Here is a 72089-nt window from a genome sequence, read left to right as displayed (position 1 = left end):
CTCTCAAATATAACTCAGATGATGCATATTAATTATGACCATGCTATGATATTAAATGCAACCACAATGATACATGATGATCATTCGATAATTATATATATCAAATGATAATAAAAATATATGTATTTCTCAATACTCAATCATCAATGTCATCTTAGTATAATATCATCATACTATATTACTATGTACAGTCAACATTCGATACCCTGTCTCATAATCTAGCCTGAATGCTTAGAGTATACCCTGCCAACTATTTTCTTAATCATATAATCATACATTGACAACCGTTAAGGGTATCAGCATCATTCAAACCTAGGAACCTAATTAGCTAATATAAATCACATGAGGATAACTCGCCACATATGCTTTGGTGAACAACATGTGTTCGAATATCTACTACGCACATAGACTATTGATTTCAGACATAAATCCATAAGATCTTGACTATGTCAAGCGATCAATCAACTCTAAGCATGCCCTAACCCTCACGCCCACTCATGTATCCTCATACTTTCTACCAACTATCATATCTATGAGTACTCATGCTTTCCTTTTAAACAACAGATTATATATATTTATCTAGTATTATAACAAGTTATGCATATCAAGAATTTAAGTGGTAAGGAAATCACAAAAAATATAATGCGATGTAATCTTCAATCATATATTTATCACTATATCACATGGATACTCATGCTTGTCTATCACATACTAGAGATTATCTCGATATAAAGTCATACTAGCTAATCATCTCTAGATATTAATAACATATTCATATCTAAAATTAGTCTAATTAAATGAATGATAAAATATGTTCGATTGTAATCATCTCTATATGAGATCATATAATCATGCTGGAAGCTAAAATAGAATGCGTAAACATAGTATTAATATATTTTAATATGGAAAAACTCTCTAGGAGATAATCTACTCATAATTTGATCAGAAAATGCAAATCACATATTCCTCTCATCCGTTAATCAAATATCAACTCATCACTAGCAGGGTCCACAGAATCTCAGATAAGGGTTCGAAATCTGGTTCGAAATCTGAAAATATTTAGACAACATAAAATTAATTATTTATCCAATTAGAATTTGTTCATATAAATTATGATTGTTTATTAAGTTTAGACTTATTTCTTTTATTTTTGTTTAAATAAATAGATCTATATTACAGTTAACATTCTTATACTATAAATATGTTATTAATAATAAATACTAGTTATTAAATAAGAATAAATAGGTGCTCATTTTATAAAAGTAAACTAATTATATAGTTATAAAAAATAATAAAAGGCTAAATATATATAATTATAAATAAAATACAAGTATAGATAAAATCCATTTACAGTTAATTTTTGTGGCTCTTACTCTTTACTTTATTAATCGCTAATTACACGTAAAAGAATTATTATCCGATCATAAAAAATAATTATCGAAGCTTAGTATTTTATTTTTATAACAATAAGTGCTATAAATATTATATATATATATATATATATATATATATATATGAGAACATGAATAGAAATATATATATGAATTTGCTTAATATAACTAGATATACTAATCTAATAGTAAGAAAGAAGCTATAGATACCAATATAATTGTAATTACAATTAATTATCATTGCATTACTTTTAAATAAAAGGGCTCACCTTAGTGGCGACTACAGTAGTAGGCTGGCATCGGCAAGAGGGGGAGAGAAAGAGAGATAGGAGAGAGGAGAGTGAGAGAGACTGAGAGAGAGAGGGATTTAAAGAGAGAGAGTGAGAGAGAGAGAGAGAGAGAGAGAGAGAGAGAGAGAGAGAGAGAGAGAGAGAGAGAGAGAGAGAGAGAGAGAGAGAGAATTAGTTTCTTTTAGGGATTTTAACATTATTGCCACTATTTTTTTTTTCTAAAATATTATGTCACTGCATTCTTTAAAATATTATAATTCTTAAATTTTTCATTCTAAACTTAAAAAAATGAAGGCATTTTAATGATTTACATGTGTTTACAAACTTTAAAAATTATATGTTATGGATATTTTGCTAAAAATTAATCATAATAACAAATCTAAAAGAATCAAAAGACTTTAGTGGTGATTTTGATATTTTATGGAATGTAGTGACACTTTGGAAGTTTTAAAGGCTTTTTATGGCAATTATATAGAAATCTTTTTATTTTAAGATCACTTTAGGAATCCAAAATATTGATAAATAATATTGAGGAATTGAAGACAAAATATAATTTATAAAAGTGAATTAACCCGCAATAGATAGATAGATAGACTTTGACATCCAATCGACGAGTTTGTCCTACACTTGTCAATTACTTTTAAACAATCAGTAAAAAAATTAACAACCACCTTTAAGAGAAGACCAAGATAGGTAATTATTAACCAAGTATGGTTTGAATCTAAACCTGAACGTGGCTAATTGATCTTATTTCTCAGCCACAATTTAGGTTGTTTAAATTATACTAAGAAAATATAGTGTTTAGTTATAAAGTAGGCTGAGTGTAATTAATTATAATATTTGATGTGATATAAAAAGATGGAAACGATAGTTTTGAAGGAAAATATGTGATATGTAACATTAATGGATCAAAATATCCTTTGACTGTAATGATATTAGAACAAAAATATCATTATTCATAAAAACAATTAGTTAAAATTATAAATATATCAAAAATTTTATATTTTTGTAATAAAAATTCTTTTATTACATGCTTGTAAGCTTATAAGTATTGCTTACTATTTTTTCTCTACTAAGATTGGGAGGACATAAGTCCATTATTGGCCTGTAAGTCCATTGCTCGTTTACAAGCTCGCAATTCTACTATAAAGTACGGTTATTTTTATTTCAATTTTTGGGCTTATGCTCGTAATAGTACACTATTTTATATATTAAGAAGTCATTAATATTACAAACTTAATTAAAAAAAAATAAGTTATTGTGAACTTATAATTGCTTATGGGCTTAGAAGCTTATAAGCCAAGCCCATAACCACCTTATAAATTATTGTAGACTTAGTAAGTTCTAATTTTTCTTTGGAAGAAGATATATTTATTTGAAAGGAAATTGGAGATATATGAGAAATGATTTATAATATTGGGTGTCACCATTATTTTAATCTGACATAAAAAAGTCAAAAATATTTATTGTTTTTAAATTAAAAAATTTATTAAAAGAAAGCCAGATCCTCAAAACACATCCTAGCAGTCTCGGGACTGACACATCCCAAGCACATCTCTAGCCAAAATGTATTAGAACTCAAGCATTCCTAAGCCATCCCACCAAAAATTAAAAAATTTTACATTAACTCTAGTTTGCCAACTAATGAGCAGCATTGTTTGCCTCCCTATAAATATATTTTATATTCAGATTAATGAAAGTCGAAACCAAATATCGGTAATCATCTAGAATTCCTTTCAATCTCCATGAGCTGGATTGTTCGTTGAGAAGCTGAATAAGGGACTGAGAGTCTGAGAGTCAGTTTCCAATAGTGCTCTTAGGAATCCATACTCCTCAGCCTTTAACATAGCTTCCCGCAAAGCCCAAGCTTCAGAATAAGTGGCATCGAAATTAGTGCACGTACTTCCTTTTGCCAATAAAATGCATGCATTAGAATACCTCCTTTTAGTGTCAACGTGCCATTAATATTTATCTTAATTATTCAAGAGCTAGGGGGATTTCGTTTAATATTGGTGATACTATTATCTTCGATATGTTTTGATTTAATAGGATCTTGAAAATACTCAACAGTCATGGTTAACATATTTCTCCAATTTCGGTAGATATGCGACTTATCATCTTTAAACATATAAGTATTTCGAATCTTCCATGAAAAGAAAATTTTAGAAAAATTATTTATGTTATGGAAATAGTACCAAAGTATTAATATTAAAATTTTAAAATATAAATGTAAGTTATTTCAGGGATAAAATTATAATTTGAGATAATTTTTAAATTTAGATATTTGTCTTTCTTTTCTCTTATCGTTAAATTTAGCTATGAACTCAAACCAAACACCAGCTAAAGTATAAATACATTCTAACATCTTTATACTTAAGATTTTGCATTGATTCAACTTGAGGTATGCTAAAAGAAGAATAATATCATCAACATATTGGTCATGAGAAGGTGTCAAATCATTTATTTTTTAAAAAATAAAAAATAAAGGAATATTTTGTTCAACAAAATTATCAGCCATACAATCAATGATGAGAATAAAATTTACAAGAAAGGCAATAAAGGAGAAGATGCATAATGTATTTGGATAAATATATAGTAGCACCATAATTATGAGGAGATACAAAATATTCTTTTTTCTCAAAAAAAAAAGGAAACAAAAAGAATTGCTCTACATTATGGTAATGAAACCCATTAAAACTTCTCACGTCTCTTATGGTACGGGGTTCAGGCCATTCATTAATAGCTTTGACCTTATCAGGGTCAGCAGACACTCCTTCAGATGAAACAATAAAACCTAAGAAAATAACTTTGTTTGTCATAAAGGTACATTTCTTAGAGTTTGCATATAGTTGCTTTCTCCTCAAGACAGCGCAGACTTGACGAAGATGATCTATATGTTGCTCCCGAGATTGACTATAGATAAGGATGTCATCAAAGTATACAACTAAAAATTATCCCATAAAAAGTCATAATATTTGAGTCATCACTCTCATGAAAGTACTCGGAGCATTAGTCAAGCCAAAAGGCATAACCGTCCATTCATATAACTCATTTTTTTGTTTTAAACACAGTCTTCTATTCATCGCTAGGGCGTATACGAATTTGGTGATAGCCACTTTTTAAATCTATCTTTAAAAAGATCGTGACCCCTGTCATCATGTCCAGCATGTCATCCAAACGAGGAATGGAAAAATGGTATTCTACCGTTACTCGATTAATGGCATGGCTGTCGACGCACATGCGCCAGGTTCCATCTTTCTTTGGCGTTAACAATGCGAGAACTGCGCAAGGACTTAGGCTTTCCTTCAAAAAATCTTTTCTCAATAATTCATCAACTTGCCATTTGAGTCCAGCATGCTCAGTTGGGTTAAGTTTATAATAAGGCAAGTTAGGAAGAGATGCACCCGGGACGAAATCGATAGCATGTTGAATATCTCTCATTGGTGGCAATTCATCCGGGAGATCCTCTAGAAAGACATCCGAGAATTCCTAATCACAATAATGGTTTCAAAAGGAATCGATTTATTAAGCTCGTTCAGAATTTCTCGAACAACAAGAATCAAAATAGGAGTTCCTTTACTCATCTCGCACTGAATGCTTCTCGCACTAATCAAGCTAACTTTATTGTCCGAGTGGATAGGATCAGACTTCTTTTCCATCTTACCACTTCTAGGCTGCGATGGAAGAATTTTGATCTTCTTACCCTCGTGTTCAAACATGCAAATATTTGAACGACCATAAATATGCACATCATTATCAAATAGCCAAGGCCTTCCAAGGATAATTTGACCCACATCCATGGCCAATATATCGCACCATATTCTATCCTTATAAGTCGTGAATTCAATTGGAACCAAACAACGCTCTTTTATCTCAAGCGTGGTTGAATTGATCCACGAAACCTTGTAAGGATTAGGATGCGAAACTGCTCTCAGATTTAGTTTGAAATAATGATAGAGGACACAGCATTTATACAACTCCCACTATCCACAATTACTTTATAATTTTTGCCAATTTTTGTGAACGTGTGGAAAATAGAGCTACGCCTCTAATCATCACTGACTTTAGGTTGAGAGAGGGCACATCTAACAACATGTAACCTTGTGGAGTCTATGTGCCTCAAGCATCCTAGGGTAGTTTCTTCCTCTTTGTCTTCAAAATCTCCTTCTTCACCATCTACATGGTGAACATATCCATCAAAGTCTTGTTTAGAGTCTTCTTCGAAGGGTTCATCAATTAAATTTATTTTATACGGGCTCGCACAATTTGCAGCAACATGTCCATAGCCTTGACACTTACAGCATTTGACTTGAGGATTAATCTTAGAAAAGTTTTTCTCGACGCTCTTATCCTTGTATTCTACCTTAGATTGTGAAGGGCTAGGGATAGATTGGTTAAAAAATTGATTGGTAGATTTGGCTTGATGAGGACCTGTGGAGGATTTATGAATTTGATGTCTTGTTTCATAATTTCTTGAGATGTGGTTAGGTCTAGACTTCTCTAAGTCTTGAACTAAGTTGTAGGCTTTTTCCAAAGTATCAATGTTACACGCAAAAAGTTCACTTCTCAACTCTTCGCGTAGGCCAGTCCTAAATCTGGACAAGATTTGCATAAGGGTTTCTGATTCGATCACACTACACCGAACAAGCAATTCATCAAAAGCTGCAACGTAATCCTTAGCTGACTTACTCCCTTGGGTAAGATGGTTCCATCTGTCTAGAAGTTTAGGGCAATAAGAAGGTGGGAGATATTTACGTTTTAGCTTATTTTTCATGTCAATCCAAATTTCAATTGGAAGCTCACCCATAATCTCACGAAGAGTCTCAACGTTGGTCCAGTATTGATTTGCTTGCCTAGTCAATTTCATGGTAGCAAACCTGACCTTTCGAATTTCCGACATATCATACCATTTAAAGTAATGGTCCATGTCTTTGATCTAGTCCAAGAAGTACTACGGATCTAAATGACCATCAAACATCGGACCATCAACTTTAATGCTTCGAAGATACCATTCATCAGGATCTCGCTCATTCCCTTGAAAGTGTTGATGAGGTAAAGGAGTGGGAGATTCACCACGTTCAAGGTCAAGGCGGTAATTATTTTGAGGAGCGGTGTGCTCACAAGGTCTTTCTACCCTATGTAGTCGTTCATCGGTCACTTATTGATACCCAAGCAAAATATTCTGAAGTATCTCGACTCGTTGAGCTAAGGTACCTAGTTGACCCATAATATTGTCAAGCTTCTTAATAAGTTCGGGATCCATACTGCTACTGCTGGACTCACTAGAATCACTGAGAAGATAAGACTTACCTCTACGTGTTGGCATATACTAATATGCAATGAATGAGTTAGGTATTATTTTATTTTTATTTTATGCTTGCTAATTTAAAAAAAATTAAATAGTGTTCTAACCTAATGGAATGCAGACGTCTCCTAAATTCAATCCAAATACAAATGTCTTAATCTAAATAATATGAGATGATATGCTATGCAGTCAAGAAAATTTTAAAAATGAATACTTAATTAAATTTAGATTTCCTATTCAGGAGATTCAAAGACTAATGTCAAGATTTAATGGTTTTTAAACAAAAGTCACATTTAATAAATGTCAAGCCCTTTAAATTTCTTTCTAAAAATTACCATAATACTAATATTCTATTCGATATAGTTCAGCTCTTAATATCAGGACTAAATCATATAAGGTGTCGGATGAGCGGAACTACTTATGTGGAAGTTGTTCGTGAATTTTTTAGTAATGCCACGGTTTTAGAACGCTGTATTCGTTCTACTGTTCGTGGGGTGTCTGTGTACTTGGACTAAGATGTCATTCACGCTGAACTTCGTCTTCCTAATGGTAAGTTCCAGTAACCCACGTCTTCTTAACTTCCCGATGTCGATGACTATGCTGGCACTGTACTGATCAAAGGGGAACGTTGGAAGGGGAACATGATGCCGCATGCGAAGCTGACACTAGTGGCTCGTATGCTTCACCTATTTTGTCCGTACAATGTCACCCCCAAGACTCGACATTCAAGCATTAGTCTGGATCGTGCATTTCTTCTTCATGCAATGTTATCTGGCGTCTCAGTTGATTTGGCTGGGGTGATCTATATTCAATACTCACAGTGCACAGAAAAGAAGCACCTCGTGAGGGGTTACCGCTTGGCATCTTTATTACAAATTTGTGCACTCAGAGTGGGGTGCGTGTGGATGCTTCGGAACCTTCTCTTACTTCGCACAAACTGTTGGATCGGATTACTCTTAAGCAGAGTCAAGCTCATGACTAGTCGTCTCCTCTCAAGCCGTCCTCTTCCGCCGCTGGTCGCTCCTCGCACCTCGACAGTTCTGATGATAGCTCTGACGGTGACACATCTCACTCTGAGGGGGAGTTACCACAGTACTCTGACCGTTTCGATCATCTTAGTACTCAAGTGCATGGTCTCCATTCGGTAGTGAATGATTTACGAGCTGAGCAAGCTCGTCAGGGGACTGTCCTTTGATTCTGTGTTGACGATTTTTCAGCGTCAGTTTCCTCCGAGTTCCTAGTCTTTGACATTTGTGGCAAAAAGGGGGAGAGTGTCTAGGTGTCTAGGTGTGTAGGGGGAGCATGGCAATAGGGGGAGTTTATTAGATAGGGTCTTTCTGTCTTTCTAATCTTGCTTATAACTTTGCTTGAAGAAATTGTGAACTTTGTCTGTTTAAGTACTTTTGAACTTATGCTCCATTGATAACTTGTGTTTGGATTGCTTATTCATTTCAAGTTATTTTCACTTGATCTTGGATTGGTATATGTTTATTTGCAGGGATTGATGTGTAAAATATTCTAGTCTTGTTGATTGCTCAATTTGAAGTCTATGTAATATCTTGTAACCTAGGTGTTTTGTCACAAATTGCCAAAGGAGGAGATTGTTAGGTTTTTATTTGTTGGCAATTGTGTACAAAATATTCTAAGTGTATTTTTTCATGTATATGATCTTTACACAAGTCTAGAATATCTCTGATCTGAAGAATTGCAAGATTATTGGAGAAAAGCCGTCGAGTTCACACCGCGTTCACAAACGCGTTCGAACGCGGGTACTGCGTCACACAAACAGAGAGCCGCATTCACAAACGCGTTCGAACGCGAGTACTGCGTTCACACAGACCGAGAGCTGCGTTCACAAACGCATTCGAACGCAACCTGAAGAATTCAAGTTGTCGCGTTCGAACGCACTCGGGCCTGTTCGAATGCACCTGAGTTCAAGTCATGCCGTTCAAACGCACCCGGGCCGCGTTCGAACGCATCAACGAAGTTTGATAAAATTGGACTTTCGTGAGTACGGATAAGACTTAGATTTGGCTCTATCTTGGAGATCATATATAAGGATTGTGATGCCCTATCTTGAGGGGGGTTGAAGAAACATTATTGAAGGAGACTTCTTGAGGCTACATCGGTTCTTTAACTATCAAGGTTCCACTCATCTACAAAACTTAATCTTTCGTCTTAAGGGTTATCTAGACGAAAGATCAATCTCGAGGGCTACTGAGATTGAGATTGGACTTCAATCACAAGAAGCAGTGAATCGTGGGTTCTAGCGATCAAGACTGAGAGGAACAAAGTCGTTTGGATCGACGGGTTGTTTGTGAGTCAGTCTTGTAACTACTACTATCATAGTGATTGGTTTTGATCCGAGTTTGGATTCGTGGTTTTTTCCCGTTTAGGTTTTTTCACGTTAAAATTTTGGCGTTCATCTCTGCTTTCGTTCTTAATATTTCTACGGACTTTTACTTAAGCGAACGAGTGATATCATTGCCTAGTATTTAGATACATACTTGTGTCTAGGGATTTTTTCACAGGCGTCAAAAGAGACGGCGTCGTTAGTGAAGAATGTAGTCATTGGAGGTGGAGAAGGAGGGCGTCGCTGTCAAGAAGCCTTGGTAGCGGCGTTGTCAGTGGAAGGTGTCGATGCAGCGTCGCTGTCACCGGGTGGAGCAAACGGGTTGAGGCAGTGTCATCGTGGAGCAATGGATTGAGGCTAATTATCTTATTTGGTTATTTGGTTTAGTTAGAGTCTTAGTAGGTTAGGATTTTATTTAATTAACTAAATTCAACTCTGCGCAATTTCAAGAAAATATTCGTAGAATATTCTACACATATCCAAATAATATCAAACTAGTTTGATAAGGTCTCAAACCTCCATATATACAACTTTTATATTCATTACTTCTCCAGATTTGGAATCTATCTATGACAAAATAAGAGCTTAATCTGAGAGGTAATCGGAGAAGATAAGGAATACTAGTTTAGTTGGTTTATTATGGTTCATATTGTTTTAGGACTTGTTGGCTAGCCTCTATAAATATGTGGATGACAGCCAACTTCAATATAAATTGGATTATTGATTTCTTGCCTCTTATCTTCTCTCTAGACGTCTCCCTCCTCTCTCTTCACCATCCTTCCACATCTACCGTTGACAAGGTTTCTCCTCGCATCTAATCTCCTTCGACTATCGAGTCACCCCTCTTCTTTGGGATCTTGACCACTTCGTTTCCTTCGTCTACTTTCCTTAATCACTTCTACAATTCACCCTCATCTCCATACCTATCTATAACCCTAACATCCACTTCACCCATCACCACCACCATTATCCACATTATTCCATGTTTTCGTCCCTGCTACAGTTCGAATCGGTGAAGGGCATAAATATGAAAGTTATAGATTAGGAAGTTATGGATCCAAACCAATTAGTTTCGTAATTCCGGAGAATAGCTGACGAATAATTTCCCACGGTTGCGCGGACTGATTTCTGCAATAAATTCAGATCATAAGGAATTATTCTGTAGCCGATCTTTTAGTTCCAGATCCTATCAATTTGGTATCAGAGCTTATCAAAGTGATATCAGAGCCTATGAGAAGGTTGGGGAAGGTTGCGGATGAAGATGGCTAACGGGTTGGGATGATGATGAGTAATGGGTTGAGGATTTAGTCTAATAGGTTTTGGGTTTTGGGTTTTGGATTAATGGGTTTTGGGTTCAAGATGGGTTTAATGGGATTGGGTGGGGTTGGAAGTGTTTGGATTAATGGGTGTGAGTGAGTTTGGGTTGGGTGGCTAATGGGTTTGGATTTGGAGCTGATTTGAAGGAATGATTGGTTTCATGCTAGGGAGGGAAATTTCGAAAAATTGGAAATATTGGAGGGAGAGAAAAAAAATACAGTTTGGTAGAGGGTTTGGTAGAGGTTTAGGAAAGATGGGATTTATTGAGATTTTGAGAAGAAAAATGAAATTTGGTAGGAAGTTTTAGGAAAGAATGAATTGGTTGAGATTTTAACAGAAATTAAGAGCCAAAATAGAAATTTTTAAAATTTTGAAACACTAAAAATTCAAGTTTTAAAACAACAAAAGAGAAGTGCTGTTTTCCTCTTCTTTTTCTTTTTTCTTTTGTTTTTCTTTTTCTTTTCTTTTTTTTCAATTTTTTAGTAGATCACTTAATATTCTTTTTTTTCTTTTGTTTTTCTTTTTGTTTTCTTTTTTTTCAATTTTTTAGTAGATCACTGAATAATGCAATCACAATTAATTTTTGAAGGACGGTGATGATTCCGCTATTACAACACTCTTTTTATTCCTTGTCGACGGTAATTTTCTTACTCGTCGTGTCCTAGTCTCTGATACCATCATAGTCTTTGATACCAAAATGATGTCCTAGTCTTTGATACCAAAATGATGCTATACTAAAACATGGTGGAGAAAGATAAAATAGGAAAATAAGAAGGGAAGGAATGGGGTTTCACACCTCCACCACCAAAATTCTTTATAAAGCAAAATCTCATAAACTTTCATTAACCTCATAAACTTTTCTTAATCTCCAAAGAAACCTCCAAAGAAAATATAATAGTTCTATATATAGACCTACAATGGAATTAAGCAAAAAACACTCTATATAGGAAATAAATAAAAAATACCCTAAATATCAAAATTAGAACTAGATCCTTATAGGAGGGATCATCAACTGTTGGTGCGCTGGTACACACGCGATCGAGTCCTATCAATGATGTCTGCATCATTGATATAGTTGGAAAAAAATATTTTTAGCTTAAGTTGTTATGGTATTCGTCAAACTATTATCTTATTTCATCTTTTGAAAAATGAAATACTACACATGTTATCACTAGTTTATCATGAGATGAAAATTATTTCTTCTTTAGAAAAAAAAATTCTTCTCACTTTAAGCAACTTTGTCATCTTCTTCAAATGAGTTATCAAATCTACAATTGTCTTTAGATGAGCTATTATCATCTTTTTTCACCACTCCATTCAATGTTAAAAAAAAATATACATCCACAACAGAATATTTTCCTTCTCTTATCTCATCTTTATTTATATTCCCTGCACAATATCAACATATATGTCAATGTTGTTCTCTTGTGTTGTTTTATGCACTTGTTCATCAATAGGTGGTTTATCCGTAGTTGTGACACACTCATCTTGCTATTCGGACCCCTCATATAAACTTCAGTAACTGTTAGTAATTTATGTTGGCTAAAAATTAGCATCACATCACAATTTATGTGTATTCGGATAAAACTATTGAAATCTATCTTAGGGTTCAACATAAGTTGCATACAAAGAAAATTGTTAATTTTCTTGCATAAACTTTCTTTGGCTTTCTAAAAAATCGTTAACTTGTTATGTGAAAGGGATTCTTTAGAAGGTGTATCACTCTGATATTGTGATCATAGTTAAATATGTTAGGCTATTCTTTTATAATCCGTTAAATTTTCATCATCTTTTCTTGATATCTTATCTCTAGTTACGTATTCTCAAGAAAGCCTCAAGTGGCTTGAAAGCTATATTTGCCAACATCTTTTATCGTGACGAACTTAGAAAGACGATTCCTTAGAAGCCACAATTTAAAATATGTAGGATAAATGAATTATTTGATGAAATTTTTTCTCTTTACTCAAAGCCTTAATCCTATATTATTTTTCATCTATAGAAGTCAAAATTTATGTGAGTATTTTTTGTTTGTTTTAAATGACTTTTATCTTTTCTAATTTTCTATTTATTTATTAGGAGAGAGAATGTGTACCTTAAAAGAGGCAGAAGCAAGTACGAAGAGAGAAAAAAATATATTACTTATATATTCTTCTCTTGCAATAGCATAATTATTTCAATTGTAACAAAGAGTAGTTCTTCACCGAACTCTCTCTCTTTATTTTTCACATCTCTAATAAAAATCATAGTTAACAAAACTTTACCTCTAAACTGTCATTCTACAGTCTTTTTCCACATAGAGAGTGCTATAAGAATGGATGACTATAAAATATTCTTTTGTCATAAGAGTGAAAGTACTTATCTTACGCATTCAAAATAATTCTACCCTGCTAGAAATAAAGTTAAAATAAACATAGAATTTTTCCACCAAAGATTAGTCAAACCCATCTTTTTCGTCTAACTTTACTTCCTCCTTCCATCAGTCAGACCTAGGAATAACTTAATGAAAGGCACCTAGATGTATATGATAGTACTATTAAGTATCTTTTTCTATTAAAATATGTGTATTATATCAAACTATATATGGTTGCTAATAAAATATACAAGTATAGAGATAGACTAATGTAATATTTATAAAATTCCATAGATATAATTATTTATTCCATAAATACTCATCTTTAGATTATGTAACAATTTATCTTTGGATTCCATAAATATAGATTATGTAACAAACCCACTGTCCTTCTCCACTCACCCATGGCGTAATACCGAAGAATCACGGCTGAGAGCCGACGGGGGAAGAGGAAGAGTTGGTTCTTACAAAGAGTAAGAATGTGACGGTCGAGGAAGTCGTCCTCTTCCCTCTCCTCACCTAAAATCCTCTCTAATGGTGGAGAAATGGGGATTTGGGTATTTCCCGACGCCTCCCATTCCTGTTGTTTCTAGGTGCCTCTTCCTCTTCCTTCCCCTGTTGTTCATAGCCATGGTAACTTTTGATTGATTTCAACTTTGCAAGGTTAAGTTTCATGTAGTTGCTTCTATTTGAGTTAGTCTAGGAAAATTATGAGTATGATTCTTGTGCTTGTGATTCTAGATGCTCTCTATATATGTAGCCACTAGCATACAAGATTAGCATACATTTGTAAGCTTGAAAAAGAACTCATCTAAGTAGTATAGTCTAGTATCATTTCAGGAAGGTAGCAACTTTGTTCTTCGCCTACTCTTTCTTTCTTTTTCTTGAAAAAGAACTAATTTAAGTAGTAGTCTAGTATCATTTAAGTAGTATAGTATAGTGATGCTCAAACAAGGGGCTATGCCTTATGCTACTAGGCTAATCCAACAAGACTAACTACAACTTAGGTTAATGTTGCCTGTAATGATATTTGATGGATCGAGGGGATTTACAATGCTATAATAATTGCAGGTGCAGTTATGATTCAAATTGTCCATTTTAAAATTGGCAGTCCCGATATCAGTAAACCCTTGATGATCAGTCTAAATTCGGAACACCCAATTTGAAATGGATGGTTCAGATCATAACTATAGAGAGCATGCTGTTATGAACTCACTACAGGTTCCCTTAATCCATATTTATTTACGTTGTATTGGGGCATTGGGCTAAAAATTGTTTGGTGGTTTATAGGTATCTCCAACTGGGCTCCAAAACTCTATATTTGGAGCTTGGTTGAGTTCCAATCGGACTTTATATGGGGCTTTAAATTTGGAGCCCATATAGAGCCTGCTACAGTGGGGCTCCAAATTTGAAGTCCCACCCACTAATTTAGAGCCTAGCTCTGAATTAATATTCATTATTTTAAAATTTTAGTTTTGCTTTTTAAAACTTAAGTTGATAATTTAAATTTCGCTTATATCCTCTATTTAATAATCTAATTATTTAAAATGAGTGCATAATTAGTTTTTAATAAAAATAGTACTGTTGAAAAGGTCTTATCAAGACCCTTAAATTGAGTCCAATATTAAATTATTTATAAATTTTGATTTTTTAAATTATATAATAAATATTTTTTTTTTTGTTATTTAAAATTGGAGTGTCCTAAAATTATTTGGATAATAACTCAAAATTATCTCCCAATGTAAATACCAAATATAAAATTACATCAAACATGAAATATATCAAATAAAAAAAAATATAAGGCCTTATTTGGTTTCAAGTTAATCTCTGAACTAGATTAACTCGCCCTATTTCTTAGTCTTGATTTAGATACCTTGAACTAGGCTAAGGTAATTTAGCCATTATTTATTTTGAGTTCAGGGGGGGTTCTTTAACTAGTGTAGGGACTATCCTGATTCAATAATCACAAACAACAAATGATTTTTTTTCCCGAATCTAGCTCAATACCCACTCCTCAAATAAATACTAATATATAAATTCTAATATTATTTGAATTGATTTCAATTTTTCCTTTGACATGACTTAAATTTATTAATTTCATATCTCATCAATCTTATCTCTCATCTCTCTTCTAAAATATTCATATTTTATATTATAAAATGTCAAATCATGTCTAATCGAGATTAGTGTTTGGTTCTTAATTAGGCTAAGAGTGTATTTATTAATTATGGTGTAATGTGAAAAAGTGTTGGTTTTGGAGGGAAATGAATGATTTATAAATTTAATGGATGAAAATATTTTTTCATGTCATAATGGTAGTCATTATTATAATATACAAATATTATATGGTGTATTATAATATATGAACATTATTATACTATAATAATATGATATTATAATATTTGTATTTATAATGTTATATTATGAAATGTTAATATTATATTATTATAATACATGTATATTATATAATATTATATGAATATTTTATAATGTATAAATAATATAATATAATTGTATTATAATATATGAATATATAAATATTATAATAGTATAATTTTAGAATATTAGAATGTTTGTATGATAATAAAATTATAATACAGTGTTTATAATAGTTTTATTTGTTTGCTTATATAGTGTTTATAATAGTCATTTACAGCTTAAGTGCATATTTGCTGGCTTATATGGTGTCTATAATAGTTAAATGCAAGCTTAAGTGCATATTTGTTGGCTAATATGGTGTCTATAATAGTCATTTGAGAGCATAAGTGTATATTTGTTGGCTTATATGGTGTCAAAAGAGAGGAGAGAGACTCGATTAGACATGATTTGATATATATCTTGGAAGAGATAAGAGATAAGATTGATAAGATATAAAATTAATAGATTTAAGTCATGTCAAGAGTAAAATTAAAATTAATTTAAAATGATATTAGAATTTATATATTAATATTTATCTTGGGAGTGGATACCAAACTAGATTAGGAAAAAAAAATTTTGCTATTTAGGAACCCTCTAAATTCAAAGCAAACAAAGAAAAAAAATTACATTCATTCATTCCTGTATCTCTTATATAAGTGTTTAATCAGCTTATTTTGAAATTCAAAGTGAGTTTCTCTATCTTGAATCTTCTATATCAAGTGAGAAATCATTGAAATCGTTCATCATTGGTTTTCATCTCTTCAACGATTAAAGGTTGAGTAGAATCAATTATATTTGGCTCCTTGTCCTGTTCATTTTTTACAATCATATTGTGCATACAAGTTTTCATGGTTTCGAGTGTAAATGAATCGAGCTTAAGTGAGTTGGGCACAGCTTGGCTTAGCTCATTTTTAGCTCGATGAAGCTTGAGCTCGGGTTGACAGCTCATAAGTAATCCACAGGATGCAGCTCGATCCCTCACTAAGGCGAACTCCCTCCCACTACTAGCGGCGCTTCTCGCCTCGACTGATTAAAAATCCACCCCATCTTTGCACCATTGGCGAAGCTCGGGTATTCGGGCTGGCTAGACGCTAGTGTCTAGGAGTCAATGATGACATCACATGAAAGATGAAGTGGTTGTCGAGGGCGAGGGTGGGGAGATGCCTCTTCGCAAGAGGCAAGGAGGGAATGGGAGATCTCGCCTACAAAGCGACTGTAGGGGGTGAGGATGGCGAAGGATGTCACATAGGCGAGGGCTTAATGGAGTAGGAGGGTAAAGATGGCGGAGTCATGGAGGTGGACAGGGAGGATAGAGAGGATGAACGTGCGGATGAGGCTAAGGGAGAAGACATTGAGATAGTTTGGGGAGGTGACAATATTAAAGATGATCGTTGGCTAGGGTTTTTATTATCACACTATCCGTTGGATCTTAGATCTAACAGTTCTAAACTTGTTATATATATATATATGTAATTATATTTATATAATATACAAGCCTAACCGAGCCGAGCTTGAGTTTATAGATTCGAGCTTAAATAATTAGCTTGGAAAATAGAATAATAAGCAGATAAGCATTACCGTATGCTAGTTTATTAAATAAATTAAATAATTATAATACATTAACATCATTGTTGGAGCTTGATAACTTAAAGTATGCATGCCATATCTATATCATGTGATGTTACTATCTCGAGAATAATCGTCGAGCCTCCATTGTCTCTTGAGTACTGTTTCGCTCAACTCGTTAGACAATTTTTTCATGCATAGTGCATGTAGTCTAAACTACCAAACATTTTAGAGAATTCTCGCTCTTCACTTTTCTATAGTAACTGTGCAATGTCACTCGTATTGGGGTAACTCAAGTATTCTTCAAAAATCTCTGTAATTGTTTAACAAAATTTCTTAAATATTAGATTGAAGTAGACTCATCAATCCTAATGTATTCATCAGTAATATCTACTGATGTTTCATATGTTATACAATATACGGTTGTTATATTTTTTTTATCTTATTATGTCTTTAAGAGGTTTTCTTTTTTTTTTGTGAGCATTGAATTTTTATCTTATCTGATTTTTATTGAATTCTTATTTTATTTAATCTTTAAGAAATTTCTATTTTATTATGTTTTTAAGAGCTTAATCCTCTTGTGAGTATTAGATTCTTATCTTATTTTTAAAAGATTTTTATCTTATTATATCTTTAAGATAAAGATAGGAAAAAAGAATAATATCTCATAAAGATATTTTTATCTTATCATGTATTTCAATATTTAAGATAAGATAAGGACAAAAAAGTCTTATTTGATATGTAAAGAGATTTCTATCTTTATAATAAGATAGGAATCTTATCTTAAAAACTTATTTTATCTAATCTAAAATTGTCTTATAAATAGTGACATCTAACTTTTTTTTTATTTACAAATCATCTTTTAAGCATTAGATTCTTAGCAATTGTTTTTATTTAGAATTTTTTTTAACATTATGTCGACTGTTCGAGGAAAGACATTCACCAATCAAGAATATTAAGTCTTACATTTATTATAGCTTAAGGTCTTTCAAGACTCAATCTTAGGTATTAATTAGACGAAAGATAAGATATGAGAGAGAATTACAATAGTTTTTATAAAAAAATAAAACTTCTTCAGATAACAAAGGACTCTAATATTAAAATATTGCATGGATGCAATTAAAAAAGTCATAAATAAATTTCATGGTTGTATTCGAAAGATTGAACTTCTTAACTCAAGATGAGTTTTTGAATCAGATATAGTAAGTTTTTAACTCTGTATATATTACTTTGTTCTTCGAATATATCTAATTTTTAACTTTCTTTGTTAGATTGTTAAAGCTAAAATTCTTTTATAGATAAGAAACCAACAAGAAAATGGGGTTTCAATTTGGTCATGTTTGGTTGTTTTTTAGCTGATAAGTCGGTCGATCCTACACTTACACCTTCAAAGTCAGGCTTCTCTTAAGAATCGTAGTTGAATACGATAAATTTTGTCAATCTCAACACAAAGAGTAAATTTATATTCCATGGGTAATGACTAGTCTCTTTGTCCTAATTCATCAAGTCATTTTATTGGAAGTAAGAAGATAAAGAAGACACAGACAGAGTTTAAATCTAAAGGAATCTTTTAAGATGTAAAAGATAATTTTAACAGTATAAAAGAACAATATGAGAAACATGAATTTTGTAGGAATAATATGTTACAAATTTTGATGACTATATTAAAAAATGATAAGAATAAGTTAGAACAACGAACTATGCAATTAGAACAATTAGCTATGCAAATGAATATTAATCGTGATTGCGAGGATTGAGAAATCTTATTAATTGATTTAAGTAAGATTGAAGATATAGATGAACGTGCTTTCTTTCAAAGAAAAAAGACATAAAATCATTAGAAGAAGCAATAGTAATTTTCAAGTCAGAGGTTCATCGGAAGATCAATATACTTATTAAATGCTAATTTTTACTTATTCAGTGTAATGTAACTTCAATGCTTATTTCGTATAATGTAATTTTGAGCCTTATAATTAAAAAATTAGTAACTTAGAATTACTTCTAATATTATTGAATATTAGTCTTACTTTTAAAATTTTGATGAGAGTTTTCTAACCATATAATTTTTATTAAAAAATAATAACGTTAAGAGGATCTATTAATTAATTTAAAATACAATATACATATATATATATATATATATATATATATATATATATATATAGCTCTATATTTGGAGCCTTTATTTTCCTATAGTATATTTGCAGAGCTCTGTTATAATTGCATAGCTTGTCGCTTTAACTTTTTCTTATTATGTTTTAATTTAGTCATCATTATTTGTTGCCTATTATTCTTATAAAATTCATATTTTTCTTCTTTTTTTATATTGTTAAAAATTTATCTTACAGTTTGAAAGATTTCTTTAGAATTAAACTATGTTGATCTCCTCTTTGTCTTTTTTCTTTGAAATATAAATTTACTCTTTATAAAATAGTTTATTCTCTATAAAATAGTTGAAATCCCTTTTTTTCGTTAGTTTATTCTTTATAAAATTGTTTAGTTTTGACAATCTGAAAATTAGATATATATGAAATGACAAGGTAATATAAATATATAGTTAGATATTTACGATATCTAGCTCAGAAGTATTGCTTGGGTTAAGACGCTCGATTTTTTGAATGCAACTATGAAATTTGCGATATTTTAACAATATTAGAGTCTTTTTTTTTTCTGTAGAAGCTTCTTATTTTCTTATGAAAAACTACTGTAATTCTTTCACATCTTATTTTTCGTCTAATTAGTATCTAGAATTGGATTTTGCGAGATCTCAAGCCATGATAAATGTAAGACTTAATATTATTAGCGGGTGAATGCCTTTCTCGAATAGTCGACATAGGATAGAACAAAATATTTCTGAATGAAAACAGTTGCTAAGACCTTAGTGTTTGAAAGATGATTTGTAAATCAGAAAAGTTAGATATAACTATTTATAAAATAAAACTTTAGATCCTATAAGATAAAAAGTTTTTAAATATATGATTCGTATTTATTATAGAAATATGATAAGAAAGAAATCTCTTTACATAACTAATAATATTATTTTCTTCTATCTTATTTTAAAGATATGATATATAAAAATCTTTTAAAGATAAGATAAGAATTCAATGCTCACAAGAGGACCAACTCTTAAAAATATGATAAAATAGAAATCTCTTAAAGATTAGATAAGATAAGAATTTAATAAAAAATAGATAAGATAAGAATCCAATGTTCATACGAGAACAAGGCTTTTAAAGACATGATAATATAGAAAATGAGAATGTAACAATTACACTTTGTATGTTAGCATATGAAACATTAGTAAATATTGCTGATAAATATATTAAGATTGGTGAGTCTATTTCAATCTAATGTTTAAGAGATTTTGTCGACCAATTATAAAGGTTTTTGGAGAAGAATACATAAGGTATCTCAATACGAATGGTATTGTACGGTTGCTACACAATGACGAGAAGCAAAGGTTCTCTAAAATGTTGGGTAACTCAGACTGCATTACTGGGCATCGAAAATTTGCCCAACAGGTTGGGTGGAATAGTACTTATGTCATCATGGAAGCTTGATGATTATTTTCAAAGTAGTAGTATTATATAACTTATGGATATGACATGCATATTTTGGGTGCAGACTCTAACAATAATGTTAATGTATTTCAATCATATAATTTATTTGATAAACTAGCATATGGTATTGCTCTTTTTACTTATTATATATAATATTGGGTTTACTTGGTTGATGAGATATACCTCAAATGGTCTACCCTTGTATGAACTATATATTAATCTTAGGGTGCGAAGAAGCAGTATTTTGTTGCCAAATAAGAAGGATATCAAAAAAATGTGGAGTGACCATTTGAAATTTTTTAGGCACAATTTGCTATTATTAAAGGACCAGCACGATTTTGGGATAAGCAAGTACTAAATGACATCGTGACTGCTTATATGATATTACACAATATTACTGTGGAGGATGAACGGGACGAGAAACTAAAAGTTATTGATTTTACTCAACCTCTAATCGTTGAAGAGATGGAAGCTAATGATGATGAATGATTTCGATGATTTCTTGCTCAATATAGAAAGATCTAAGATGGAGAGACTCATTTTGAGCTTCGAAATCTATTAATTGAATGAATGAATGTAATTTTGTATGTATTTTAACATTTGGTGTTTACATCAGAAATAATTTTGAGTCATTATCCAAATAATTTTGGAACACTCCAAATTTAAATAATAAATAAAAAAATTATTTATGGTATAATTTTAAAAATCAAAATTTTAAAATAATTTTAAAAAATTTAATATTAGACTCATTTTAAAGTTTCGACAAGTCCTTTTGCAACGGTACTATTTTTGTTAAAAGTTGATTAATAAAATTAATTATATACTCAATACAAGTAATTAGATTATTAAATAAAGGATACATACGGAATTTAAATTATTTGTTTAAGCTTTAGAGAGCATAACTGAAATTTTAAAATAATAAATAGTGATTTATAGCTGGGCTCTAAATCTATGGGTTGCGCTCGGAGCCTCATATAGAGCCCAATCGGGCTCCAAATATGGAGTTTTGGAGCCCCATTGGAGATGCTCTTAATAAGAGCAACTTCTACCTCCCTTACTCATAGTGTAATATCGAAGAATATATATCACAGCCGAGAGCCGACGATGGAAGAGGAAGAGTTGGTTCCTATAAATAGTAAGAATGTGAGCATAGAGGAAGTCATCCTCTACCCTCTCCTCACCTAAAATTATCTCTAATGGTGGAGAAATGGGCATTTGGGTATTTCCCGATGCCTCCCATCCTATTGTTTCTAGGTGCCCCGCCCTCTTCCTCCCCTGTTGTTCAAAGCCATGGTAACTTTTAATTGATTTCAACTTTGCAAGGTTAAGTTTCTTGTAGTAGCTTCTATTTGAGTTAGTCTAGGAAAATTATGAGCATGATTCTTGTGTTTGTGATTCTGGATGCTCACTATATATGTCGCCAGTAGCATACAAGATTGGCATACATTTGTAAGCTTGAAATAGAACTCATTTAAGTAGTATAGTCTAGTATCATTTCAGGAAGGTTGCAATTTTGTTCTTCTCTTACTCTTTCTTTCTTTTTCTTAAGAGGATTTGAACCTATATAATGCCCGACAAGGGGGCTATGCCTTTTGCTACTAGGCTAATCCATCAAGACTAGCTACAACTTAGGTTAATGTTGCCTATAATGATATTTGATGGATCGAGGGGGTTTACAATGCTGTCATTTTAAAATTGGCAGTCCAGTTATCAGTATTGGAACCCTTGATGATTAGTTTAAATTTGGAACACCCAATTTGAAAAGGATGGTTCAGATCATAACTATAGAGAGCATGTGGTTATGATCGCACTACAGGTTCCCTTAATCCATATTTAATTAGGTTGTGTTGGGGGCATTGGGCTAAAAATTGTTTGGTATGGTTTGGTCTAGTTTACAGGATGAAGTTGGATGGTGATGTTGATACGACCTGTTTAAGGAAATGCAAGTCTATTATATGTTATCTTGGATTATGATTCATGTAAAAGGACTCTTTATAGTTAAATGAATACTAAATGATGGTATTTATTGGGTTAGTCTAGTGGCAAAGGTATTATTACTTGTTAAAAGTACCCCTAGGGTGTACTTGTTGTCTGATTGAAATGACAAATATGTCATGGTTTTATCTTTTACACTTTTTAATTTTAGTATCTCTTTATTAGATACATTTTTGTTATTTATGACAACTGCTCTCATGCAAGCCTTATTGGAGTTAGTTGGATTTGATAGGATTAGTGGATTGATAGCAATTAAGTATTAATTCTGAACCTAACCAACCTAACATAGAAGAGGTGTTCTTTCATTGTGATAATTTGGCTTTAACCTATTTGTTATGTTGCCCAACAAATTCTAAACACAGGAGGTGTACTTTGCTATTTTCTTTTTTATAAATCTTCATAACGAATTATAGAAATTGGCTTATCATGAGGAACAAGTCTATTGAAGTTGAGTATTTATCAATTTTCACTGGCTGTCTTAAAAGTGGGAAGCTAGTGTAATTTTTTACGGCAACTTTCGACTTTCAAACATTCAATGGAGTATTGACATATACTACTTACAAAATTAATATTTTGTAGTAGAACTAGAAAGTATTGCCCCCCTATTGATACTGCCTTAGATTGGCCAACGCATCCTTTTAACTTAATGTTTTCATTTGGGTAGTTGATATTATTTCTCATTTTTTTTCTTTTGGCATCGGTCATATCTTCAACTAAGTAGTGGTTAGGGTATCACAGAATGTTGTTGATGACTAGGATTACCTATGCATTGGGGTTAAAAAGTATGATAGATGAAATAACAATATATATTAGTTAAGAAATACTATAATTTTAACTTTGAACACACAGAAAATCCTAGTCATCACTAATATTTTGTGCTACCTTTTCAAAAAATTTGATGCCTCCTTAATTTGGATTACGGTCTTTCTAATGTCAATTGTTTTTATATGTTTTTACCCCAGTCAATTCTAATGCAAATGCATCAATAGGATTGACGCTCGATAGGAGTTATTGTGGCATAAAACAGTGCTCTGATCTTTTCAAACGTCTCAAATGACACTCTCCATTCTCTCCAAACTTGTAATATTTATCTTTTTTCTTTTACCTCTCTGCTTATGATAACTCTAAACAAAATAATTCCCCATATCCATTGCTAGAGGTCTGCAATTCTTTTTCAGATGCTAGTTGTCATCTTATCAGCAACTAAATATTGAACAGCAGTGGAGGCTTAACTAGATTAGTATTTTTAATTTGGTACTCTTTGATTTAGGTAGGCTTGTTCTTGAGCAATTCAAGGCCCATTTAATTTCAGTAACATGCTTGCATGACTTGATTTGGACACACATGGTTGTGGGATTAGTGAATTAAAACTGCTGTATCATTAATTATGACAAATTATAAGAATGATGTGGTAAAACTAAGGGGAAAGTCAAGAAGGATAGGTGATGCGGAACGTAGGAGATGAGAAGGAAATGGAGGAAACAAAGGGAGAAAAGTAATGGAGTTTCACACCTCCACCCTTAAAATGGTCTCACACCAATTTTTTTAAAGGAGCAAAGTCAAATAATCTTCATTAACCTCAAAATAAATAAATCAAAATTAAAATCGATCATAACCAAATTTCCGTAGAAAATCATCAACTGTCGATGTCTCCTATGCTGGTACATGTCATTTTGATAATTGTGAAAGCTAGTTTGATGACAAAGCAGGCAGGCTAAAATCCATGTTCAAGACCGAATTCTCCTCAAGAAATGAGAAGTGCTGAACTATGTGTTTGGTTGTGGTCAGTTGAGTGATATCTTAATAACTGAAAAGGATCAGGAAATGAGAAATGCTTCCATCTTCCTATTGTTGATCTTCTTGTTTTTTCTTGTTCCTTTGCAGGCCATTCATAGAGTGTGGCTTCATGGAGGAGTTAAGCATGTCAGTAGTTTTGTTGGGTTTGGTTTGTTAAGTCAATATATGAAAATATTTTTGAAGTTTCTTCAGGAAGAGAAGGATTTTTGGAGGAAGACATGGGAATCAGCTTTCAACACTATCATCATGGCACCAATTTGCACCCAAATCACCAATACCCATGCTAAGGTTCGCTCCTTGAAGCAAGAAGAGAATGTGGAAGAATCGCATGTATTACTTTCAAGATGAGAAGGCTTAATGAGTACTAGAATGTATAATAGGAAAAGAGTTCATAAAAGACCTGAGATTTAATTTTACTTTGATTTATTTACAACATGGTTGTCAAATTAGTGGGAGTCATTCTGATGTAAATCTTTGGCTGTACATAGTTTTAAAGAACTGATGTGTTCCAGATGTCAGAAAGATATTTTGCACTCGGGCACTTCAATTTGATTTGTGATTAGTATCTCATCTTTCAACAGAATGAGAGAGCAGTGTTAAGTAATTTGGCAGTCAGAATATTAAGATAATTATTAAGATTTTAGAACTTATATATTGAAAAATAAATGTCGAAATTTTAAATGTTTTCTCCCATCTTTTATGGTTAATCAATGTGTCTGTATTTTGTTAGACATCAATTTCATAATCTTTCAGAGTTCTTGACCAAAATGCTAAACACTTCAGCATTTCCATTCCTGGCGTGCTACTGTTCCAGTAGACGTGTTTGGATGAAATTCCAGCACAACAGCAGTCAAACCTGCTACTAAAACAACAAATGTATACCAACAAATTGCACTGCCAATTGCCAAACCTAAACAAAATTTTCCACTAAATGTTTCAAAAGCAAGGAAATTTCCTTGTCATCAATGTCCTGTCAAGTATAAAATCATTATAATTCCAATTTGAATAATATTACCCTTTCTTTTGAACTCATTTCATCGTTACTAATACCTAGTGTGAATTTACTTCTGGCAAAGCCTAAATATTTATCAAACATAGCAAGGATGAGATGAGAAAGATGAATACTTTTAAAATATAGATAAATAAATGATTCTGGAAACTTGGCAGTTGATTTATGTCTTCTCAAATCCAATGATCTAGAGATGATTCATAGTTATATTTATGCAGTTTTATTATGTAATTCACAGTTTTTGAAAACTTATATGTTTTAAAATTTTGTAGTTTTATTATGAAATTTACTGTTCTTGGACACTTGTATTTTTTGTAGTTATTGAATGTATTTTAATAAATTTCATAGTTAGTTTACTTAGTTCCTAGTTTGTATAAATCGTAGTTAATTTCTGTAATCCATAGTCTATATTAATTAGTAAACATTTATTACTACTTTTTTTCAAAGCAAAAGTGACATAATAGTACATCTTAAAAAAAAGTCATACTAATTCTCAGAAGATAATTAATAGTTATTTTACATGTTATGTAAACATATGAGAGAGTGTAAATATTTATTAATATGGGTGTGTTTGTGAGGAAAAAGTGGCAGAAGAGTATAACTTATTAAAAAAAGAAGTCAAATTCTATTAATTGCATAACATTACCTTATCACATAATCTCTTTATTTATGTTCTATTGAAAAGAAATGACACATCTCAAGTTCAGAAAGAGAGTTAAAAATATTGCAAACTTTCCAACTACAATAGTTATGGATTAGTTAGTTACAGCAGGAGGAAACTTGTTTCTTATTATTAAGATCTGATTTAATCATCAGAGTGCTAAGGCTTTTGGCATTTTTCATGTTGCTTATTATAAATGATTTCTGCTTCTGGATTTTGAAGAGTTAATGGATTAGTTGATGTAAAAAAAGAAGAAGGTTATGGTGACATTCTGATCTCAACTAAGCCTAAGCTCTCAACTGTCAGATTCTGGATGGATTTCTTCAAGTATTCTGAAATCCTTCTTCAACTATAAAAGACATTTGATATCTGATCCTTTTCAAACTCGTATTATTGAGGGATTAAATGCCTCATTATGTCCTAATTAAGTCCAGATTAGAATGCATGTAGACAAACTTGTTGGATTTTTCATTGTGATTACTCAGTTAGTTGTCATAGCAACAAAAAGTACACAAACATTATATAAAATATATAGATTTAACAAATATGTAATCACATTGAACAGTCTTGGACTCTTAAGCTTTCAAGTGTTATTTATCTGAGCACATATTTTATGATAAATCTTTGACATTATATTACTTTTATAAGTTATTATAACATTTAGATTCTCAAAAGGTGACCATCTGAATATCTGCAGTTTTTCCAGTTGCTCCTCCAAGGATGATGAGTACTTTAGATGTCTCAGTAGTCATTAACTTCAAGATGCTGATAAAAGGCCCTATATTGTGTGTATATTCTATCACACCACCACTAATTATGAGTAATTATTGTAAATACCAGTACAAGATTTAGTTACAACTTGCATATCATGGAAGTTCAAATCTATGTGCAAAGAAATGAAATGAATAAATGCTTTTTTAAAAGTTAATGTGGTAGTTGAAAATTAATTACTCTACTATGAACTTCCCATTCTTGTTACTCAGTAATGAGTATACATAAACTTTAGTTTATCCACCTAGTTTGCATCTAAATTCCTCTGATAATATAAAATCAAATCCTAAGTTAGATGCTGTATCCAGATGAAATGCTCATTTACCCTTATATGCCATCTTATCATTATAAATAGCTGAATTTTACTATATATATATATATATATATATATATCAGCATATGGCTGTCTGTTTGTAGAACGAAGAATTTGAGAGGATTGGGTATCTGAGACTTCCCCACCCCAAAATAGGAACAGATACTGGAAAGAAAAGAAAAAACAAAACTTAACTCATGAGATTGATAGTATGCACCAACATCATCAATCTTCCAACATTTGTGAATTAATATGAAAAACTGAAAGCTTCAATGTTTTACCAGAAAGATATAACCTTTACACCAAGTAATCGAGAAGTTATGGCAAAGAAAAACTGTTACATATATACATACACACAAAGTGAGATATAATACACACTCTCATCGAGAAAGAATGAACTATGCGATCGCACTTATTGCACACATACTTGTTGACTTGTTGTGCAACTCTAGGGAACTTTGGACCTCCATTTAAGATTATTTACCATGGCTTGGAGAGACTATTACAAGAGTTGGATGAGCTTTGTATACGATGTCGAAAGGATGATAAAAAAGAAAAAGAAAAAGAAAAAGAAAAAGAGAGAGAAAATATGTTATCCGTTAGATGTCTTATTTTGTTCAAGATATTGGTCTGTCCAACACTCGTCATCTGCCACGGCCTTTTGCCATCTCTTGTTGAAAATTTGCAATTCGGCATATGAGCGCAACCTCACCTACGAAAGAGTACAACAAATTGAATGAGTGGATCATATGATAATTATGCTGCTCAATTGCTCATCATATCATAGCATTTGTAGCAGTTCTGAATTGAATATCTAAGCAAAGAACTATAATGATATGTCTTCTTAATGAGCAAATTGTACTTGTGCAATGTGAACCATGCAACTAGATAATACAGAATAAAATGGTCTGTGAATATGTAAGCCTGACAAGAACCTATGTTCAGTTAATACTTACAGCATATCTATCCTTTTCTTTAGAGATCTTCAATCCATGTGGAACCTGCCAGTTTGGAGATAAGAAGCCAAGTTAGTCACAAAATTATAATATTGACTGAACAACTACTCCAAGCCAGAAACTAAATGTACAGAATTCTGTGAAACAGTTCTTCAGAGCTTTTAATTAAACAGAAAGTAAACTAGTAGTCCGACAAAAGAACTTGTCCTTTGGGCATGCCGTATGCATAAAAGGAAAGCTAATACATAGGAAGGAAATATATAATTCCCAAAATCGGAAGGTAATGAGAAGCTAATCACATAAAATTTAAGTACCAAGGAAGGATAATTTCAAAATCATTATACTTTCAAAGCATCAGCATAACACACATCAGCAACAAGAAGACAAAAGATACACAAGGAAGGAGATTAAAAGTGTACACAAAAAGATCATGTCCAAAGTTATTTCCATCCACAACCAAGAGATGAATCATGATGAAGGATGGCAATGGCTAGCTTTATGAATCTAAGGGCAGAAAGAACAGAGAGCCTACAGCCAGACAGTTTGTACCAGGGGACTACATTTATAACATTAAATGGCCAGTAGAATGGGAATTCATGTGCAAAATCCTAGTAGTAAACTTTCATTGGCAAATAAAAGATAATGTGACAGACAGACACATCTAGCAAAGGCCAAGAATGGGAAACAGAATGTCAAAATTGTTTCAGTTCAAAAGTATATAAGGAGTTTAGTATAACTTACCTTGTTTTCATCTAGTCCACCAAGAGAAGGAATTCCCCGATGAACAATATATTCACTGTCCACAACTCCAACATTTAAGCTTCGATCACCCTGTAAAAAGGCATCTAAACATCTTATCTCCCAGAAATGATACACAAGTCTATATTTGTATATTCAGAATGTACCTGAGCACAGTAACCAAGTTTATAGTCAAGACCCCACGCATAGATCAAGTCATTCTGCAAGGAGCAAGGAAATTTCATAATTTTGGGATGCTATTCAACTAATAATTATTTGCTTTTATATGCATATATGTGCACATCATCTATACATAGTAACAAAATATAAGATATGGAAATAATAAGATTCACATATATAGCATAAGGAACGGTCAACATACTTGAATCATATGCCACACACAACGCCAGGCAACTCTTGAAAATACAGGAGCCATCATTTCCACCCACCTGAAAAGAAATGTAATGTTGGGACAAATGATGGGGGATATAAATTACTACTCTCAGTAAAAAAAAAAAAGCTTTATCATCCATATTGTTAGAATAGAAATATAAATCTACTATTCTTTATCAATTTAAGTTTTTGGAATAGTTAGATCAGTTATAATGATATCAAAGAAGAGGTCTTGAATTCAAATCCTATCATTCTTATTTGTTGTTTAAATGTAAGGGAAAACTATAAATAGCACCCTAGATTTTGAATATATTATAAGTAAAACCCTCTCTTTTCATTATTTACGAATAGAGCCTCTTATTTGTGAAAATATACCAATACACACCTTACTGTTTGATATACAGATATAATTTAACTCTATCGCCTACAAAATAGCTTACAGACAAAACAAAATACTTATTTCCAACAAAATAGGATTAAATCAAGCCTCCAAAACACTAAAATAACATTTAAACATTGAATCTCATAAGATCAATGGGTCCAAAACTACTATTGCTGAATCTCAAAGGTCATATTAGAACAGTGAGTTAAGGATACTTTAGTAAATATAAAAATATCATTTGAAATGTACGAAATATTCTACCTTTTATTCCATTCCGATAGTTGCTTATTAAATTTAACTTAATTTATGGTGTTGCTCAGTATTCTTTTAGCAAATAGTTCACATGATCTCGATATATCTCTGTTTCACTTTGAACCCTCACCTACTTGCTTTCTCTTGTCACTTGGCATTCTATTGAAAAAAGACAACAATATCAATGATAAGATCATCATATGTAAACATGTTAAGACCGAGAGAAAATTGAAGATGCATAAAATTTACAATGTGATGGCTAGTCTCATCACCAGCAAAAGTATAGTCATAGATAGTCAGAAGAAAGACTAACCCTGTGCATGGAGGGCCAGTACTGTTTCCAAAACATCTCCCACCACCATTTAACTTGTAAAACCTTCTGCTTATACAAAATTACAAACAACAATTTTTCACTATTGTTAGTACTTTGTTCTATTACTTAATGTAAACCAGATTCCTACTAGACAAACTTTGTTCCAATTAAAATGAAGTCAGAAGGCAAAAACAAGTAATTTCCTGTGAATATAAACAAAAACCTGTGGACATCTCCTTTTCTTCGACGAACAGTGATTTTATGATGAACCTGAGATTTTGCACTATCCAATGCCGGTTGTGATATCTCTAGCCCTTCTCGTTTAACAATCTCTAAGTACCTAAAAGAAAAGAGAACATATGACATTATGACTTGGGCCCCAAACTGAAAAGTATATGCAAGGGCAAACCTAATTTTCCGAGCTACTAACTCAATGAGGAGACCTAAAAGAAAAGAGAACATATGACATTATGACTTGGGCCCCAAACTGAAAAGTATATGCAAGGGCAAACCTAATTTTCCGAGCTACTAACTCAATGAGGAGAAATTATCGATCACTAAGGTCCTGGAACAAATTGTGTTTATTTGAAATAATAACACTAGAAAATTGAGATAGCATATACCTTATTGGATGAAAATTTTCCACTTCAAGATCCTCATCCCAAAGGAAGATATAATTGTACTCAGAAACTATATCTGGATGCAAAAACCGCTTAGCAAACCACCTGCCCAACATTTAACTTTTAAAATGAGATCTACAATACATGATAGGAAAGTTTGATCAAAGCTACTAATTAAGTTACCATTTTGTTTGATTGATTGCAGTAACATGTATCACATTATGACTCCATTGTAAGTCACTCCACTTATCCACAATGCCATCATAGTGAAATAACATTACGGTGGAATTAGCAGAAAGGAACTAAATAGAAGTAAACAAAAAAAATCAGACGACAAGATTATCCAGAATAAAGATCAAACAAGAAATTTTAAATAGAAAAGAAAATGAAGCGTTAACAACTATTTACCTTGGTAACAACTTTATCAACTAAATATTTTTGCTTTATTCCAACAGGAATTGCTAATAAGCTTTTTGAGGGTTTCTGATATCCCTGTATTTAATGAAAATTGTTAGATAACATGACAGCAAATACTTGATCTTTAAAATTATGACATGTAGGGAATAATATTAAAAGGGAAGCAACATCCTTGTGCTCTCAAATTAGCACTGGCAAGTAAGAAACAATTATAACCAAAATAGCATTACTTTTAACATTAGCATGAGTAGTACACGTTTATTTATTAAAATCGTCAGCAATGACAATATAGCAGTATTATAGCAATAAAATATCATAATGCTTATAATAACAAGCAATTCACTCTAGACTTCATACTCTTATACCAATCCTGACAAGAGATGACTCTTTCAGGGTTCCAACAATTTCAAATAAGAAATACATTTTTTATCAATTGCAGTTAAAAAAACTATAAGATAATAAATATAGCAGCATATACAATAATATGCAGTCACTGCTATTTGTTTAATTGGCAGTTATTCATCTAGCAAATAAAAGCTTAAGATATACTGCCTATAGAAAATGCATTAGTAACAAACCTTTATTTCTGGAGAGCCCAGCAAGGGCTCCATTTCCAAGTTTGATATCTGACTTACAATGCCTTTTGGCAATGGTTCACTCCCTAAAGGCTTGCATTGAATCTAAAATTAGCAAGAATAGAATTATAAGTAATTAACAAAAATTTCATCATGAACACCAACTTTGTGCAAGACAATAAAACAAAGGCGTACAAGAGACAACCTTACATTTATCCGACTGAGTGATCCTAAAATTGACTTTATCTGTTTCTACTGGATTAGCTGTTAGCCATGTTGGTAATTTCTGCAAATGGAACAAACATGTACTTCAATAAATGCTATTATAAAGTTATAATTCGTCTGTATAGAATTGTGCTATCCATCATGGTCAATTAATGAAAAAACTCAAAAGTATAAAAATAGTCAGGAGAAAATACAAATATTACCATCTATGAGAAATTTTCAGTGCACACACAACACCGAGATTAAGAGAGAGAGAGAGAGAGAGAGAGAGAGAGAGAGAGAGAATATGAGCATGTTGTTGATGACCAAGATGACAAAGTTCTTGATAAGCCTGAATGTTGATGCTCTAGAGTTTATATAGCCTCCTATTTCAGTCTTCCTCCTCTCTTAAAATGGTCAGTTTATTACAAATAGTTTGGTTCTAACTTGTTTTAGCCAAAACAGACAGGTTAATCAAGCTGAAACGATACAAATTTGATGTGGAATAGATACAAAAGACATGAAAATTATGGCAATCACTCGAGTAAAATTCATGAGGCTATAAAATATTAACTTTCTAACCTCTTCAATTCTCAAGGAAATAACTATGGAAGAACAGGGACAATTTGCCAGAACATCAAAAATAACTCAAAGCAACATCACAGTATAGATTATGACTTATTTTAATTAAAAAATGGAGTATTAGTGCTCACTGATGAAAGGGGACCAGTACGTAAGAATTTCTAAGCCTACCTACCTCATTATAGTCAGGTGTGATGAAGGTGCTCCTAACGAAGAAGAATATAAAAATAAGAATAGTGGCGGGCAAGATATTGTAAAAACATAATCTTCTACAAGAGGGATGTGTCAGTAGAGGACCCTGCAAGAAACAAGAAGAAGAAAAAAAGTGAGAGCATAAAAGTGGAAATTAACTAGAATATACCTTGAAAATGATCATTCAGATTCTTAACAGTCGAAAGAAAGGAAAATAAAGGGCCAGTATTCTTACAAAAATCGACAATATGCAACATAAATACTTGAAATTTTGAGCCAGTTTACATCATTTCTTGGGCATCCGAAATTAAAGGCCAAAGAATTTTACCAACACTAATTGAATGAAACGACACCCCTTTGTGATAAAAATGCCGACTTTGCATATAATCATGAGATAAATTTCTTCATATCCCATGAAGTTTCAATCATAATCCACAAACAAACAGAATCCATAAACGGAAAAATTCATTCAAAACCTCAAATTTGAACAGCAACGCAACAACCCAGAAGGCCCCAAGGGGAGAGAGAGAGAGAGAGAGAGAGCAGAACAGCACACCAAAGACAGAGCCAAGCAAAAGCTCTCACCATGAGAAAAAAAAACTCTTCAGGAACTCTAACGTCCCATGAGGCTTCGAGAACTCCAAAAGGGAGAGACCCAATTGAGCAAAGCGGTATTTAGGATAGAATTTTGGTTTCAGACGGGAGACGAAGAGGAAGGGAAGAGGAAAGACTAATGGCGTAGGCTTTCCGTTCGGTTCTGCGTATTTATTTCACACCAGTCAAAAAGAGGAGGGAGAAAGAGACAGAGAGAGAGAGAGAGAGAGAGAGAAGAGGAAGAAGAAGAAAAGGAGTCAAAGTAAAGGTAGATTATCCGAGTGGCAAACCACTGTGGATACTACTGCTCTGCATGAAAGCGAAATCTACCTCTCTTTCTCTCTCCATCCCCACACCACCTCCTCCTAAGATATAATAAAGTGAACATATATAAGATTTATTTGGATATTTACGCTTATTCCTGGAATGCCCCTGAGCTTTGTCACCCCTTTGTCATAAAAATGACCAAAATGACCAAAATGACCCTCCCCATGATTGGGGTTATGAATATAATAATTTCACTCTATACTTAAGATATTTTAATAGTCAAATAAATAACTTAAATTTTTTTTATTTAACTAACAAGGTTGGCATGACGAAATCTAACTCAAGATCTCATTTGTGCATCTTAACAAAAAAATATATAACAAAAACTAGATTACTTTGCATAGAAGAAGATAAGAATAGTTTTGACACAATTTAATATATCCATTTTGGCCGAGTTGATTGATTAACTCATTCCCCAAGGGTGATATCGTCATTAAATATCCTAACTTGCTGCCCACGAACGAGGGCGTTTTTGGCAAATTGAAAGAATATGACGTAATGGCAGAGGCGGCAGATAAGGGACAACTGTTTTGTCTTCGGTGGGAATTTTAGGATATTAAATTTTAAAAAAAATTATCAATAAAATGTTTATTTGGAAATTTAGATATGGAATTAATTACGAAAGAGGAGAATTAATATTAAAACACTGATAAAATTAATAATTTTACTTTTATTATAGGTTTATTTGAATTTTTTCTAAGGTCCGTCTTAGTTTCTTTTTATATTGTTACACATAAAGTGTTGAGAAGATGTTGAATTTATTAATATTTTTTATTTTTAGATAAAATAATTATAGTGTAAAAGACCCATTTTTTCTATTAAATTTGAGTAATAATCTATTTCGATAGGTGCATATTTTTTTAATAATAAAACGCGTATAATATATATAAGAGATGCAAAAAAATTAAAAACTTTTTTAATGTAAATATCCCAATAATAAACTCTTGTAATAGATTATTGTAGAACAACATCACTTATGTATCATGCCATTGGCATGTAGGCTTAGTTCTAGGTTGGAATATATTTTTATATTATAAAAATTATAAACTCTCTGTCAAGCAATCTAACTTCAGGCATCCTTTTTGTCTGGCTTCATATAATATTAAATTCACACAACCTGAGTTAAATTAAATGTCTTCACCTTTTAGTCTGTCTCCAAGATTTAATTTTTTTTAACCTTTTGCACTTATTAGATAACTTAACCAACTTAAACTTACTTTGATATTAAAAACCTCTGTCAACTCTACAATCTAAAATATAATAATAATTAATCAATAAAATACCAAACAATTTTAAAGAAGTAAGATATAGTTCCAGAGGATTTCAAATGGGTGGAGAAGAGATATTGAGGGAGATTGAAAACAATAGTGAGGAAGAGAGGTTGAAATCAAGCTTCTTTTTTTTTTTTTTTGTTTCTATTTATGATGTGCTCTCTCCCCTCCTTTCTCACATGATATTTCTAGCTAAAGAAGAAAAGAATAAAGTAAAGGCATATTGGTATATTTAATAGGCAATAAAAAAGTTTTTGATTATTTTAAATCTCTCAAACTTTTTATCCGGTGTCTAATTCATCTTAAAATTGCTAAAAAAAATTACTAAATATAAATTTTTTTTTTACTGGTTTTTAAATTTTCATATAAGTCGTCGATGTTTGAAAAATCTCTATCTTAGTCAGCGATTTTCTAACTCACTTAATCTTGTACATAAATTTTAGATGTATGAAAACAAAACAAAAAAGAATCAAATATTTTTGGAGGGCTAATTTGATAAAAAAAAAAACTGCACAGTTGATCCGACCGTAGGGTGTAAATCATAAATACATAACAAATTAAGGTGTCATATACAAATTTGGCACCCCCACCAAAAATCGAATCTTGGATTCCTTGGAACAGCGAGAAAATGTATGTCATCCAACATTCGAAACCCTTTTTGCAAATAGAAAAATCGTTGGGTGGTCTTTTGTCACTTGCTCATTAATTTTTCTTAGTCCATAGATTCTCTCAGACCCCACAATTGTAGTGTGATTGGCTGCCAAAGCATAACAAGTTTTAATGTAACAAGTTAGAAGTTTCTTATTGCTTTGGCAGCTGACCCCCTCTCCAAAATTTTATTTATCAAAATAAATTAAGCTTAAAACTTAATATTAAAAGTAGTATATTTTATTATAGCTATTAGTAAAATGCGCGATTTACTTTTAGATTAAATGTCAAATTAGCGTTTTCTCTGCAAAAAAAAGAAATTAGAAAATTTAAAATTAAAATTTGGAAGAGCTATGGCACTTTTTTTTTTTCAATTTTGCGCCCACTTTGTTGCAATGAATAACCGATCTTTTTCATAGCTTCACAAGATACATTTTTTTGATTAAAATGAATAACCGAGCATAAAGTTATGATTTTTTTAAAAAAAATTTCTTTATATTTTTTACCTATATATTGTTTATTTGAGGTCCAACTAAGCTTTCTTTTATGACTAAAATGATTAACCGAGCCTAAGCTTTCTTTTACCTATATAAAATATAGAAGTTATTGGCGATTTACTTTTAGATTAAATGTCAAATTAGCATTTTCTTAGTAAAAAAGAAATTAAAAATTTTTAAATTAAAATTTGGATGAGCCATCGCCTTTTTTGTTTCAATTTTTAGCCCACTTTGTTGAAAAAAATAGCCGTGCTATTCCAACCCAAAAATCTTAGCTTCACAAGACATATTTTATGACTAAAATAAATTTTTGAGCACAAAGTTAAAAAAATTTTATATCTTTTACCTATATATTATTTATTTGAGGTCCGAGTAAGTTTTTATATACATGTATATATATATATATATATATATATGAGTTGTCGAACAATTGCTTCAAATTAAACGCCGATGAGACCTACTCTAAGTTGTCGTGCTGCTTATTCAAGCCAACTACATCGCCAAATTATTAACCGAGTTTAGTTGTTGAGCCAAACCACCAAATCACGATATAATTATTTTGGGTTAGAGTTGATCCCAAGACCTCTCATTGATAATACTAACACTAACACTAATAGAGTTAGCTAAACTTTTAATATTAAATTTGAAATGTTATTCGAAATAAAGTTAGGAAGATAACTAACTTGTCAAAAACTCAAAGGTCAAAGGAATGTATCACTTTATTACAAATCATTTTACACATAGGACTATTACAATCTTTATGTTAAAATTTTATAAAATTTATTAAAAGCACCCTACCTTCTACATTTATTATCATACATACTCTAAAGTTATTATCGCCAAAAATCTTCGGTTATTGTTATTATATGACTCTTGGCGATAACAACTTAGAGATCTGGAGTTCTACTTCTCTTAAAAATGATTTAATTAGGACATCATAATTTCTCACCATCTCTCAGAAATAAGACATGTTATAATGATTAAAAGCTACTAATAATTAGTGAATTCTGCATCACAGACGGATAAAAACTTAAACACATAGTCAACGTGCCTGCATCTTATCAAACTTTTAAATGTTTTAAAAAAAAATATCCAACTTTTATAGTACATGATTTTTATATGTTTCAAAAAGAAAAAAAAAATTATCCAACTTTTTCTAGTACATGATGACAACTCAATCTAGAATATATATCCTTCTACGTTTCTTCTGAACAAAAGAGTAGGTGGAAGACTACAAAAGCTTCAATCAAGATTATTATGAAGGGATAATTACACTTAGCTTTCCTAAATTATTATTATTATTATTATATATATTTTTTAATATTTTTTTAATATCTACGTAGACCTTCTGAATTGAAAAAAATCTTCATAAATCTCTTAAATCGGAGGATCTATGTGGTAAAAGATTTCTTAATTTAAGACTGAAAAATGGAGATAGTAAACAAAAATAGATACTAAACAAAAATAGGAGAAAAAAACAATATTTTATTGATTAATCGTGATCTCTAGGGAAAAAAAATCTAAAACTTAAACCTCAATATTCACATGGAGTTAACCCTATGAGTAAGACCCGACCACTGTACAATAAATGGCGTAAAAAAAAAAAGGAATTAAGCAGTGATGCATTTCTTATTCAATGTGCGTGGGAGCAAACTAGCCGGGTTTATCTACTCCATGCCAAGATATGGACAGCTCTGAAACTGACTTAAAGACTAATAATATCATTATGTGAGAGAAACCCTCTTCCGCATGGAATTAGGTGGACCCTCTCAATAATTTAATACTAATTTATATGTTTTGATGGCAATCACAGTGACAAAAATTTGGAAAAATGCCAAATCTTTTTGCGAGTTTAGGGTAATAAAAATGGTATGCGATCAAAGGACTCAGATATCTCTTACTCATGTTTTGTTATCGGTAAATCTAGTATAACTTAAACCATGGTTAAATATCTTTATTCTTGTTTTTTTTTCTATTATAATTCAGAGTTGGAATAAAGAAGATGAAACTTAACTCTGTTTGTATTTAACATAGATAATTATATCCCCAAAATAAATTTAAAAAAACTTTTTCTAAAATCATCAAGGGCATTTGTGGTATTACACTCTATTTTAGTAAAAATATAAATAAGAATAACTCTCCTCTAATACTGACTATGATTAACATTATTCTTCAACAAATATATATATATATATATATATAGTGGAGGACATAACCTTTCACAGGTCTTTCTTCTCGTGAGATTGATTGGGATATTGATTAGGATACCTCTAGACTTTTTCTCCATGTTGGTCTTCTTTCTTTTCGATTAATGATAATTTAATTTACAAAATATGAGAGATGGCCCATGATCATGAAGTTTTGTGTCTTTCTCACCACTAAAATTTATCCATCTAAGATCTTGCTGGAAACCATGACCATTTGAATAAATAACCAAAGTGAATTGAATTAACAAATGGATCTTTTTAATATAGCAGCTTTCAGCATCAAATCACATGTGGAAAAGATCAAAACAGCTCTTAAACTCTCCAGCAAGAGTGATAATTGCATTTACCATGCTCTTAAATTTTAAGGAAACACTTGTCTCCAGTGATCAATTTTACAATTATTATGCATCCAGGGTTCCATTTATATTCATGGCCTCAAAATTGCATAAACTATTGAGATCATGAGTCTCTATGCTATATTGATACAAAAGTTTTATTGTTCAACCAGTCAGACACAAACACACTGCCTTCCATGTACCAGAATAGATCACATTCAGAGCTCCCTCTTAGGGAAAATATTCACACAATTCATTCCTCCCTGAGATCTCTACTTCTCCATTCTGGGCTTAACCTGATTTCTCTATCCTCCAAAATTCAGTTACTTTAAAAAGTTGAAGCTCCCCTGCACAAGTTACAAAATGAAAGATTTCAACTTCATTTACAGAGACGGAAGCCAGAATTATTCATGAAAAGGGGGAGCTCTTTACCAACACGAGAACATGAGGATCAAGAATTCATATATGCCTCCCAGCCTACGCCCTCGAGCTTTTCTGCTTTTATCAGCACCACATCCTTCAGGTCTTGCTGGTAGTTAATTAGCCTATGAAAAATACCAAGGAAAACATATTTCAAAAAGATAGCAAATGCCAATCAAATTAATTATAAACAGAAAGAAAGAAGTGAGTATCCCACCTGTCCCATAGATCAGTGTCTGCAGAAGCCAGCATCCTAACTGCTAACAAAGCTGCATTTGCTGCATTCCCTATGGCAACTGTTGCAACAGGGATGCCTTTTGGCATCTATATAGTTCACACATGAAATCAGTATAACTTATAGCTATATGTTATATATGATAAAAAAAATCAATTTAATAGTTTCCACACATCATGTGCTAATTTGGTCCTTCCACATTCTTATCTTTGTTGGGTCTGGTAGAATTTAGGCCATGGATTGAGGTTGGGCAACCTAATAATTCTCAAAGTGAACATTACGCTCCACTATTTCTAGTCTGCTGCTTCAGGAAAAGCCAAAATATAATGCTTAGATGATTCTAATAACTAAAAAAGGGGTCCGGCATATGATAGTAGATATGAGATAATCTCTACTAGGTATATATATCTGAAATATATGCATGCAAGGAAAAGAGAAAGCGAGTTAGATGAGCCAATTTACTATAATCACCAATGAAATATTCTAGTGGCTCCAAAAGAAAAAGAGAAAAGGAAAAAGAAAAGGCAGAGAGAGAGAGAGAGAGAGAGAGAGCAGATCTAGTGAATGCAACAAGTGGCTCCAAAAGGAACAAAATCTTATATATAGGACTACCTTCTATACTTCTATTGGTGCAATAAAAATTGAAAAGAAGAAGAGATTAGAAAGAGAATAAGTGAGATAAAATCAAACAAAAAAAATCATGGTGCAATGAAGAAGAAGAAGAAGAAGAAGAAGAAGAAGAAGAAAAGAGAAGAAAAAGGAAGAGAGTCGAAGAAATGAAAAGACTGAGAGAAATAAAGAAATAAATTAAAAAATTATATACCGAAGTTCGTTGGAGTTAAATCTACGTCGTCAAAATTTGCCGGCTAGATCTCTCCATAAGAGAAACAATGGTTATATGGTAAGAAGATAAAAGGAGAAAGAAATAGTGAAAGAGAGAGAGAGAGCCTAAATTAGGATTGGGTTCGGCCGACCTCGTGAACCATGCTTATGATAGCTTATTGAATATAAAATAGCTATATTCTGAAACCTTCATTATGTATTGACTAGAATCTTTGAATTATAGGATTTCCAATTTCCAACAAATTTTTCTTTACAGGGTAGATCAGTGCTCATCATTATAGATCTTCAATTCTGACTTGGTAAGGTTGAGGCTTCAGTCAACTTGACCTGGTAGGATGAAGACTTAAATCCTACTAATAAGAGATTAGATAGGAGTAGAACATCACCATATAACCCTAGGAAATTAAACATTTTCTGAATGATAAAAGGAATTTCATTACATACTTGCACAATAGATAATAGCGAGTCAACTCCATATAATGAGGATGTTTTGATAGGGACTCCTATTACAGGTAACGGAGTCAAGGAAGCTACCATTCCTGGGAGGCACCAAAGCATTGTTGTATAAGCCTTATATCAAGTTTTAAGTGAAATCATAACAAGGTTCCTGTTCATTTTCACCTATGCAACTAACCTGGCAAGTGTGCAGCACCACCAGCACCAGCAATTATGACCTGAATACCCCTTTCCTTTGCAGACAATGCGAAAGAATACATCCTCTCCGGTGTCCGATGTGCTGAAACAACTGTCAGCTGCAAAATTCAACATTCAATACCATAATATTCACTAAGGTGCTCTGATAAAAGAAAACAATTCTCCATTACCACAGATATAGTCAGCAATAGTGAAATAATGTCTCGGGGAACAAACCTCAAAGGGAATGTCAAATGTTTTCAAAACTTCTGCAGCATCTTTCATTGTTGGAAGATCAGAATCAGAGCCCATTATTATAGCAACACGCGGACTAACTGCAGCTAAGAATTGCATATCAGCTTTTGCAAACCAAATCCCAGGATAAAATTTTATAGTATAAAAGATAATTCAATATAGTTAAACAGAATGAAAGAGGGATGGATGTTGTTCTCCATGTCTATCCAACATCCAAATAGATGGCGAAGAACTTCCCAACAAGAGTTATCAAAACTCAATGATTTATAACAATTCACTTTTTAGACACTGCATTTGTGGGAACCTCATGGTTTCTCACATATATTAAATAAGAGCAGATAGTATCCTTGAATCAGAGAATAAGTGGCATGGAAGATAATATAGAGCATGATATTTGTGTCAAAGAAAGATTAATCATGACTAGATTATGAATAACCAATCTTCTGTGAGAATTTTAAAAAAAAAAATGCTTCTGCTTTCTCATTTTTTACATGCCCATGTATTGTATCACAAAGTTGGTAGTGGCATATTGCAGTTTAGAAAATCATAGTAGCAAATAATAATCAATCTCAAGTTGCCAGTGCAGCATATATCTAAAAAACATAATATAATCATGTATGAGAGACTACATACTAACCTACTTTCTGGTTTTCGGTAGTCTCTCTTTGCAACATCATATTGAGGAGCCCTTTTACAGTGTTTCTAGAAGGCCCGACTATCGTGATATGACCCATCTTCCGCTGCTTTCGCATTTCTGCAGAAACATATGATATAATTTTCTTAGAGGAGAGAAAAGATCAGAAATATCAATTTTTTTACAATTCTAATGTTCAAAAGATTAGACTTAAGAAAGCTAACCTGGTTTATCATACCAATGGATTGTAGCTCCAGGAATGTTCAATGCCCTGCTAATGAGCTGATGAGATAGGTAAAACCCTGCTTCTCCCTTAACAGAAATTACACTCAACAGAGTTAGAAGTTAACTAGTAAACTATCATACTCACAGGTGTAAGTGGATTATTTCAATAAGGAAAAAAACAGCTCATCAACAACAAATAGACTGAAGAAGCTAAGATCACAACAGGAAAACACAATGAAATGGAAGTTACTACTCAAATGCTTAAGTAGGCATAGACAAGTAATAGGCTGTGTAAGCTGAGATGACAGAAAAATGCCCAAAAACAGTGAAAATATAAACTATATGGAGGAACTCATCATAGAAAGGTTACCTCATCTTCGCCAAGTATATTGTACATAACTGCTGCAGGGGTTTTCATTGAAGGATCACCAAGAGGAAGGCCAAGAATAGCTCGTAAATGTTGCTCATACTGTGAAGTATAGCACGATTCGATTGTGTGGTGCCCACTATTGTGAGGTCTTGGAGCCACTTCATTCAATAAAACCTATTCAAATGAGGTCAAAAATGCAAGAAGATATCACAGCTGATTAGAAATTTTAATGGACAACTGATGAAAGATACTGACAGTCTGACACTAGCATGACCAAAAAAATAAAGATGAAAATTTATACATTATAGAATAATAATGTAATTAATAACAACAAACCTGTCCATCTTCTGTTAAAAATAATTCTACTGCAAAAACACCAGCACCTTCCAATGACCCAATAGCTTTTCGAGCAACATCAATGGAAAGATTCTTTATTTTCTGAGACACATCAGCAGGAGCTTCTACTATGTGACAAATGTTATTCCTGAAGATACCAGAATTTCGATGAGGATTGCCTATGCACATTGCAAAAGGTAAAAAGTGAAGATTTCAATATAAACTAAAAGCTCCTTTTCTTACTTATGAATAGTTTCAACCACAGGATAGCATGATATAGAATTATCTGTACTCCTTGCCACAATGACTGAAAGTTCCTACATCAACCAAAAAATAAAGTTACAAATTTCATAAACATAGAATCAGTATCATTGTGTCGATGCCATATCTAGCTTTATAACATACACAGATACAAATGCGTCTGTTGATCTGTTGATCAGCATATTTTATCAAAATCTAGTGCATGACATGCAATATCTCCTATGATGCACTTAACAATCAGACAGCAAAAGAAGATCAGGAAGAGATTAATGACTCATAAAAGCAAGCAAATGACTGAACTGCAGTCTCAATCAATTATAAAGATCTATTTGGAAAATTAAAACTTCTACCTACAACAATAGCTTATGTTTAAGCATTAAGCAACATTTGACGTTTTGCATGGAAGACCTTCCTCGATAAGAACATAATAAGCTTGTGCGAGTAGCACCTTTGAGTAGGGCTCAAAATTGCCAACAGTTTGGACTCAAATTGGACTGATGTAGGATCTAACTCCAATCCAAAACTAAAGGTACTAGTGGAGCAAGTTATACCAGGATCAAAGCTATTGGGAGGAGTTTTTTTGTTTGTTTTTTAAATTTATTTTGTTGAGAAAAGTCTGTAGACAGGGGAGGAGTTTCAGGTATATGCTTTATATCTAATCTGGCACCTAGATTAAATCTAGCCTGTTAGGTGATAGGATATGATGTCAAGCAGCTGAACCTGATAAATTGAGTGGATGTCTTAACAGGTTAAAAGACTCTACTGCCATAACATTTTTGTAAGTAAAATATATCTCATAAAAAAATATAATAAGACCAACCTTCACAAAGGGTGTCCACTTCTCCACATATAAGCCATGATCAAATCCTCCCAGTGCTGTAGAAAGGCAAATAGACAAGTAAGATCGTAGCAATGCTTGTTTTTTTTTCTTAGGATTCATATACAGACCATGCACTTAAAAGGAAATAAGAAAAGATTTTAGTTAATTTGTTAGTCTGGTAGATAAAATTATAGAGAGCCTCCTAAGTCTTAAACAAAATTGCTATATAGCAAAATGCTGACAGATTTAAAGAAGAATGTATCGTAAGCAACTTAAACATGAAAACACTGAAAACTAAGAACAACAAAAAAAAAGAGAGTGAAACAACTTCCACCGAATGAGTATCATAAATTAACAACATCCCAACAAAAACATATCTTAAGGCATTCGATTTTCCCTTATTTCATTTTCTCAGAGTTCTAACCCAAAAGTCCTATACAATTTGGTGCTCATCAACACAATCAAGTTTCTATATCTAAGATAAGATTCAACACACTAAACTAGTAAAAGTATAATTAAAAAGAATCGATACAAACAAAAAGGATATTGAATAAATATTACATATGAAAAAATTTATCAGTCTATCGATTCAAACAAGAGTAGATGCAAGGAGTCAATCATAGAAGAATAGTAAGAAAGCAGCTAAAAGTTTAAAGCTAATCATACAATCAACAACAGCAGGAAGATCTTCTTTGTGGTAAGCAACAGCATTCCCTCGTCCATCATAGGCTAACCTCTTGCTTTTTATCATTAAAGGATAACCAAACAAGTCTCCAGCTTTCTCAACACAAGTTAAATCATCTATCTGCCCTGACAAGAACATTGATAACATCATGATCAAGTCCCTTAATAAATTTTGATATTACACAATTAGTTATGACTTTTCACCTGCATAAAATCAGGAAGTGGAATTCCATGCTGAGAAAAATGAACTTTCTGCTGATATTTGTCCTGCAATAATACATAAAACACATGAAGCTTAACAAAGTCTACGTAAAGCTTCATAGAAGCAATATAAAAAAATAACTAAAAAACCTCCTTAAGAATGCTATGTGGTTTCCATCATACCGTGAATAAAATAAGAGACATTTTTAAATTTCCCATAAAACTGATAATGGAAAAGGTTCTACATATGTTTGAGATTTAATACCTTTTCTAACAACATGACTAGCTAGTTTTAGATAGGCACATTTTTTTACTTTTTCATTCTTGTTTTCTAACAAGGCCTCAACCAATAACGTTTGATGCAAACCATAATCCCTAACTGTGCGAACTTATAAAAACTCCTTGTTGTTCTACTTACAAGGGAAAACACCGTTAACCAAGAAACAACAAGACTTACTTGGATTATCCTTATTGCAGAAGCTTTAGGTTGACAATCAACCCCTTCTTGCTCAAGCTTCTCAAGGGTAATAGCATCAACATGTTCAATTTCAACAGTCAACACTCCACACCTAGAAGACAGAAAAAATTTCAAGAATATCAGAAAAATGAAGTAAACAAAAGAACATAAATAATGTCAAGATTAAACCGACAGAAAGAAAAAAAATCAAATTCATGGGCAAGCCACCTTTTTGCAAATTCTCGGACCGTTTCACCATCATCAAAACTCCCAATGACATGCTGATAAGAAATAGAGCTTGCTGGACAATTCTCAAGGGGATCCAAAGTCACTACTTTGATAGCCATCTTACTTGCTGCTTGGCACAACATTCGGCCTAATTGGCCTCCTCCAAGAACACCAACAATTATATCTGACACCCCATGAATAGGTAAACCGTGCTGTCTAAAACATGAAAATATTTCAGGAAAATGAAAATAAGCAAAGCATGTATTTAGTGTTAATGTTTCATATGGCCTGCAATATCCAAAGCAATTAAAAATTAAATATTTTTTTATTACTCTTGAGCATATAAGAAGTTATGAATTATCTCCCGCTTATGAGAAATGGCAACATGAGTTAAACTCCAAACAAGAAAGGAGAAGTAAAACATTTCTCTTCTTGGATTAAAACGCCTCACATCTCCAAAGACGGGGTTCCCTCTTCTTGGATCGACGAGCGTATAACCGGCAAATGAGAGCCCGACAGCATCGATGTCTGCTCCTTTCTCTTGTGAGGAAGCAAGAGGGAGAACCCTAACGTCCTCCGACCGCCAGCAGGGAAGGAAGGTTGCGGATTGGGGAGGAAGAGGGAATGGTGATGACAGGGAATACTACAGCTCGGGGCGGGAAGAACCTTCACGAGCATTCTTGGAGTCGGAGGCCGCCCTAATTAGGGTTTGATGCCTGCAAGTAGGGGCGCAGGATGTCCCTGGCCAGCGCCGCAACGAAGGCCCTTCGAGCCGCCGGACCTTGTAGCGAGAGGCGGTGCAGAGAAGATAGTAGCAATATATATATATATTTATATAATTTGCGCAAAATCTTTTGTTATTTATGTAACCCTCCACAAAACAATATATGTCCTTTTTAGGCCAATTGCATGAAAAAAAAAAATAAACTTGCATGTTTGGGCTTATAGGTATTGCTTTTTTTTCATCTTCAACTAAGGTAACTATTTTAATTTTTTTTAATTTTTTCAATTTTAAGGTTTTAATCGTATAAAGCCCGTAACCCTACTATAAAATATGATTATTGGGATTTTTCTATCTTTCGAGCTTATAAACATGTATGTAATGCTTAATTCTATTTTAAGAGGTATTTAGTATTACAAACTTCATTAAAAGAAAATAAATTATTATGGACTTGTAACCAGTTGCAAACTTAAAATGTTCATAACTCAGCAACCACGAACTTAGTAAATTAATTTTTTTTTTGAAAGAGAAGATATATTTATTTTGAAGAAAAATTAAGAATATATGAGAGCATTTAAAATAAATAGGAGTAGCAATTATTATTTCGACGTGACATAAAAAATAAAAAATTAAGTGTGTTATATAATAACACAAAATGCTATTATTAAATTTATAAAATATGAATAAAAATAATTTGACGATAAATTTATAATTTTAAAAAAATTAAATTTAGACTTACTATTTTTTATCTCGTCTCTCACGTTTAACTCAATAAGATAATAGTGAAACAGATTGAATAGTGCTCAACTCATGTCCACATCTATATATTTGATATAGATACGGATTTAGCTATAGATATTTAACACTTAACAACATTTAAAATAATACCTTAACTAAACCGATACATATAATTTTTAAATACAGATTAAATCTTAAGTCGTGCACTTTAGAATAAAAATAGTTTTATTCTAAAATAAATCTTTTTATTATTGCATAATACTAAATAATAATTTACCTTATTTTTTTAATTTATCTTATTTTGGTACAGTAATTTATCATTCTCTCTTTTTTTTCATACAACTCTTTTAAAAATAATTAATAATAATCTGTAATTATTATTTTGCCCCTATATTAGACAACACGTAATAGTTGAGATCCCCTCCTCTATGTCATCTATCTCTTCTCTTAAATACTCATTATCTTAACTACAATTGAGATATTATCTCTTCTATCTCTTCTCTTAAATATTGGTCATCTCATCTACAGTTGAGATTTCATCTCTTTTTTCTTAGACTAGTAAATTCTACACACACAAAAAAAAAAAAATTAAGCCTGAACTCTTTCAAAATAACTCTACAGTGTATAATTATTTCCTCGTAATATTCAAAAAATTATTACAGTACAAGGTTATTTTCCTACAATGCTTATAACTCTGCATTGGTCTAAAATTACTTCGCAGTGCATGATTATTTTTCTATAATTTTGAAAAATATTATTGCATTGCAGGGTTATTTTCTCGTAGTGCGAACTTATAATCAGGTAATGTAAAATCATAACCTTGCACTAGTATAAAATTACCAAACAGTGCATAGTTATTTTACATAGAGTGTGGAGTTATTTTCTCGTAGTATGAGTTATAAGCCCATAATGTTCATAAATGTTATTATAATGTGAGGTTATTTTCTCGTAGTGGGGGCTTATAACCACGTAGTGCGGGTAACTTTGACTAATCTAAAAGTACCCCATAGTGCATGGTCATTTTACTTAGAGAGCGAAGTTATTTTCTCGTAATGCACGCTTATAACTCTGCATTACCCTATAGTATATAGTAATTCTCTCATAGTGCAGATATGTGAAGTGTTTTAAGTCCGCACTTATAATTAAAAAAAATATATTACTACTATTTTACATTCATCCAAGGTATTCTTTTCCATTTGGTATAAAATATTACCAATTCCTAATACAAATTTATTATTATTTAATACTCTAATATCAACTTTATGTCACATCGAATATAATTATTACTCCTTATACTAGTATTGAACTAAATATTAGAATAATTTATACTGTTATTAGCTATCTTCTTCTAGTATTAAATATTATAATACTTATTATAGAATAAATCTTATTCCATGAGTGAACAAGGCCTAAACAAATATGAAAGTACTTAGACACACCTATGTATTTTAACCCTATACAATATTTCCTCCCATTTGCTTAAATAAATATGGGGAATATAAATCAAAGAATAAAGCAAAGATGAATACAAAAAAATTTTACGTAAAAAAACTCAAAAAAAAAAAACTATGGATCCAAACTCGGATCAAAATCAATCATTAAAAATTGTAGCAGTTTATAAGACTGACTTATAAAATAACTCGTCGATCCTCACGACTTTGTTTAACTCAGTCTTGCTTGCTAAAGTCCGCGATTCACTACTTTTAATGATTGAGCTATAATCTCAATAGCCCTCAAGATTAATTTTTCATCTAGATAACCTTTAATGACCTTTAAGATGAAAGCCTTAATATGTTGAAAATGCTATTCGCAACAGTTAAAGATGAGATGGACCTTGTTGGTGAAAGAACGTTGTTTCTTCAAGAACTCCATTTCTAAAGCAATAACCGACTTGCCTAGGGTTAGGACATCCCAACTCTTACATAAATTAACAAGATAAAGTCAAATCCAAATTAAATCTAGACTCACAGAATTCTAGATTTCGCAAAATCTCTGGTTAAGGTTAGAAAATTATAGATCGAAATGATTAAGAAGTAGATAACATTAGGAAATGGAGACCTCTGGTTCCTTTGGTGGTGATTTCAAAAAATTGGACCAAATGCCAAGCAAGAGATTGGCCCAACGATCAACCAGGAGTCTGGCCTAACTTGTTGATCATGTGGATTCGGGTGAGGTGATAGAGCCTCATTGGAGTTCCGACAATTTTGAATCCAAGAAATCGGTGAGTGGAGATTGGAAAAGGTGTCAGTTATTCTCACGCACCAAAGAGAATTTGAAGAAACTCTACTTTTGAAGAGTGTACGTCGCAGCGGAGAGAGAATATCGAAGAATAAAGAAAGGGAAAGTAGCAAACCACTATACAAGGAGGTGTTGTTAGGGTTTCGAACGAAATCGTAGAAAAGAAAATTTGAGAAAGAAACAACTCACCGAAGGCTAATTGAAGATTTGGAAAGTGTTTTCAGTGTGGGGGCAGTGGACATTGGGCGACAACTTGTCGAAATAGCATTCTTTACTATAAGTGCGAGAAATTTGGGCATTGGGTGTGGTTGTGTAGCAAAGGAAAGATAGTTCAAGAGTGTAGAGGGATGGATCACCGGTGGTGATGTTTAGATCATCAGAGGAGATGAGGCAAATTGAATTTAACTTAAAGAGATGTATGGTGGCGACCATTACACAAGGGTGGATTTCTGCTAATAATATTGAAGTAGTTATGGAGGCGATGTGTCGTGGGATCATATTTAGAGAGCTAGAGCAATCTCAAGTAAAGAATTCTTGGTGGATTTTCCATCTGTGCAGCGGATGGAGGAAGTATCCTGATTAGGGATAATAGATCTAGGGATTGCTAAAGTGCAGTTTGATGCTTGGAAAAAAGACTCAAAGATCATAGGACGTCGGGAGCCAGTTTGGGTGAGATTATTAGGTATTTCTCTGTAATGCTAGACTTTATATACATTTTTTGAAAATTATTGAGGCTTTTGGATTCTTAGTAATGTTGGATGAAAATACCGACAAAAAATTTAACCTTAAATATGCTAGATTGAGGGTAATGGTATAGGATATTGCAAAAATTTCAGTTTGCTTGATGGTAATAATATAGAGCATGGTGTTTGAAATATTTTGTGAGCTTGAAGATTTGGGGAAGAAGGAACCAGAGAAAACTTATTACTAGATGAAAAAAGAACCTACGTATAAAATGGAGCAAAGTAGTAATAAATCATGGGGGAGTTGGGGAGAGAGGCAAATTCACAAATAGAAAGTGTTCGACTAGGAAACAAGAGGTGTCAAAAGAAAGGAGACAAAATGTTTGTAAAAATGCCCCAATGGAAGGTGACTAGCCAAAACAGAATGATACAAAGTTGGAGGATGAAGGAGTAATTATAAAGGAAAGTAAGATGGAGAAAGAGATACACAAAATAGACAAAGGAAAAAAAATAAAATGGTAGAAGAACAATTGGTTAACTCACCTAAGAAGAATATACTAAGCCAAATGAGTAAAGGTGTTTACATGAAGAGGAAAGAGTCATAGTTAAGGAAAAGAATTTGGAGAGGGAAAAGATCTTGATAGAAGAAGAAACTTGGAAAAAAAATTGAATCAGCATGGATATTCAGTGCAGCTAGAAAAGGAAATAATGGAAGAGGACATAAAGAACCAAGAGGAACATAATGAAGAAGAACAAGATTGGCAAATGACCATCTTTGCAAGGTAAAACACAATGGATGTTGAGCCTCTACAGATAATCCAAACACAAGGGATCAAGAAATATGTTAAAAAGAAACAAAATGTATCACCGTAAATACCTACCAGAAGAAGTATTAGGCACCTTCTTAAGATAGAGGGTCAAGAACAAAGATTCAAGACAAGATTGCTGAGGTGGGAAGAACAAAAGCCCTAGAGCAAGCAAAGAGGAAAACAACCCAGGCATTATCTTTTTATGCAATGTCTTAGTTTTTCAAAATTCTCAAATAATGAACTAATAGCTATTGCCAATATCTATGAAATATTTTTGGGAAACTGTGCTGAGGAACAAGAGAAAAATTTGAAGATTCATTTGAAGATTCTAAAAGCCCTTGAGAGGGATAGAGCAAAGAAATACATGGAGGCACTGAGAGAAAAAGAAAATGTTGAAACAGAGGAGACAACAGATGAATTATGAAATGCCTTTTCTAGAATGTAAGAGGTTTAGGTGGTGATGAGAAGAAAAGAAGAATTAGGGAGATTATTGCTCAGGAACAGCTGGAATTCCTGTGTTTACAGGAAACTAAAAAGGAGGTCATGAGTGACAGGAGTATGAAAGCATTGGGGGGAGGTCAAATCACCTCTTGGAAATTTTTGTTAGCGTATAGCCGTTCCGGTGGAAGATGATTGGTATAAATGAATACAAGTTAGAGGTTCTAGATAGTGCTACTTTTAAGCATTTTATGGCAGTGCAGCTAAAAAATAGAGATAATAAGATGGATTGGGTCTTGGCAAATGTGTATGGATCGCAATCTTTGAAGAAAAAGATGATTCTTTGGGAGTAGTTGAATATAATAAAAGAGTGGAAAGGAGAGAAGTGAATCATTGGTGGTGATTTTAGTGCCACCAGATTCAAAACTGATAGAAAAGACAGAGCAAGTGGAGGAAGAGAGAGGAAGTATTTTAACAAATGATAAATGACCTGGAATTGCTTGAGCTTAAGTTGTGTGGAAGAAAATTCGTGTGGTCAAATGAGAGAGAATTTGGAGCTGACTTTGTTAGATAGAGTTTTTGTGACAAATGAGTGGAGCATTATGTTTCTCATGACTTTGATTAAGGCTCTGCCACACATTTGCTCGAATCATGTTCCTTTACTTATTGATACGGGTATAAATATTCATAAAAGTAATATTTTTAGAATTGAGAATTACTGGTTTTGTAAGGAGGATTTTGAGGAATTAGTGAGAAAATGGTGGATAAATGAAGCTTCTAAGGGAGGATACTAAGCTTTTGAGAATTGGACGATAAAAATAAAGAAGGTTCGTCAAGGACTAAGAGGGTGGAGTAAAAACAACAAGAAAAAGGATCAGGCATAGAAAAATAATTGGCTTGAGAGCCTGAATGCCTTAGATATTATTGGGGAGAGACATCTTAGTAAAGAGGAGTTTGATACTAAAGTTAATTTAATTCTTAAGTTGAATCAAATGTATAAAGAAGAAGAATTGTTATGGCAACAAAGATCAAGACAGCAATGGCTGATGGAGGAAGATAACAATACTACCTATTTTCATATGATTGCAAATGGAAGGAAAAGAAAATTTTCTATTTGTTTAATGTTAATAGATGATGTATATGTGAGTGACATGAATATGATTAAAGGGCATATTACTGAATACTATTAGAAGTTATTTTGTGAGGTAGATAATTAGAGACTCAAATTAAAGAATGATATTTGGGAGAATGGGAAGTTAAATAAGGAGGATAGAAATAGTTTGGGTTAGCCTTTTACGAAGGCTGGAGCTACTAAAGCTATGTTTGAGATGGCTGCTAATAAAGCTCCTAGTCCTGATAGTTTTAATATAAAATTTTATTACAAATTTTGGGGTCTGATAAAAAAGTATTTGTTAAAGGTCTTTTGGGATCTATTTAAAGGAAAAAAAAAGGTTTGCATAGATTGAATTATGCAATATTGGTGTTAATTTCTAAAAGAGTTGGGATTAAGAAAGTGGGGGAATATAGAACAATCAGCTTATTGAATTGCAGTTATAAAATTGTTACTAAAGTTTCCACTATCAGACTCTATGGGGTCATTAGTGGGCTAATTGATGACTACTAGACTGCTTTCATCAAGCAAAGATATATTTTAGATAGAATGGCATGTGCGCATGAAATTATTTTTGGGTCAAAAAGAAGAAAGAAGAGGGTATTTTACTGAAATTGGACTTCGAGAAAGCTTATGATAAAGTTAGATGAGATTATCTGAGAGATATTCTGATTGGGAGAGGCTTTCTAGAAAAGTGGATTATGTGGGTTACGCAAGCGGTTACAACTGGATGGTCAGCTATTATGCTTAATGGGGAGTTAGGTAATTACTTTCGATGCAAAAAAGGTTTGCGACAAGGTGATCCCTTATCCTTTTATCTTTTTGTTTTAGCTGCGGATGGTTTGCACAAGGTGATAAGGAAGGCAAAAGAGGCAAGTTTGCTAAAAGGACTAGGGGAGGATGTGAAGCCTAAGTGGATTATAAATTTACAATATGCTGACGATACTCTGATTTTTTTAAGGGCGGATGAAAAAGAAATTGGAGCGCTTAAATTTATCTTATACTGTTTTGAAGCTGTGTTGGGATTGAAAATAAATTTTGCTAAGAGTTCTCTGATTTATCTAAGCAATGATCCTGAACACGTGAAGAAGTTTGCGAACTTAGTTGCAAAGTTGAAAAGTTACTTAAAAAATATCTGAGTTTGCCTCTACATGATAGCAAATTGAGAAAGTAGGATTGGCTCCTGGTGATTGAGAAGGTTGAGAAGAGGCTTGTGAGTTGGAAGGATAAACTTCTTTCACTTGGTGGAAGAAATACTATCAATTTAGTATTAAGTGATATTCTTTTATATTACCTTTCCTTCTCTAATATTTCATTGTGGGTGAAAAATAGAATTGATAAGTTGAGAAGGAATTTCCTGCAGAGAGGTATAGAAAAAGGAAAGGAGTACTCTCTTGTTAATTGGAAAATGATGTGTAAGAAGAAAGAGTTTAGTGGGTGAGGGATAGTTGATTTTTTAGATATGAATAAGGCTTTACTTGCAAAATGGTAGTAGAGATTACTTAACTCCGATAATCATTTCTGGGCTGAAATAATTACAAAAGGTATTATCAAAGAAAAAATATGGTAGATTTTAATCTAATCAGCTCCCCAAGGGTCTCTCCCTTCTGGAGGGAAATCTTGCAAACAAGTAAATATTTTAGATTGGAGCTAGTTGGGAGATCAAAAAAGGAAAAAAAAAACTAGATTTTGGACTGATATTTAGTGTGGGGTGTAATATGGCAACCAGATTTCCTAAAGTGTTTGATATTGTTTGGGAGAATAAGGTTAAGGTGCATGAGGTCTTTGATATGAATACGTGGAATCTTTGATATAGGAGACAGCTCACGGATGAACAAAAGAGGGATGAATAAGATATGATTGCTATGGTGGAAAGTAGTGGTATTATTTTCAATGAGAGGAATGATGAGATTAAATGGAGACTTGCGAGTAATGGTGTTTATACTGTTAGATTCCTATATCTATTCTTAAATAATGGCAGAATCATATCTTCAGCTTATTAGAGGAATAAACGGGGATGGACTGGCAATACTGGCTGTATGTTTTGCTTAAAAGAGTAGATGGTAGATCATCTATTTTGTCAATGTAATTATGCAAAAAAGCTTATAGGTTGGGTGGTGATGACCGCAGGAATAATGTGTGCCCTAAAACATGCAAATGACTAGTTTGTGGCTGATATAAATATCAAGAACAAGGAGTTGAGAAAATGGACAACCATTTGGATTGCGGCCCTAATATGGAGCATTTGGCTGAAAATAATAGTAGAGTATTTATTAGAAATTGGAAACTTTAGAAAGTGGAACGAGATTCAGCAAAAAATAACCTTACTATTCTTTTGCTGGGCAGGGTTACAAGGAGATGACGGGATAAAGAAGGCCAAGAAGTTGGCTTAGGTGGTAGACATCTTGGATTAGAAGCCAGGGAGCTTATAGTGTTCTGCATCAAAAGAACAAATTTATGTTTGGCTAAGGGCGTGGATTCTGCTTTTAGTAGCAGGTTTTTTGCTTTTTATTTGGAATGAATAGGTGTTTTAATTGTATGTAGGATGGTTACCCTTGGTTGTCTTTGTTTGAAACTTGTGTATGGTTGAGATACTTTGAGTTAGGGGATATCCTGTAGTCTGCTGGTACCCATTTGAACTGTTAAGTTAAGGGTTTCCTTGGTTGATATGGTATTTTGTTTTCTTTCAATGAAGTAGGACTTAAGATTTTTTGTAAAATCTCGATGGTGCATTAGAACGCTAGTCTTGCCCTTTCAAACAGCCTGACTTGAATTCCATGTGTGTTTGGGCGTGCTTCGAACGACTGTAGATTGCATTCAAACATCCGAAAATAGGTATTGGAAATTTTAAATGCCTACAAGGTACGTTCAAACACTCAATAATTAGTCTCGATATTTTTGAATGCTTGTTGGGTGTGTTTAAATGTCCTTCGAACATGGCAACTTAAACTCTTCAAAACTTATAAAAGTGCTCATATACTTGAACACAAATACTTAAGAATATTTTTTCACACATTGCCAACACTAAAAACTAACAGAATATGTATCGAATTTTAAACGGAGAAAAGTTGGATCTCAAAAGGCATGTCCGAAAAGTAGGGGTGAAAGCTTCCCAAAGTCCAGAAACTATGTTAAGATGGATCAATAGTTCCATCTTAGTAAATATTGAACAAAATTAAGATAATTATTTTGACCTCAAATTCCATCAGAACATGAAGTCAATTAGCTAGATTGGACCAAAATTGGGCATATGTATTATTTTGGGTCTAGTAAGAAAAAAATTATAAGAGAATGTTATAAGAGGACATGCACATCTGAACTATCAAATTATCTATAAATAAATAGAGTAGCCTGGAGCCGCATAGAACGGCTACCGCTTAAGAGAGATCTAGCCCAAAGGATTTGAGATTTTTTGCTACAGGCAACAAGTTAAGAGATATGGGAAGAGACGGAGATAGAGGTAACCGAGTAGGGTTGGTGTTAGTGTTAGTGGATCAAGTTGAGATAGGGTTGGGTATTACAATCCTGGTTACTTTAAATTATTCATATTTTGTAGTTAAATGGATTTTCAATACCCGAATCCTACAAAATTACTGATAGATGTATTTGTATCCAAGTTTTTTTTTTTCTGAAAGAATATTTGTATCTAGATTGAATAGAATTTTTTTTATCCGTGTCCAATCCGACCAATTTTTACCTCTAGTTACTTACTAGGCATGACTAAAGATCCCTAACCACGTTCAGGAACTAGCTCTGAACTCAAACCAAACCCCTGTTGGACTATTACTAGAGGTGAAAACGAGTCGGATTAATTCCGACCTGACTCGCTATTTGACCCGATTAGAATTAGATTCGGGTGAAAATTTTCTATCCAACCTGAATATGAATTCAAATACTAATAAAAATTTTGAAAAAAAACTTAAAATACAGATTAAAAAACTCGGATACGGATACAATACGGGTCGAATAATTCTTCGGATACAAATACTGATATCAAATATCCGTTTATCCGCATATCTTTTTAAATATTTATAATTTTTAGTTTGCTTATTTAAATAACAAATGTTAATATTTTTGCCAGTAATTTATTCTACATTATTTGTAGTGATTAATTTTACTAAATCTATACGTACGTAAAAAGATTTACTTTTTTTAAACTCCTAATATTTTGTGTTATTTAATCCCTAAAAAAAGACTTTAATTTATTTAAAATTCGATCCGTATTAATTAAGACCTAATTCTTTATCCAAAATTTATCTGATCCATATCCATTTAAGTTGAGATATAATTTTAAATCCATTTAAGTTGAGATATAATTTTAAATTTTAATATCCATATCCGAATCTGGACCCAAAATGTGAATCCGGACGTGGCTAGGCACTACCCAACCCGTTTTCACCCCCAACTATTTACACATCATTGAAGATTGAAGACATCAAAGAGGCTCCTACAAAACTAAGGCATAAACAGTTTTGCTATCATTAACCAAACGTAAAGATCAAGGTGAATATGATCTGCAAAGCTTTCAAATAAAATCTTCTCCAGATAAAACACACCAAGGGCTTATCAAGATCTGGACAATAGCGGGATACATATTTCTAACAATTATTGAGAACCAACTGCAAGTGTCCCGTCTACATCAAAGTAATTCTACGACCCCGGTGGAGAGGAGTAAATACCTTTGTAAATGATTGCATTCTGAACAGAAGTAGAGATACAATATAGATTTCAAGCACATAAAACAACATTTCTTCTCGGAGTAAATCGAAAAGGGCTGTTGACAAAAAGAGGGTGAAGAAATTGAAGAATAACATCGCCAGTTAATAGATGGGAGGCTTCCAAAAGAAAATGACTGTAGCCAGCTCAGTCAGTCGTCGGAAGGTACACCCGGTGAAAATTGTTCATAGTGAGCTTCCTCCTGCAAGTAGGGCATTTCTTTTGAGCCTGGATGGAAGCTTTGATGCAGCTTTGACAGAAGATATGGCCACAAATAGTTGACGATGCCTCAACCAACGTGTTCATACAGACAGGACAGGTAAAGGTGGGTTCCTTTGGAACCACTTTAACAGGTTCTGGATTAGGTTGCATGGAATTCTTTTTCTGCCAATGTGGTTATGTCGTTATAAATTTGAAGCAGAAAACCAAATTCAAGATACATCTTTATTGAGTAGAAGGTGAAAATGTTAGCAAAATAAACGTAAACATGTATCTGTCACAAAAATAAAATTAATTTTATCAACAAAAAGAAGAAGTTGCACTACCAACAACGAAACTTGGCCTATAGCATCAAAGTTCACTAAATTCTAGGTCACCTTTGAGACGTAGAGAAGTTCATTCTAGTACCAAGAAAGACAGTTAAATGTTAGACTTATACTTCACAATGAATAAAATTGTATCATGAGAAAAGCAGTAACAAAAAGCATTCTAGACTAGTTAATGCATACTGTGAACTCTCATGCCTGACAACTATCACAGGTAAGTGGAGCGCTCCCTTAAAATTGACTTGCTGAGGTCAGCTTCCAAAGTTGTTTAGGCATTACTAGATTACCTATGACATTTAGAATTCGCATAAAAACTTACTGAAGAGTTAGGTACCACATAGAAAATCATGATGTCATGCCAATGAAGTTGAACTTACTAATTCTAATATACTTACAATAATGTCTTATCAAAGTTAACAGAATCCAGCTTGAGTTAAGTTCATTATTCCGAAGGATACACATTTCAGCATCTGAACAACTAAACCAGCTTGCAACTTAGTTTCGTCAATCTACAAGAAGTGACTCTAGGGCCATTTGTTTGCCACCAGATGTCACAATAACAATAGCAGCTAGTATTTACTATTAAGAATCATAATATCTGTATGCATGCTGGTGGCACCCAAAAACTGGAAAGAAAATTAAAAAAAAATATTGTCATATACAAAGAGATAAAAAGAATGCATACACAGGAGCAGCAGCAGAACCATCACTCCTTAGTATGTCCCTTACTCAACTACACTCTTGAATTCTCTCTTGGGGAGGGTCAACGTCACTGTGAATTTAGACTTGGCTAACCAGTATACCTAAAATTGAGACCCTTCTTGGGCACGACTACCACTGCTTTGAATCAGCTCTGGCTAAATAAATCTACTTAAGCACTCATAGTGCAATACCAAAGCTTAGGCCAAGTAGCCAATGTCTAGAATATAAATTAGTAAGTAAACTAAATCAGCAACCTCAAAAGTGAATTAGGAAGAGAACAGAGTAACTTTCAGGAAATATTAGTTGGGACATATTAAAAATTAGAGATCAGAGTTCGTGAATGGAAGTTGTAGGTATACTTAGACATGAAGTAGAAAAGGAAAAACATGACATAGAGTAATACAAAAAAGATAACAAAATGAACTCTCTTACCTTAGCACTGTAGCCTTCATCCAGATCTAAATAAAGATCACAATTGATTATGTTCTTATTTGGTGGTATCCTCTCACGTTTGTTGTGAGTGCCGAGAGATAAAGTGGTCACAGGATCCTCTATGATGGCCCCTGAAACAAAAATGAAGTTAGTCATATGCAGGAAAATCATTTTATGAATATTAAACTAATAGACAAACTGCAAAGCATCCAACCTAAATACACTATAGACCAAACATTCTCTTCTAATGAGTGGCCTGCACTAGTGTTATAATAATAAGGAAATTTTACCTTCACCATGCATCTAAATTCACCTAAATGCTAGTTCCTCAGACTTTTCACAAGATACAGCAACCCTCAATATAAGAAGTTAACAATATGAATATAAGATTGACATGCAAACCAGAAATAACAGTAGACCGGTAACAGTAAAAAGAAAAAGGAATTGCAAGCCATAAAAATGAAGATATAACCACAATTGCTCTAGATCAATAATTCCATTTTTTTCATTATTCTTGTAATCTTAGAATATAACACTTCAATTACCTAAAAGTACAGTGAACATGATATTTAGTATTGCAAGTTATTCTATTGTGAGTTTTATCATATGCAAAAAAAACAAGAAAATAAAGGATCTTGGAACTGTTATTATTCAAGATATTGCATGAAGAGTAGCCATACTCATTCCATAAGGCTATGTTTAGTTTGAGCTAAGCTCCGAACTTAATTAACTGTCCTCATTTCTTAATCTTGATTTAGATATACTTTGAATTAGGCTAAGAAAGTATGGTATTTGGTTGTGAACTACGGTAAAGCGTAATTATTATTTTTGTAATGATGTGAAAAAGTGAATAAATAAATAATATATAAAATTAAAGGACCAAAATACCCTTTGACTTTAATGATAAAAGTGATAAATTTAAATCATGTTAAAGATAAAAATGAAGTCAATTTGAATTTATATTAAAAAACTTATTTTATTTTTATTTTAATTATTGGGGAGTGAGCTTAGTTAAGAATAAAAAAAATAAAAAGATGTTACGTTATTAAACTTGGTTAGGGCCTAAAAGTCTCTAATCAAGTTCAAGGACCCTCCTTAAACTCAAAGTAAACAAGGGCTAAGAGTTACATAATGCAAATTTCAATTTCTGAAATTTTGAATAACAGTGATTTGGTTTTCCATGCCCAAATATTCTTTTTTCTGTTCTTCTACTTCCCCAAAATTTTCTTATCATTATGATGTCCACTTTTACTGCAAAATACTAAAATTCTTCACTAAACATCTGCCATCTTCAATATTACAATCTTGCATCACACTTAATGATACTGCACAAGTAATAAGCAGCAAATTAAGGTCAATTGCAACAGGACTACAACAGTAAGGTGCTACCTGGCAAGCATAAATTTTGGTTAAAACACACTTACACACAAAAATCCTACAAAATGAAACAACCAATCACTCCTAACCATCTCCAGATAGAGAGAACTACCTAATTGACCAATGATGGATAACATCATGCATGATAAAACCTATCAAATCTCAAAAATAAGGTCTATTGCTTGTCATATACTTAACCTTTCGATTTCCATAATTTTTATCAAGAAAACAATTGTAACAACTAACAGATAATTTCTTCTATCTACTATTGATCAATTTAAAGATATCATTTATTTATTCTTTGAGAAAAATGACAGAAAGAAGAAAAAATATCTGCAATACTGTTTCTTGCAAAGCACAAAGAAATGCACGACATGAACTGTAAACTCCACAACATGATGCTTGTGTTAGTTGAAGGCTTGAAGCTTCATCAAGGAAAACTGGCATTCAGCTATGAAGCCCATGGTCATGGGTTCATGAGAGGACAAGCTAGCTGGGCCAAGTCCATGGATCCAATGCAACTTTCATAACTAACAAAAGGATCATAGTTAGGAAAGGTGCTATTTTTGTTATTAAAAATGAAAGAGACATAGAAGTCCAAGGAAGTGGGTTGTTTTAACTATTTAAGAGAATTGAAGCCTATGAGATGAGGAAAACCTGAACTTTGCATAGAAATACGGCTTACTTGCACAAGATAGTTCTAAAATCATAAGCAGATGTTGTATGCACCAAGAGAAGTGAGTAAAGAATTCATGAACTTTTTCCGCTAAGGCATGACATTTCTAACCAATGCTAAAATATAAATGAACCAAAATATCACTGAAATATAAGATAGTACATACCAGATTTACTAAAGAACAACATTTCTTATGCAACTGTAAGGTAATAAATCAATAATTACTTAAAGAGATTTCTTATAGTGGCAGCTCTAGTTACAAACAAATGCTTTAGCTGGTGTATATACCAAAATATGTGGTAATGATCACCTGAAGCACCCACATCTTGTAGTCGCACATTTTTATGTAGAAATAAGTAAATTAAGATGTTAATATCCAACAATTTTCAATTTTGCAATTCCATATATTAAAATTATACTTTAATATTGTATTGGATGTCCACACATGCACACACAAAAGCACCTGCCTACAGCATATGCATTATACAGTAGCTTGATCGCCTGCATATGATGGGTGTTTTCACAATATCAACATAACTAACCTGAGCTTCTTGGATTTATCTCCACATCTTCATCTAAAACTACTGTGACAGATTGGCTCCTTGTAGGCTGGCTCCTTGTCTGAAATATCAAATAAAGAGGACAATCAGGCACGAATATTAAAGAAAATGAAGCATAAAAGAAAAGTCAGCATAAGTAATTCAATAGCAAAGAGACAAAATTAAAATCTGCAAAGCATATCTATTTTCAGAAATATGTAGGAATTATACATATTAACCATATTGCACAAGACATGCATCTCATACAACTAGAGACAAGTTACCAACAAACAAGTTCTTCAACCTGACTAAAGGTTCAATAAGAAACCAAGAAAAACTTGTAGTAAAGCTTCACAGAGCAGAAAACAAGCTAAATTCCTAGTAAAGCAGGGAACAAGGAACAAACTTGAGGAGCCAATCTTGAGAAAAAGACCATCTCCACTTCATCATCGATAGCTTCCACATCGATAGGTGAATTATTCAACCCCAAATTGAACGCCGGCACCGCCCCTTGCTGACGCCCAAAGCTGCGACTCCGTTGAGTATTGACGCGGATATTAGCAGAAGTGGAAGCCCCCTCACGGCCCTCAACTGGAGCCGGAGAATTCAGATCTAGGTTCAGAACCATCTTAGCGCGCGAACTGTCCCTCGCGTGCCTCTTCGACGGTCGCTTCGTCGCCCCAAGCGTGCTCATCTTACGGCCGACACTAATCCTGCCTTTGCGGCACCACCAACAAAAACCTAGTAAATTTCCACAACTGTACCATCAGTAACGATGCATAACCTCAAATTTACTATAAAAAAAACTAGTAAAAAATCAAATCTTTTCCGCAGTAACCCTAATTCCCCTTCTTTCAGGATCGAGTAAGAAGAACCATCTCCACCATCAAAACCCCTTTCCTAACCCCAACGAGAAAAGAGATCAAAAGTTCGAAACCATCAAGGTAGGCAAAGGAACTGAAGCCCAAAAACGCCAACAAAAATAGACGAAAACTCACGAAAAAAAACCCGCAAAATTCCGATTGAGAAACAGAGGGGAAAGCCGCAGAAATCGGACCTGGAGGCGCGAAACTACGATCGGGAAAGGAGAGAAGCCGACGAGCCTCGCCTCGTGAAGAAGCCCTCTAGGGTTTCAATGGGATCAAAAGGCCGAGACGAGCATCGAAGAAAGAGCGAGACAAAGAAGCCAAATTAGGGAGAGAGAGAGAGAGAGATTTGGGGGTTTTAAATAAAGACGGGAAGAGGAAATGGCACCGTTGGGTGGGTGCTTTTTGGTCTTCAGAAGATACTTGGAGAAGCGGAAATCCACGTGGACGAAACCCACCACAGGTGCGCACGCATCTCAAAGCGCATCCGTGGCTCCGTCGCCGTTGGATTCCTTCACAGCTCGGGGCTCGAAGGTTTTTATTTATTTATTTTTGGTTTTAGATAAATCGAATAACTAAAGCTTATTTTTTAAAACAAGCACATGGTTCTAAAACTGCAAGACTCCATCAAAATTTTCATACGTCAGCAATTCGCAATCTCATTGGCTCGACAATTTATTTGACTAATATTTATGCAAATAAAATAATAAATTTTTACATCATTCCTATTTGCTACAACTTAGACTATCTACTATTATCCTACATCATAGTACAACAAAAATATTATTTTTTATTTAAAATTTCAGTGATAAATATTTTTATTCTCTACAAGAAAAATCATTTTAATTATTTTCATGCATATCATGTCATCCGAGACATATATTCTATTTAAATTTTATCAAAAAATAATTAAAAAAAATTTCTTGCAATTTTGTTTAAATAACCATTAAAAAATATTGGTATTATTTTATCTAGAGATTATAAGGCTTGTATCTCAGCCAAATAGATGGAGGTAATTAGAAATTGCAGAGCAACTAAGAGTGCATAAAATGTTTATCAAAGAGAGACGAATATCATGCACATAAAATGAATCTTTGTGAATTGTTAAAAGGGAAACTATGTTTTGTGAAAATATTCCCCAATGGTAGTTAGGGATGGTAATTAAATCGGGTTCGAGTTGAATTAAATCGGGTTCGAGTTGAACAAGATTTTGATCGGGTTATGATAATGCAAACACGAACCGGGTTATGATAATGCAAACACGAACGTGACATATTTAATTTATTAAATGACTTAAAATTTTAAACACGAACATGACTCATTTATTAAATAAATTACATGGATCATGAAATAGGTTCTTGAGTGCCACAAGTTATTCGAATTTATATAGGTTATTCAGATTATAAATAGATTTATTCATATTATAAATGAGTTTATTCATATAATAAACATATTTTTTTTCATGTCATAAATGGGTTTTTTATGTTAAAAATGAGTTTTCTAATATTATAAATAAATTATTTAAGTAATAATAAAATAGATTATTCGGGTCATAATCGAGTTATGATGTTAAGCGGTGCAGTGGTCACCAACATCAACCATACCTTCTTAGTTAACTCGCTCCTCCTACACTATGAGATCATCAGCATATGATAATAGATCTACCATAATAATAAAATTAATAGAAGCATAAGCACAAAACTAACCTGAAAATAATTAACTAAATAATTCATAAGTTGTGGCTATAAGTTTGAGTATGTCTACTTGAGAATTTTTATATATTGCTCAAGTATAATTGTTATAGTAATAATAACAGTCTTATGCATTATTAAAAGTGATTAATACAAAAATATTCATATTACATATTCCACTAATTATTGTCAATTCATAGTAAATATAATATATAATATTTTTTTAGCTTATTTTACTAAATATTAAAAAAAATTATAAATCACATCCTATATTTTATCAATTTTGTGACTCACACCATGTCTTTAAGGATTTTCTAACCCAAACCCTATAATTTTTATTTAATGCCCTGGCGTTACTTCGACTAACACTAACCAAATTACTACTATACCCCACTGCCCCCTCCGTTCATCTCTACCCCTCCACCATCACCTTGCTTTCTCTTCCCCATCCTTTTCTTCTTCTTCTTCTTCTTCTTCTTCTTCTTCTTCTTCATGCTTCTCTTACCTATCTTTGCTCCAATTGGCCAGGGTTTGTCAAAAAAGATGGAGCGAGTCAAGCATCTTGACCGACTCCAATTCGGGGATCAAAACCTTTGTCTTGGCATGATGAGGCGATGTGGATCATGGGGAAGATAACAGAAAAGGATAGGATAAAATGAATATTATAATTTAGATATTTTTAAAGTATCCAGTATATTATTATAAAATATTCTTTTATTGTTATAGTTTAAGTTAACTGTTACGGACCAAATCTGGAATGATCCAGTTGTAGGATTATTATAAAAATTTAGATGGAGATAGCCTCATGAGTTAGGGTTCTAATGGCTCTAGTTTCACATAAATCATAGGTCAAGATGAAAAAATAAAAATAAAATAGTAGAGATATGTCAGGGAGGGTAGAACGGAAATATCTGACATTGTGGCGGTCGTCGGAGGGTGGTGGACGGCCAAGGGTGGTGGTGGACGACCGTGTAGTAGGGTGGCTGCTGGAGGTAGAAGGTGGCTAGAGTTTGGATGCTTGAAGGGGATCTATGGTTATAATCTACTCCTATGAAGATAATGACAATCGAGAATAATAACCGGCTAAACTCAGATTTCTCTCAATTCAATTTCATCTTCCTCTTATAAATAGATGTCCACTCTTATTTATAGAAGTAAAAATCCATAGTGGATCGGATCCACATGCGGATTATCCGATTTATTTGAAATTCAAACAACAAGATAAAGCTAGCTAACTAAATAAATCAACTTTCTTTATCTTTCACGAATTAATCATTCGTTTTGCGATAGATATATTCTGAATCTAGAGAAGTCATGAATACCAAAGTTGTAGATCTAGAGGTTGACAATCTTATCCAGTTAGTTAGAATATTCTGTGAATATTTTCCCTGCGCAGAGTTGGATTTATCTAACTAAACCAAATAAGCAAATAAGATAATTAGACTCAATCCATTAAGTCTAATCTCCCCTTGATGTGATATGATCTGACCCGGTTTGCATCATTAACATAGGATGTTAAATAAAAATTATAAGGAAAAAGGATGGGGTTGAATTATAAAATTATTAAAAACGAGATGTGCATCACAAAATAAGTAAAATATACGGTGTTATTTATAAAAATCTTAAATATTAATTAAAATTTCTAATTAGAACTAATTTCTCGTTAGAAGTACTCTCCCACCATAGTTATATTTATTAAAGTTGACTTATAACAATTATTATAAATAATATAACTATATTTTACTAATGATTAATATTTAAGGGATCTTGACATGGTCAAAGCCAAATGAAAGGACTAAAGTAAACCTAGGAACAAATAAAAATCAATTAAACCCACTTGGGCCAACTTGAGGCCTAAAGTAATGGGCTGACATATATCCAACTCAAAGACCACAACAATACTATATTAGATTGGGCCCAAAGGTTCAACCTAAACCAAATCTAGGATACAACTTGAGCTAGGCCATTGCTAGGGTTGTCAAACTTGACGAGCGGCTCGAGTTAGGCTCGGGCTTGGCACAGTTGAAGCTCGAGTCCGACTCGGTTTGGTTAGAGCTGAGTCGAGCCTGAGCCGCTGAAAGAGGCCAAAATTAATATCGAGTCGAACCTAAGTTGGAGCCGACTCGCTCAAGCTCGGCTCGATATTGTAACACCCCCACCTAGCACGGGCATGTGCATGCCCACGCGCCCACACGGCACGCACAGCGCACACGACAGGTCGGGTAGGGCCCGTCACGCACAGATGCTCTCCTATGCATATATAATCATGACATTATCAAATAATACATGCTAATCTATCCATGATCACATAATCCATCACCAAATAAATCATACTATTAACCAAATAAACCTGTTAATATATAAATATCAAAGTCCATAATAATATACACTAGACCACTACATAATCTAGCAGGACCCACACAGACCACAACAAACCATCAAGATACAACTAAAACAACTAATACAAGAGTACGCCATGATTCGACATGTATTATACAAATCATATCAAATACTGGTACAACTCAATTTCTATATAAACTATCATCTATACCGTCTCGCATCTATATAGCTCACCTCATCTTTGCTCTAAAATATCTCATCAGGATATCTCAAGGCGGTATCACGTACCATAATATCTATGAGGGTTAAAAAGAAAGAAATAAAGAGAGTCATGAGCAAAAGGCTTACTGAATAGACCTTATCCCGAATTAGTGATGCCAAATAGAGAGTAAATTATGTACTGAATAATATGAATCAACAAGAGCATCATGTTATGAATGAGTATATGGATGTATCATCAATAATATATAAATAAAATGTAGATATTATGTCATAACTGATAAAAGTATATAATCCTCGACAATGAGTAAATAGATCTCCATGCCATATGATCATCATAACTCTCTCTCTCTCAAATATGACACATGATGTGTGCCGACCATGACGATGCTATGATATCAAATGCAACCATATATGATGTATATTAACTACTCGATAATTAGGTAATCAGATGATAATGAAAATCATATGCATTTCTCAACATTACAATCATCACCAATATCTCGGTATAATATCATCATACTAGACCATTGTGCATAGTCAACACCCGGTACCCGGTCTCATTATCATGTCCAAAGGCTTAGAGCATACTCCGCCACCCGCAAGAGTATCTTAGATATAATCATACCCCATCACCCGCTAGGATATCAACATCCATCTAAACCGAGCACCCTTCCTAGCTGATAGAAACCTCGTGAGGATAGCTCGCCACATATGCCCTAGCGAACGGCATGTGACCAAATGTCTACTACGCACACAGACTAACGACCTCGGACGTAAGACCAACAAGATCGCGACTATGTCGAGCGATCAATCATTTCCATGCATGCCCTAACCCTCGTGCCCACTCGGGTATTCTCACGCTTTCTACCAACTATCCTATCAATCACATTTCATTCTTTCCTTCTAAATGACAGATCATATGCATATATCCAGTACGATAACAAGTCACTACATAATAGGAATTTAGGTGGAATAAGAATCAAGAGAAAAATTATACAATATAGTCTCCAACTATGTAGTCCACACATGCATACTCATGCTAACCTATTACATGCATACTCATGCTACAGATCAACTAGACATAACCTTACAACAATATAATCATCTCTCATCATCTCTATTTATCATCATCATACTCATATCTAAGATCAGCCTAATTATATGCATGATAAAAAAAATATTCGATTATAATTATCTCTAGATAAAGTCATATAATCATGTTGGAGGCCAAAATATGCATGTACATAATATATAATATAACCTAATTTGAGAAAGGCTTCTAGGGAATAAGACTACTCACTTCTTATCAGAAGACTCAACACACATATCTCTCACGTTCATCAATCAACCGCCACTTGTCGCTGATAAGATCCCCGGGGTCTTGAATAAGGGGGTTTAGAGTCTAAAAATATTTAAGTAACATAAAGTTCGTTGTTTATCTGATTATAAATCGTTCGAGTAAAATATGATATTTTATTAGGATTAACATTGATAAGATTTAAAGAATAAATTTAATTTTGACAATATTAATATGCTATTTATATTTATTTAATAAAATCCTAATTTGCTAATTATAGAATATAAGTATATAGTAATTTATCTCCTTCTTGTAAATAACCAAGACGACTATATATATATATGATTTAATAAAATATAATTATAAAATAATATTATTAATAATTATTTTGTAATACTTACTCTTATTTAACTAATCCTAAATTATACATAAAATAATCATTATCCTATTATACAAAAATAATTTGCAAGTCTAGTATTCCATTTTATACAAACTATTAGACAATACTAATATACTAAACATAGGCATATAAAATATAAATTAAATATAAATATAAGATTATTATCAATAAGACTACATATATTAACTATTAAATAATAACTAAACTATAAATAAATTTATAGGCAATATTTATAATTGTAATTAATAAATTATTATACTAAAATACTTAGTAAAATTATATTGGTGAGTATAATTTATCAAAATAATTAATTACCTAAATAGACTATGTTACCTAACATTAGAAAATAATTATATATATATATAAAAAATAGTCCTCTTTGATAAAGTGCTGGGCTTAGCCCAGCACTATTGCAGCAAGAGGAGAAGGAGGGATCGAGAATGGAGAAGAAGAAGAAAGGAAGAAGAGAAAGAAAGAAAGAAGAAAGAAGACAGAGAAGAGAAGGAGAAGGAGAAGGAAGGAGGGCGCGGACCCGGGTCGGTAGGGAGGGCATTGGCCGCTGCTGGCCAGCCAGCAGCTGACCTCTCGCCCGCGGCTCGGTTCTGACGAACCTAAGCAAAGGAGGAAGAAAGAGAGAGAGAGAGAGAGAGAGAGAGAGAGAGAGAGAGAGAAAGAAGAAGAGAGAGAAGGAGAAAGAGCTCACCGGCGCTCGCGGAGGTGGCAGCGGTGGTTTCCAAGGATGGCGGCGGCGGCGATAGGCCGGCCTTGGCGAGAGAGAGAGAGAGAGAGTGAGAGAAAGAGAGATATAAAGGGAGAAAGAGAGGCCGTGGAAAGGGAGGCCGTGGCAGCAGGGCCCACCGCGCTAGCTAGCCTGGCCAGGTTGGCCGAGCCGGCACTTGGAGCGCGTGGCGCGCTCCCCTCTTGCCACTGCATGGCACGAGGCTGGCCACAATGTGCCATGCAATTAGTTTTTTTTAAAGGTTGGGTTGTTACAAATATGCTCGGTATAAAACTCATAAGTCATAAAACTCTAATCCCCAAATCTAATATCTCAATCCCACCCCCACATCCCCTCCCCGCCTCGCTACTCCCTCGGTAGGCTGACACTTGCTCGTCTCCTCGAGCTGCTGCCACCTCCTTCTCCTCCTCCTTCGCCAAGACGCCAAGCCGCCACCACCACCTCCTCCTCCTCCTCCTCCTCCTCCTTCGAGGAATGACATATCTAGTTCATCCTCATAGCATAGGAAGGAATACTTCATCACACAAATTGAAAGAAATCTGTTAGGCGAAGTTCTTAACCCTTGAATGTAAGCAAATCCGCCCCGAACTTGTAAATGAGAAGGCTTTAGGGTGGATCAGAGTACTTTCTCTAATACAATGCCGCATTTTTCGAAGATTGAGGGACGAGGAGACTACTCTTCTTCCTCCACTATTGATATTGATTGACCTCTTGAGAGGGTAGTAGTAGGCCTTTCTACTCTACAGCTCATGTCCTTCTGTACACTTCTTTTTTTTCTTAGCATTGTATTGATTGATTTTTTATAGGATTTGCAAGATGAGTATTGATTTTTTCCTTTTCATCATTCTTCAAAGTGTGACATAAGAAGTGTCAACCCCCAAGTTCATTCCCAGCTTGCTCATCAAAGAAGGGCCCTTCCTCATCCCTTGGTGAGGATGTCACTCTGAAGGTCTAACCACAACTGTCTCCTTTCAACTGCATTGATTGAAGCCCAACTATGGGTCTTGAACAGTAGAGAAGAACGTCACTACCTAGTGGTAGGAACAAAAAGCAAATCAAAGTCATCTTCGGTAGTCGATAGTTCGAAACTTCGGCACCTGTGCTTGTCTCCTCGAGCTGTCGCAGTGCTACCTCGTCAAGCTGCCACGGACCCACGGTGCCTCGTCCTCTAAGCTCCGCCTCGCCCTCCTTCTCCAAGCAGTCGCCGTGTCGTCCTCCTCCATTGGCCGGTAAGAGGTATCCTCTATAGTCCTCCCCAATTGGTCCATGGAGAAAGCATGAAGTTTAAGGAAAATTTTTGCTACTGTAAGGAATGTTACAATGGATATCCAAAATAAATTGCATGATCCAATTTGTTTATATAAGATAAAGGTTTTTACTATTTTCAATTTTATAATTATACAGTATAAATTTGTTATTCAATTTCAGCTTTTTTTTCACTTTAAATAAGTTGTGGCTTTGGCTTGGGTTCGAATTGGCTCGGTCCTACTCGAGCTAGCTCGGCTTGAATGAGGCTTGATAATAGGTTCATTTCAAGGGGCTCGAGTCGGGCTCAATCATGCTCGGTTCGAGCTAAGACGAGCCAAGCCTGAGCCCAATAAAGAGGCTCGAAATTAATTTTTAACCGAGCCTGAGGAGCCGGCTTACTCAGGCTCAGCTCATTTACAACCCTAGTCACAACTGTAACATTAAAAAAAACAAAAGACAAAGTTTGGGGTCGCATGTGCCTAACACGTGCACCACTTTCCTTTTTCCCTCCCTCTCGCTTTCTTCTTCTCTCTTCGTTCTTCTTTTCTTCCTTCTCCCTGCCTACTCCCTTTTTCCCCTTGGAGGATGCCGTCGTGCCGAAGCACGCACCCTCGAGCTTGCCGACCTCGGGGATCAAAGCACTGAAGCTCCCTTTCTCGTTAGGTAAGTTTAATTTAAAAATGTGTTAGTGACTTGGATTTTTCCTTCAAAGTTTCCTCCTCGCGATATAACCGCAAATTTGGTTGGTAGACGGCCTCGTGCCTCGCCGTGCTGGCCTTATTTGCTTTCCCTCATCTTCTTCTATTTGGTGGCATCATTTGTGGCTATGCGCACCTCTGGTGGAGGCTACAAGTGGTAGCCTCCTCTTGTCTGGTTTCGAGTGGATTTTCGACCACCATTGTCGTCGTTAGTATTTGGGCCCTCGTGGTAGGAGCCAATGGCCATGGCGAGGACAGTCCTCGTAGTCAGTTGCCTCTAGTAGGTGGGCTTCCCCTTGATGAGCTTTGGCTTGCTAGGGGAAGGTTTTGGTGGGATTGGTTTGGATTGCCGATGGCCCGTACCCCACCAGCAGGTGTGCCTTAGTGGGTTGTGGGTGGCCGTTGGCCCCTCTTCCAGCTAGTTAGCACCGTGGGTGCCTTCCTCAGCTGACGTGGTGTCGGCCGATGTGCTAGCCCAATCATTCACGGTGGTGCCCGACGATAGCTCCTTTTCTCTTCTCTTCCTTAGCTAGGCTGGGTCGAGGAGGGGGGAGGCTAGTTTGGGTGAGCTGAGCATTGCCTTGGTAGGCTGCAGCCTAGCCTAAGGCTGCTTGGGTGGGCCAAGCCCTCTCTTGATGCTATGGCTCGCTCAAGGTTGCTTGGGTGGGCTACAACCTAGCTTGAGTGGGATTTGTGTTGGGTTGGGCTGTTGTCAGACCAACCTATTTTTGTTGTGGGTTGGGTTGTGGCTCAATCCAAATTGGTGGTGTGTTGGGTTGGGCTGCCATCAACCTAGCGCATGTTGGGTCTGGGTTGGGTGCAGCCCAATCCATGTGGTTGTGGATTGGGCTGCGACCCAGCCTATGTTGTGGGTTAGGCTGTGGCCCAACCTAAGTGGGTTTCTTTTTTATTTCGATTTAGGTCTGATGTGTTTTTAATTATTTTTTAAATTGTGGTCATCTTTTTTTATTATTTTCAATTAATTATCATTGTCAACTCAAATTTTAATTAATCTTTTTTAGAAGCTACAATTATAATAATTATTGTAAATTAATTTTAATGAATTAGATTGTGGTATTTGAGCGCCATTGCTAATTGCTCCTAAATGAGAATTAGCTCTAAGTAGAGAGTATTATGGTCGATTATGATTTTGGTTAAATTATTTGTAACAAAGGATTTAGTGATTGGGAGTGTATTCATATTAATTGCTCATAATAGAGAATTAATGTAGATCAATGTAGAGTCAAGATATTAAGCAAATTGTAATATTTAATGAAGGTGATTAATTAAATGTTGACTACGTGAATTATTGTAAATTAATAATAATGATATGACCGATAATTTGAGATAAATTATTTTAATAACATTTAATAATGTGTGAGGCCTTAGTATAGCTGTGTTATTCCTACTTAACTAATGAATATGAAAATTCTTAAATGGACCAACTCAAGTCTATAGCGGACGTTAGTAAGGTTATATAATTACTTAGTGGGAGGTATTTGTGCTTATGCTTTCTATTACTTTTCTTATCGAGATGAACTGCATATCCTATGAGGATGATCCTGTGGCGTAGTTATAGCTTTGTATTAGAAAATAATATTAGACAAGTGAAATTTCTACAATCTATGAGCAGTGTAGAGAATACAATCACTTACATTATAA

General features: G+C 33.4%; 3 protein-coding genes, 1 long non-coding RNA gene and 1 pseudogene across 10 annotated transcripts; 2 read left to right on the top strand and 3 right to left on the bottom strand.

Annotated features, from left to right (window-relative positions):
• The first annotated feature begins 13384 nt into the window (after positions 1–13384).
• LOC140792684 (uncharacterized) lies at positions 13385–24988 on the top strand. Its single transcript, XR_012109789.1, has 2 exons — positions 13385–13599; positions 24430–24988. It is a non-coding gene; the product is annotated as an uncharacterized lncRNA (long non-coding RNA).
• On the top strand, positions 20550–21039 carry LOC140792091 (uncharacterized; annotated as a pseudogene).
• Positions 24989–27343: 2355 nt separating the features above from the next.
• LOC140792660 (uncharacterized) lies at positions 27344–33674 on the bottom strand. 5 transcript variants are annotated; one of them, XM_073143778.1, is made up of 14 exons: positions 33306–33674; positions 32704–32826; positions 31948–32028; positions 31746–31847; positions 31159–31242; positions 30934–31052; positions 30754–30855; positions 30354–30470; positions 30131–30196; positions 29173–29239; positions 28958–29011; positions 28794–28883; positions 28053–28097; positions 27344–27808 (listed from the first exon to the last, which is right to left on the bottom strand). In XM_073143778.1, the coding sequence occupies exons 1-14, from the start codon at positions 33306–33308 to the stop codon at positions 27689–27691; spliced, it is 1173 nt and encodes a 390-aa protein (XP_072999879.1). In that variant the 5' UTR covers positions 33309–33674; the 3' UTR covers positions 27344–27688. The 5 variants fall into 5 exon arrangements, with proteins under 5 accessions (XP_072999879.1, XP_072999880.1, XP_072999882.1 ...); XM_073143779.1 differs by having other exon boundaries at positions 30934–30995; XM_073143781.1 differs by having other exon boundaries at positions 31953–32028; positions 33306–33657.
• A 4898-nt stretch (positions 33675–38572) lies between these two features.
• On the bottom strand, positions 38573–46036 carry LOC140792235 (phosphoribosylaminoimidazole carboxylase, chloroplastic). 3 transcript variants are annotated; one of them, XM_073143094.1, is made up of 17 exons: positions 45653–46036; positions 45202–45417; positions 44974–45085; positions 44520–44582; positions 44298–44436; positions 43632–43687; positions 42794–42867; positions 42551–42698; positions 42215–42388; positions 41844–41931; positions 41623–41739; positions 40968–41065; positions 40732–40849; positions 40542–40636; positions 39237–39343; positions 39032–39144; positions 38573–38946 (listed from the first exon to the last, which is right to left on the bottom strand). In XM_073143094.1, the coding sequence occupies exons 1-16, from the start codon at positions 45877–45879 to the stop codon at positions 39051–39053; spliced, it is 1926 nt and encodes a 641-aa protein (XP_072999195.1). In that variant the 5' UTR covers positions 45880–46036; the 3' UTR covers positions 38573–38946; positions 39032–39050. The 3 variants fall into 3 exon arrangements, with proteins under 3 accessions (XP_072999195.1, XP_072999194.1, XP_072999196.1); XM_073143093.1 differs by having other exon boundaries at positions 40968–41071; positions 45653–46007; XM_073143095.1 differs by having other exon boundaries at positions 40968–41071; positions 45202–45413; positions 45653–45780.
• Positions 46037–56437: 10401 nt separating this feature from the next.
• On the bottom strand, positions 56438–62188 carry LOC140792701 (uncharacterized). Its single transcript, XM_073143856.1, has 5 exons — positions 61984–62188; positions 61333–61667; positions 60930–61008; positions 58335–58465; positions 56438–57039 (listed from the first exon to the last, which is right to left on the bottom strand). The coding sequence occupies exons 2-5, from the start codon at positions 61618–61620 to the stop codon at positions 56803–56805; spliced, it is 735 nt and encodes a 244-aa protein (XP_072999957.1). The 5' UTR covers positions 61621–61667; positions 61984–62188; the 3' UTR covers positions 56438–56802.
• Positions 62189–72089: the final 9901 nt, after the last annotated feature.

Source organism: Typha latifolia, chromosome 7 (genome assembly GCF_019914945.1).
Source record: "Typha latifolia isolate L0001 chromosome 7, TyphaL0001v2, whole genome shotgun sequence".
In the NCBI taxonomy this organism is placed as follows: Eukaryota; Viridiplantae; Streptophyta; class Magnoliopsida; order Poales; family Typhaceae; genus Typha; species Typha latifolia.
The sequence above is the reverse complement of the archived record's forward strand: the minus strand, read 5'-3'. Positions and strand labels throughout refer to the sequence as shown.

Excerpts from the sequence above, each read along its gene's own strand:
- LOC140792660 (XM_073143778.1), bottom strand. Across the intron at positions 30,197-30,353 it reads AGAAAAGGAGATGTCCACAG|AAGGTTTTACAAGTTAAATG; the intron begins GTTTTTGTTTAT and ends TTGTATAAGCAG. Across the intron at positions 27,809-28,052 it reads AAGAAAAGGATAGATATGCT|GTGAGGTTGCGCTCATATGC; the intron begins GTAAGTATTAAC and ends ACTCTTTCGTAG.
- LOC140792235 (XM_073143093.1), bottom strand. The coding sequence starts at position 45,879 with ATGCTCGTGAAGGTTCTTCCCGCCCCGAGCTGTAGTATTCCCTGTCAT. Across the intron at positions 43,688-44,297 it reads TCTTCCTGCTGTTGTTGATT|CACTGGGAGGATTTGATCAT; the intron begins GTATGATTAGCT and ends GCCTTTCTACAG. Across the intron at positions 39,145-39,236 it reads GACACTGATCTATGGGACAG|GCTAATTAACTACCAGCAAG; the intron begins GTGGGATACTCA and ends TATTTTTCATAG.
- LOC140792701 (XM_073143856.1), bottom strand. The coding sequence starts at position 61,620 with ATGAGCACGCTTGGGGCGACGAAGCGACCGTCGAAGAGGCACGCGAGG. Across the intron at positions 61,009-61,332 it reads TCTCAAGATTGGCTCCTCAA|ACAAGGAGCCAGCCTACAAG; the intron begins GTTTGTTCCTTG and ends TTGATATTTCAG. Across the intron at positions 58,466-60,929 it reads GATAAATCCAAGAAGCTCAG|GGGCCATCATAGAGGATCCT; the intron begins GTTAGTTATGTT and ends TTTTTGTTTCAG.